This window comes from Triticum urartu, chromosome 1, assembly GCF_003073215.2.
Source record: "Triticum urartu cultivar G1812 chromosome 1, Tu2.1, whole genome shotgun sequence".
Lineage (NCBI taxonomy): Eukaryota > Viridiplantae > Streptophyta > Magnoliopsida > Poales > Poaceae > Triticum > Triticum urartu.
Window position 1 is genome coordinate 297,149,156 of NC_053022.1, and position 72,089 is coordinate 297,221,244.

Here is a 72,089-nt window from a genome sequence, read left to right on the forward strand (position 1 = left end):
AAGAAGTGTCATGCTGAGATGGCCGATATACCGTTGAGAGATACATTACCCTTGGAGGCGATTCAGTTGGACAGTGATTTGACTTATGAGGAGAAGCCAGTTTGGATTCTTGAGTTTGCCTGCCGAGTCACCCGCAGCAAGGTTATCAAGTTTTGCAACGTTCAGTGGAGCCACCATACCGAGGATGAAGGCACCTGGGAACGAGAGCATGATCTACTCAAAGACCACCCGCACCTATTTTCTAGCCAACCCGAATCTCGAGGGCGAGATTCATCTTAAGAGGGGTAGGTTTGTAACATCACAAATTTTCAATTTGGTATGTTATACATAGGTCATCCATGCATATCATATTTTATTGCATTTTCGCTCCGCAATCCTCGAAATCCTAAGCAACTCAAGGACCCTCGGAGAGAGTTGGGGATTTCCAGGTTTTCATATTTGATTCTTATCAAATAATGAAACGAGGATTTGGATTTTAATTATTTTTCTCTCCGAAAAATATTTCGTATTAAAATATAAGAGAGGAGATAATATGAATTCTCCAAAATAATTGAAATATTGGAGGAAAAATATTAAAATCATTTATTTTGATTTTATTCGATTTTATTTTGGATTTTATTTGCATTAGAAAAATTGCACGTTTTCAAAATTGCATTTTAGGGCCAAGAAAATGTTCACCTCATTCTAAATATTTTATTTAGAAGGTGAAATTTTTTTTTGGCATTTTTATTTTATTTTATTTTCTAGGATTTTATTTTTGTCGGTGAAATGATTTTTTTAAAAACTCCTGCGCCCGACTGGGTCGAAACCCAGCCAGGCCGCCGCCGCCACCGCCTCCCTGCACGCGCGCGCCGCCGACCCGGACTTGGAGTCCGAGCCGGACTCCTCTCCGCCGCCGCTGCCTTGCCCCCTTCCCCAAGCAGCCACCCCCCACCTCTTTATAAGCCGCCGCCCGCCGCCCCAAACCACACCACCGCAGCCGCCGCCTGCCGCGCCTCGCCGCCGCCGCAGCCGAGCGCTGTCGCCGTCGCTTGCCGCCGCCGCCTGCCGCCGCCCGCGAGACGCCGCCCCGTTGCCCCGCCGCCTCGCCGGAGCCCCTCGCCGGAGGTACCGCGCCGGATCCGAGACCGCCGGTTTTTTTAAACCGTTCATTTTTTTAGAAACCCTAGATCCGTTCTTTTTGGTTCGCCGGTTTTTTCTCGGTTCTTCTATTTAGCGGACGTTCGCCCCTACGTTCGTCTTAGCGAACGATTTTCGCCCGTTAGTTACAGTTAACGAACGTTTGTTTGTTAGTCTGTTCATCAGTTTTCTTTTTATCGGATTTATCCGCGATTATTTTCGATCGCAATTTCTGATCCGATCTTAGTTTCTATTTATCTTTTCGCTCGTTAGTCGGAATCAGGCGATTCAAGCGCCTAGATCTTCATCTCGAAACTCTCTTTCTGTTTAATCAACTTGAACAATATTTCAGTACTGTAAAATTTGACCTTAGTTCAGATTAGTAAACGGATCTTGTTTCTTTCGCCGTTTGAGTTTCGTTGCTCCGTTTGATTTGATTCTTTTTGCAAACCGGAGTTCTTAAGTTGAACTTTCTGGTCAACACCCTCGTATTTGAGTTTTTCTTGTGCATCTTTGCTTGTTTCTTATGTATGTTATTGTTTGTTTGCGATAGAACACCCGGAGTGCGAAGCGTGCTACTACGAATCCCTAGGTTTTGCGGATCGTCAGCAAGGCAAGTAACACATTGATCATACTCTTTTCATACCTAGTTTTTATGCATTAGTTCCAATCCTCAAACACTGCATGATTAGGATGTCATTAACTTGTGGGTTGGGAAGTAGTTGTTGAGGTAGAACCTATTACCCTGTTACTATCAAACCCATGGGAGTTACTTATACGCTTGCTTATATTACTATGCTATGCTATGCTCGTAGACGTGGTTCGGATTTGAGTGAAATCCATGACAGATGTGAGGTTTTTAATTAATGGTTCAACTTAAGGTGGCAACTTATATTAACATCTGGGTGGATTGAGGCACCTGGGGAACCCAGTGTTGTCTGTTTTTCTGGAAATCCCGGGGTACGCGTGTGATCTTCCTATGGACCGCCACCCAGGCTCAAAGGGAACTGAGATGATTCATGATAGAAACTTCCGTGTGCAGCCACAAGCTATTATGGGCTCTAGCATAGTTGAGTAAGTTACGTGAAGCTCTTGAAGAGGTAGATCAACAGGTAGTGGGTTTTGTAGGTTTGGTATGGTCTACTCGGAGTAGAAAGTTCATGTTTCTGAAAGACTGTGTCTCGGTCATCCGTTTCTCAAACACCATGTAGTGTGAGAAATCCAACGGAGGCAATCGAGTCTTGTGGGGAAAAGTGTGCAAACCTCTGCAGAGTGTACATTCTAATCATGGTTAGCCGTGTCCCCGATTATGGACAATCTTGAGTATCTAGTACTTGGGTTATCACATGTATCTCATCACTCTTAATTAATATTGTTGGGTTGTTAATTACTTTAATTGGGATTGAGTTGGGGTTACCTTCTCAATATTTGTTCAACTACCATGATAGTTAAATTAAAATCTATACCTTTGTTGTAGGGAAAAATTGGCTTTTCGCAAAAACTATAACCATAGAGCTTTCCACCAGCCAAATATGCATGTAGTGATAGCATTATTCTGTTCTTGCTCTACTGTGTTACTTTGCCAGCATATTCCATGTGCTAACCCGTTCTCGGGCTGCAACGTATTATGTTGCAGACTTTTCAGACGAGGAGTAAGGTTCGTTAGGTCGTTGCCGTGCAGCTCAACTATGTCGTTAGAGTTGATGGACTCACTTTATTTTCCAAGCCTTCCGCTGTTATCGCATTAGATGGCCTTAAGCCATATTACTGTAATAAGATCTCTTTGGAGACATTCGATGTAATAAGTGTGTGATTGGTACTCTGTTATAAATCCTTCGAGTACTGTGTGTGTCAGCATTACCGATCCAGGGATGACACTGAAGCACAGAGACTTGACCGTTTGAGGTCGGGTCGCTACAGATGGCAACAATACAATACGTGCCTTGCTGCCCCTACTGTCACTGGGGAAGGACACTGCAAGATTGAACCCAAAGCTAAGCACTTCTCCCATTGCAAGAAAGATCAATCTAGTAGGCCAAACCAAACTGATAATTCGAAGAGACTTGCAAAGATAACCAATCATACATAAAAGAATTCAGAGAAGATTCAAATATTGTTCATAGATAAACTTGATCATAAACCCACAATTCATCGGTCTCAACAAACACACCGCAAAAGAAGATTACATCGAATAGATCTCCACAAGAGAGGGGGAGAACTTTGAATTGAGATCCAAAAAGAGAGAAGAAGCAATCTAGCTAATAACTATGGACCCGTAGGTCTGAAGTAAACTACTCACAGTTCATCGGAGGGGCTATGGTGTTGATGTAGAAGCCCTCCGTGATCGATGCCCCCTCCGGCGGAGCTCCGGAAAAGGCCCCAAGATGGGATCTCGTGGATACAGAAAGTTATGGCGGTGGAATTAGGGTTTGGCTCCGTATCTGGTAGTTTGGGGGTACGTAGGTATATATATAGGAGGAAGGACTACATCGGTGGAGCAACGTGGGCCCCATGAGGGTGGAGGGCGCGCCTGGGGGGGGGGGGTAGGCGCGCACCCTACCTCGTGCCTTCCTGGTTGATTGCTTGACGTAGGGTCCAAGTCCTCTGGATCATGTTCGTTCCAAAAATCACGTTCCCAAAGGTTTCATTCCGTTTGGACCCCGTTTGATATTCTTTTTCAACAAAACCCTAAATAGGCAAAAAAACAACAATTCTGGGTTGGGCCTCCAGTTAATAGGTTAGTCCCAAAATAATATAGAAGTGTATAATAAAGCCCAATAATGTCCAAAACAGGATATAATATAGCATGGAACAATAAAAAATTATAGATACGTTGGAGACGTAACAGTCTTTCATTGAAAAATTCTTATTCAAGTATCCTCTTATGCTATCCAGAAATTCTGTATTATTCCCAATCAACAATATGTCCTCTACATATAATATTAGAAATGCTACAGAGCCCCCGCTCACTTTCTTGTAAATACAGGCTTCTCCAAAAGTCTGTTTAAAACCATATGCTTTGATCACACTATCAAAGCGTATATTCCAACTCCGAGAGGCTTGCACCAGTCCATAAATGGATCACTGGAGCTTGCACACGTTGTTAGCACCTTTTGGATTGACAAAACCTTCTAGTTGCATCATATAAAACTCTTATTTAAGATATCCATTAAGGAATGGAGTTTTGACATCCATTTGCAAAATTTCATAATCATAAAATGCGGCAATTGCTAACATGATTCAGACAGACTTAGCATCGCTACGGGTGAGAAGGTCTCATCATAGTCAACTCCTTGAACTTGTCGTAAACCTTTCGCAACATGTCGAGCTTTGTAGACAGTAACATTACCGTCAGCCTCAGCCTTCTTCTTGAAGATCCATTTATTCTCTATTGCTTTCCGATCATCGGGCAAGTCAACCAAAGTCCACACTTTGTTATCATACATGGATCCCATCTCAGATTTCATGGCCTCAAGCCATTTCACAGAATCTGGGCTCATCATCGCTTCCTCATAGTTCGTAGGTTCGTCATGGTCAAGTAACATGACCTCCAAAATAGGATTACCGTACCACTTAGGTGCGGATCGTACCCTAGTTGACCTACGAGGTTCGGTAGTAACTTGATCTAAAGTTTCATGATCATCATCATTAGCTTCCTCACTGATTGGTGTAGGAATCACTGGAACTGATTTCTGTGATGAACTACTTTCCAATTCGGGAGAAGGTACAATTACCTCATCAAGTTCTACTTTCCTCCCACTCACTTCCTTCAAGAGAAACTCCTTCTCTAGAAAGGATCCATTCTTAGCAACGAATATCTTGCCTTCGGATCTCTGATAGAAGGTGTACCCTACAGTCTCCTTTGGGTATCCTATGAAGACACATTTCTCCGATTTGGGTTCGAGCTTATCAGGTTGAAGCTTTTTCACATAAGCATCGCAGCCCCAAACTTTAAGAAACAACAGCTTAGGTTTCTTGCCAAACCACAGTTCATATGGTGTCATCTCAACGAATTTAGATGGTGCCCTATTTAACGTGAATGCAGCTGTCTCTAAAGCATAACCCCAAAACGATAGCGGTAAATCAGTAAGAGACATCATTGATTGCACCATATCTAATAAAGTACTATTACGACGTTCGGACACACCATTACGCTGTGGTTTTCTAGGTGGCATGAGTTCCGAAACTATTCCACATTGTTTCAAATGAAGACCAAACTCATAACTCAAATATTCACCTCCACGATCAGATCGTAGAAACTTTATTTTCTTGTTACGATGATTTTCCACTTCACTCTGAAATTCTTTGAACTTTTCAAATGTTTCAGACTTATGTTTCATTAAGTAGATATACCCATATCTGCTCAAATCACCTGTGAAGGTCAAAAATACCGATACCCATCGCGAACCTCAACACTCATCGGATCGCATACATCAATATGTATTATTTCCAATAAGTCCGTTGCTCGCTCCATTGTTCCAGAGAACGGAGTCTTAGTCATCTTGCCCATGAGGCATGGTTCGCAAGCATCAAGTGATTCCAAAAGCCCATCAGCATGTAGTTTCTTCATGCGCTTTACAACAATATGACCTAAACGGCAGTGCCACAAATAAGTTGCACTATCATTATTAAACTTGTATCTTTTGGCTTCAATATTATGAATATGTGTATCACTACTATCGAGATTCAACAAAAATAGACCACTCATCAAGGGTGCATGACCATAAAAGATATTACTCATATAAATAGAACAACCATTGTTCTCTAATTTAAATGAATAACCGTCTCGCATCAAACAAGATCTAGATATAATGTTCATGCTCAAGGCTGGCACCAAATAACAATTATTTAGGTCTAAAAGTAATCCCAACGGTAGATGTAGAGGTAGCGTGCCGACGGCGATCACATCGACTTTTGAACCATTTCCCACGCGCATCGTCACCTCGTCCTTAGCCAATCTTTGTTTAATCCGCAGCCCCTGTTTTGAGTTGCAAATATGAGCAATAGAACTAGTATCAAATACCCAGGCACTAATACGAGCATTAGTAAGGTACACATCAATAACATGTATATTAAATATACCTTTCACTTTGCCATCCTTCTTATCCGCCAAATACTTGGGGCAGTTCTGCTTCTAGTGACTAGTCCCTTTGCAGTAGAAGCACTCAGTCTCAGGCTTAGGTCCAGACTTGGGCTTCTTCACTTGAGCAGCAACTTGCTTGCCATTCTTCTTGAAGTTCCCCCTTTTCCCTTTGCCCTTCTTCCTGAAACTAGTGGTCTTGTTAACCATCAACACTTGATGCTCCTTCTTGATTTCTACCTCCCCAGCCTTTAGCATCGCGAAGAGCTCGGGAATTTTCTTATCCATTCATTGCATATTATAGTTCATCATGAAGCTTTTGTAGCTTGGTGGTAGTGATTGAAGAACTCTGTCAATGACACTATCATCAGGAAGATTAACTCCCAGTTGAGTCAAGTGGTTGTGGTACCCAAACATTCTGAGTATATGTTCACTGATAGAACTATTACCCTCCATCTTGCAGCTATAGAACTTATTGGAGACTTCATATCTCTCAATTCCAACATTTGCTTGAAATATTAACTTCAACTCCTGGAACATCTCATATGCTCCATGACGTTCAAAACGTCATTGGAGTCCTGATTCTAAGTCATAAAGCATGGCACACTGAACTATCGAGTAGTCATTAGCTTTGCTCTGCCAAAATTTCACAACTTCTGGAGTTGCTCCTGCAGCGGGTCTTGCACCTAGCGATGCTTCTAGGACATAATTCTTCTGTGCAGCAATGAGGATAATCCTCAAGTTACATACCCAGTCTGTCTAGTTGCTACCATCATCTTTCAACTTAGCTTTCTCTAGGAGCGCATTAAAATTCAAGGGAATGGTAGCACATGCCATTGATCTACAACAACATAGACATGCAAAATGCTATCAGGTACTAAGTTCATGATAAATTAAAGTTCAATTAATCATATTACTTAAGAACTCCCACTTAGATAGACATCCCTCTAGTCATCTAAATGATCACGTGATCCATATCAACTAAACCATGTCCGATCATCACGTGAGATGGAGTAGCTTTCAATGGTGAACATCACTATGTTGATCATATCTACTATATGATTCATGCTCGACCTTTCGGTCTCAGTGTTCCGAGGCCATATCTGCATATGCTAGGCTCCTCAAGTTTAACCCGAGTATCTGCACCGTGCAAAACTGGCTTGCACCCGTTGTATGTGAACGTAGAGCTTATCACACCCGATCATCACGTGGTGTCTCGGCACGACGAACTGTAGCAATGGTGCATACTCAGGGAGAACACGTGTACTTTGGAATTTAGTGAGGGATCATCTTATAATGCTACCGCCGTACTAAGCAAAATAAGATCCATAAAGGATAAACATCACATGCAATCAAAACAAGTGATATGCCATGGCCATCATCATCTTGTGCCTTTGATCTCCATATCCAAAGCATCATCATGATCACCATCGTCACCGGATTGACACTTTGATCTCCATCATAGCATCGTTGTCGTCTCGCCAACTATTGCTTCTACGACTATCGCTACCGCTTAGTGATAAAGTAAAGCAATTACATGGCGATTGCATTTCATACAATAAAGCGACAACCATAAGGCTCCTGCCAGTTGCCGATACCTTTTACAAAACATGATCATCTCATACAAAAATTTATATCTCATCACGTTTTTACCATATCACATCACATACAACTATCCCTAGGTGGTTTTGGTAATTCATAACAACATATAGCTCATTGAGCTAATGCTATTCCAAGATAATTATTTCAGGAAAGCTCAATGATTGGCATGGCATGGATGTGAAAGTGGAACCCTCAAAATGCTAAGGACAAAGGATTGGCTCAAGCTCAAAAGCTCAAGACTCTTCATTTTACATTTTAGTGATCCAAGATCACATTGAGTCTTTAGGAAAAGCCAATAATATCAAGGAGGGATGAGGTGTTGCTTAATGAGCCTCTTGCTTCATGTGCTTAGTGATATGCTCCAAAACCCTCAACTACTTTCCCACTTCCACATATGACCTAAACCCTAAGCCAAACTCGGTCCTACCGATTCTTTCTATCCGGCGCCACCGAGTTTCACTTGTCATAAGCCACTGCCAAACCCTAGCAATTCGGTTCTACCGATAGGGATCTCGGTTTCACCGAGATGGGATTGCAAACTCTCTGTTTCCCTTTCGTAACTTTTCGGTCTCATCGAAAGAGCGAATCGGTCCCACCGAGATTGCAATGTAAATTTAGTGTTTCCCTTTTGTAACTTTTCGGTCTCACCGAAAGAGCAAATCGGTCCCACCGAGTTTGCCTGACCAACTCTCTGGTTAGCTAATTACCAAATTCGGTCTCACCGGGTTTGTGTAATCGGTCTCACCGAGATTACGTTATGCCCAAACCCTAACCATATCGGTCCTACCGAGTTGCATGTCAGTCCCACCGAAAATCTCTAACGGTCACTAGGTTTACATTTTCGGTCCGACCGAGTTTGTTGATTCGGTCCCACCAAGATTGGAAAACTGTGTGTAACGGTTGGATTTTGTGTGGAGGCTATATATACCCCTCCACCTCCTCTTCATTTGGGGAGAGAGCCATCAGAACACATACTCAATTCCAACTCATATGTTCTGAGAGAGAACCACCTACTCATGTGTTGAGACCAAGATATTCCATTCCTACCATATGAATCTTGATCTCTAGCCTTCCCCAAGTTGCTTTCCGCTCAAATCTTCTTTCCAGAAAATCCAAATCCTATGAGAGAGAGTTGAGTGTTGGGGAGACTATCATTTGAAGCACAAGAGCAAGGAGTTCATTACCTACACACCATTTGTTACTTCTTGGAGAGTGGTGTCTCCTAGATTGGCTAGGTGTCACTTGGGAGCCTCCGACAAGATTGTGGAGTTGAACCAAGGAGTTTGTAAGGGCAAGGAGATCGCCTACTTCGTGAAGATCTACCGCTAGTGAGGCAAGTCCTGTGTGGGCGATGGCCATGGTGGGATAGACAAGGTTGCTTCTTCGTGGACCCTTTGTGGGTGGTTGCTTCTTCGTGGACCCTTCGTGGGTGGAGCCCTTCGTGGACTCGCGCAACCGTTACCCTTTGTGGGTGGAGCCCTCCGTGGACTCGCGCAACCGTAACCCTTTGTGGGTTGAAGTCTCCACCAACGTGGATGTAGGATAGCACCACCTATCCGAACCACGGGAAAAACATCCGTGTCTCCAATTGTGTTCGAATTCTCCAAACCCTTCCCTTTACATTCTTGCGAGTTGCATGCTTTATTTTCCGCTGCCAATATACTCTTTGCATGCTTGCTTGAATTGTGTGATGATTGCTTGACTTGTCCTACAATAGCTAAAATCTGCCAAGAACTAAAATTGGGAAAAGGTTAAGTTTTTATTTGGTCAAGTAGTCTAATCACCCCCCTCTAGACATACTTTCGATCCTACAAGTGGTATCAGAGCTTTGGTCTCCATTTGCTTTGATCTTCATAGCTTTTGGTGGTCATAGCCTTGGTTTCACAACCTAGGAGAGTATGGCGTCTAGCGAGGGAAATTATCACCGTAGAGGCCCTTACTTTGGTGGTACTAATTTTGCTAGTTGGAAGCATAAAATGAAAATGCATATTCTTGGACATAACCCCACCGTTTGGGCTATTGTGTGTGTTGGTTTTCAAGGTGACTTCTTTGATGGGAAAGAACCAAATCATGAAGCTACCGCGGATGAGTTGAAGATGTTGCAATACAATGCTCAAGCTTGTGATATTCTCTTCAACAGATTGTGCCCCGAAGAATTCAACAAAATCAGCCGTCTTGAGAATGCAAAGGAAATTTGGGACACTTTGATTGATATGCACGAAGGTACCGACTCCGTCAAGGAATCCAAGTTGGATGTGCTTCAAAGTCAACTTGACAAGTTCAAAATGAAGGATGGTGAAGGTGTCGCTGAAATGTACTCTAGGCTTGCTCTCATCACAAATGAGATTGCCGGCTTAGGAAGTGAAGAGATGACCGATAGATTCATCATCAATAAGATTCTAAGAGCCTTGGATGGAAAATATGATACCATGTGCACATTGATCCAAATTATGCCCAATTACAAAGATCTCAAGCCAACGGAGGTGATTGGAAGAATTGTTTCTCATGAGATGTCACTTAAGGATAAAGAGGAACTTCACAACAAATCAAGTGGTGCCTACAAAGCCTCATGTGAAGTCCCTACATCATCAAGTGAGAAACAAAACTTCAATGAAGAATTGAGCTTAATGGTGAAGAACTTCAACAAGTTCTACAAGAGTAGAAGCAAAGGTAGAAGCTTCAAGTCAAGGTCCTACAATGACAAAAGATCTTCTAGTCGAGAGCGAAACTGCTACAGTTGTGGAAGACCCGGACACTATTCCAATGAGTGTACGGTTCCCTACAAGAGAAGAGAAGATTCTCCAAAAAGAAGAAGCAAAGAATCACCACCAAGAGAGAGAAGGAGTGTTGATGATCGTTATGAACGAAGATACTCACGGAGAAGCAAGGATTCGGAAAGGAAGGAAAAATCATCAAGGAGCTACACAAAACTAAGACATCAAGCTCATGTTGGTGAATGGGTATCCGGCTCCGACTCCGACAGCCACTCCGAGAGAAGTTATCACTCCGACTCCGAAGATACTCAAGATGAAGGTGTTGCCGGTCTAGCACTTGTGTCAACCAACTCCTACGACATATTTGACTCACCAAATGAAGGAATTGGAAGATGCTTCATGAACAAAGGTCCTAAGGTAACACACCCCGAGTATGTTGATTTCAATAGTGATGAAGATGACTTGTTAGGTGATGATTTGCTTGTTGACAACTCTAGTGATGAATACTATGATGAAACGTCAATTTATCATGCTAATCAAGATAAAATGAATGAAAATGATATGGAGAATATTGAGGCTCTAACTAAAGAACTAAACACTCTTAAGTTAGCTCATGAAACTATCTTCGAAGATCATCGATAACTTTTAAGAGCTCATGAGAAATTATGCTTTGAAAAACTCAATCTTGAGCAAGAGCATGAGTTCTTAAAGGCAATCAATGATGATCTCCATAAGAAAAGCTCTTCTTACATTGCCAAGCGTTTACTCTTATCCACTTACATGCCTCAAGTCAAGTCTAGTAACAAGAACAAGAAAGATTCTTCCTCTAGCAGTAACAATGATCATGCTAAATCCAATATTGTTGCTTCTAGTAGTTCTCATGATTCCACTAATGATTCTCTTAGCCAAGTTACACTTGAGCAAGAAAATAGCTTATTGAAGGAAATTATAGAGAAAGGAGTGTACAAAAGCCTTGCCGGGAGTAAGCAATTCGAGGAAATTGTGTGCAAGCAAGGAATGCACCGGAAGAATCAAGGTGTTGGTTTTGAACGAAAGTTCAATGCCAATGGAGTTTAGTGGGAAGAAGATCAATACCCCAAGACAAAGTTTGTTCCTCAACAAGAGAAGTATGATACTTCCTTCAAGGGGACACAAGCTCAAGATGATCTTCCACCACAAGACTACAAGCAAAAAGGCAAGGACAAGCTTCAAGAGGAAATTGATGCATTTGAAGAAGCTCCTAAGACCTTAGTCAAGTGGATTCCCAAGACTACTTCAAGTTCCACTCCATCAAGTACGACTACAACTCCAAGGATTCCCATCAAGATGGTGTGGATCCAAAGAAGAAGAACTAAAGAGTTCTTGAGGGTGACTCCGCCAACATACTTCACTCTTATCATTTTTGCAAGAACAAGTGTAATCAACTTCCACATCTTGCACTAGTTAAAGGAGTCACAAACCCTCTTGTTGGTAAGACAAGGGACAAGGTAACCTAGAAGTTTTCATGGACATCATCTTGTGTGTGCATCACTCTATGTCTATGGATATCCTTGCTTGTTCCTTGTGGGACTAACTCATGTAGGTATTGAAAGTGCAATTCACTCAAATGGATAGCTCCAAGTGATCTACATCAACATTGAGCATCCACATCTTCAACATCTACATGAAGCCATCATCAACAAAACCCGAGGTTAGTTCATCCCTCTAAGGGGGGGATATCACATCTAGGGGGAGCTTTACTCTAAGACTTGAGCTAAAGCAACTCTAAAGATGTGAACACAACAATGCTTTATGTAAAAGTGGTAACCCCACTTGAGCTTAAACGATGAGTATGACCTATGATCAAGTGTTCTCACTTGACTCCTAAGTCAATATACTCATATATAGATGACCTTGTCATCGCAAATTGCTTGATAGATGCTAGAATTGGTTGTGCATGCCTTGTCACATATTTCATTTGCCATCTTATTGTGTGAGCATGCTGGTTGCATATTTTACTCATTCGAGGACATCCACTTGTTGTTTTGATTGTTTGGCTTTATTTCCTTTTGCCAAGTGGATGGACAAGAATGCCTAAGAACCTCCTCTAGCTATCTATGCTTTTCTCGTCTCAAATTCTATTCATGCTAGATCACAAAATTTGATCAAGTCAGATTCGAACCACTCTGTGTGAGGAGCACTCGGAGTCCCCGATTCGTCATAGACTTAAACTTCCAAAACCTCTTTATGATTCTCGGTCTGACCGATACCCCACTTTCGGTCCTACCGAGATCATTAAGTTGATCTAGGTTTTCGATCTCGGTGCAACCGATTTGAACCTTTCGGTCACACCGAGTTTCAGTAACTGCCTGCAGTTATGAATCTCGGTGCCACCGAGTTGTTCCACTCGGTCACACCGACAGGGTCGGGCTATATATAGTCACGGGCAAAAATTTGGAAATTTCTCCGAACCCCTTCGCCCGCGCGATAGCCTGCTCTGCCAACTTGGTCTCCGGATCGTCTTCTCGCCGCCAGCCGCCTCCAGTCGCTGGTCTCCGTCGCCGTCAACGGGAATTCTACCCCACCGTTGCCGCCATAGCGAGTCTCCGCCGAACTAGGGTATGGACTCGATCTTTGTGCTATTCTCCAATCTGATTCTTAGCACATTGTGATCATCATGATTCTTGCCACGATTGAAACACTCCTATCCATTCAATGCGTTCTTAGATTAGGTTTGATTCAAAAATTTTAGGGTTAGGTTTCCGCCGAAACCATCTCGGACCCACCGAGTTGAAAAACTCGGTCCCACCGATTTGGCTTATGCCATTGCACAAGTGAGACTCGGTCTGACCGAGAATTACTTATCGGTGTGACCGATTTTGGAACTCTGTGAAACCCTAGCAGTCTCGGTGCCACCGAACTGTGACTCGGTCTGACCGAGTTCACTAGTTTAGGTTCCAAAACTGCTTCGGTATCACCGAGTTTGAAAATCGGTAGATCCGAGATGATTTCAGTGCGAAACTAAAACTAAGTTTTTGGATCATTCTTTTGCAAAAATCTCTGCATTTTGTGATGCTCATCTATTCTACCTCATCTATAAACTATTCACAGGGTCAGCAGTCAGCTTGTTCATCATGTCAGACCAAAGTGATAGCCAGAACATGTCAGAAGAGCAAGTGCAGATGAGTGAGGGCACTAGTCCCTCAAGTTCTTCAGATGAAGGCAGTAGAAGTACCCCAAGCAATTTGCCAAAAGCTGCCACTCGACAGAGGAAGAAAAGAACTTCAGATTCTGAAGATGAAGATTATGTGGCAGAGGAAGAGGCCACATCAAAGAGAGTTGAGCCAGCACAGGGCACAAAGACAGGGATGAAAGTAAAAAGGCCAGCAGGCAGGCAGCCTATGTCAAAGGCCAGAGCTTCAACTGAAAAGCCTGAGCCAGTTGCTGCTGAAGGAAAGAAGAGGAAGGAAAGGGTCAAGAAGACCGAAGCCAGAGTGCTTGGAAAGGCTTCCATCATGGAAGAGGAAGAGGAAGAAGAGGTTGCTGCACCAGCACCTAAGGCACCTAAGCTTATGGGTGATGCTATCAGGACAGGGGCTGCTGCATCTAAGCCCAAAGAAGCACCCAAAGCTGCCTCCAAGCCAAAACCAAAGAGAAATACAAGAAGCATCCCAGCTGCTGAAAAGAACAAGGCCCCAGTGCCTGAAGCTGCAGAAGAAGAGGAAGAGAATGTTCTGAGAAAGCTCAAGCCCAAGATCCCAGACCACAATGATGCTCATCCTGTGGCTGAGGACATGAAGCTCAGGAGAGACTCAGGGCTCAGGAAGTGGAGAGAACCAGATCCGTATGCTTCAAGGAGAAGGACTGCTGTGGATTACAGATTTCACACCAAGGAACAACAAGATTTCTATGAGACAGTACTGCTTGATAAGAAGCCCATTGTTTGTGACATGAGATGGGTCGACTGGACCTACATGAAGGAAAATGAGGAACACTATCCTGGAGTGTATGACAGCTTTAGTGCTTGTGGAGTTGCAGACTTTGTTGGGCAGAAGCTCACAAAGTGGAACGAGGAGCTCATTATGCAATTCTACTCCACAACACACTTCTACCCAGATGGAAGGATCACATGGATGTCTGAAGGTACAAGGTACCAATCAACTGTTGAGGAATGGGCAAAGTTGATCAATGCCCCAGAGGAGCAAGCAGATGACTTGGACATTTATGCCAAGAAAAAGATGGATCATAACTCAATGTCCAATATGTACAAGGAAATTCCAAATGAAGCTCTTGACACTTTCAAGTTTGGGTCTGTGCATTATCTTCTGTCAGGATTGCCAACCATCAATTGGATTTTGAGGCACACCTTATTGCCCAAGTCAGGTGATCACAAGATGATCAGAGACCATGCAATCAATTTGCTTCATGTATTTGATGTGCCTCAGAAGTTCAAGGTGATGAGCCTCATAGTGGAAACTATCAAAAGGACTGCAGCAGATCAGAAGAGGAGTTGCGGATATGCCCCACAGATTCAGGAGCTCATCAACTCCAAGATGGGCACGGGCATATACTTATTGGACAAGGAACACCTGCCCATCCGTCCAGATTTTGAGGACAATCAAGTTGTCATGACTGAGAATGAGCCATCATCTGCCCAAGCACAAGCCAAGAAGGAGAAGGCAAGGAAGGAGAAAGCTGCCAAGATGCCAACTCAAGAGGAGGCATCTGAGTATTTCTTGAAAACTAAACAAGAGCAGCTTGGTTACCTAATTGCATCCACCCTGCGGATTGAGAAAGGACTAGCCACCCTAACTCAGAACCAGGCGAGCTTAGAGAGAATCATGGAACAAAAGTTCTATGACTTGGATGTCAAGGTGATAGAGATTCAGACTGCAGTGGAGCAGCTCCAGGATAACATGCAGGAGAGGAGAGGCAAGACTACAATTGATGCTTTTGCCAGAGTGCCACGAGGTCCGAGGTCGTCTGCAGTGCCAGTTACTGACCCCAGAGCCACCACTTCAGCACCAGCTACAGCCTCTGTTCCACTAGCTCTAGCATCTACTTCAGCTCCAACTCCAGCGTCTGCTTCAGCGTCTACAGAAGCCTTCGTCCTTGGAGTGATCCGGACTCCACCACCACCTGAAGATCAAGCCTGAGAGTCGATCTAGCACTATGCATTTTCTAGGAACTTTTGGTAACTTGTTGCCAAAGGGGGAGAAAAATGTATAGATCATAGGCTTCGACAGAGAGAGAGTGTTGCCTTTTTTTCTCTCTTGCTTTATTTGGTGGTTTTTCTAACTTTGTTTGCTTTTGAGTGCTGGAGATACTATGTCATTGCTTGTGAGACATTGATGATCATGTGTTTGATCATAAGCTACACTTAATGCTTGCTTAATGCTATTATCTTATCTATCTTATGTGATCATTCACTATTCTTGGTGATGAGTGCATGTATTTCATTCTTATCATTTTAAGCGCTCCACCAAGATGTATGTGACATGGAAGAGTAACCCATGACTCTAACTCTTTGTGCATTTGCAGTCCAAAGCAAATTTTAAATATGCACAAATTTAGGGGGAGCTCTTACTTGTCACATACTTCTCAAAGCGACGATATATTTCATGCTTATTATCATTTGTCGAAGCTTTGATCTATATGTTGTCATCAATTACCAAAAAGGGGGAGATTGAAAGTGCAACTATCCCTAGGTGGTTTTGGTAATTCATAACAACATATAGCTCATTGAGCTAATGCTATTCCAAGATAATTATTTCAGGAAAGCTCAATGATTGGCATGGCATGGATGTGAAAGTGGAACCCTCAAAATGCTAAGGACAAAGGATTGGCTCAAGCTCAAAAGCTCAAGACTCTTCATTTTACATTTTAGTGATCCAAGATCACATTGAGTCTTTAGGAAAAGCCAATACTATCAAGGAGGGATGAGGTGTTGCTTAATGAGCCTCTTGCTTCATGTGCTTAGTGATATGATCCAAAACCCTCAACTACTTTCCCACTTCCACATATGACCTAAACCCTAAGCCAAACTCGGTCCTACCGATTCTTTCTATCCGGCGCCACCGAGTTTCACTTGTCATAAGCCACTGCCAAACCCTAGCAATTCGGTTCTACCGATAGGGATCTCGGTACCGAGTTTCACTTGTCATAAGCCACTGCCAAACCCTAGCAATTCGGTTCTACCGATAGGGATCTCGGTCTCACCGAGATGGGATTGCAAACTCTCTGTTTCCCTTTCGTAACTTTTCGGTCTCACCGAAAGAGCGAATCGGTCCCACCGAGATTGCAATGTAAATTCAGTGTTTCCCTTTTGTAACTTTTCGGTCTCACCGAAAGAGCAAATCGGTCCCACCGAGTTTGCCTGACCAACTCTCTGGTTAGCTAATTACCAAATTCGGTCTCACCGACTTTGTGTAATCGGTCTCACCGAGATTACGTTATGCCCAAACCCTAACCATATCGGTCCTGCCGAGTTGCATGTCAGTCCCACCGAAAATCTCTAACGGTCCCTAGGTTTACATTTTCGGTCCGACCGAGTTTGTTGATTCGGTCCCACCAAGATTGGAAAACTGTGTGTAACGGTTGGATTTTGTGTGGAGGCTATATATACCCCTCCACCTCCTCTTCATTTGGGGAGAGAGCCATCAGAACACATACTCAATTCCAACTCATATGTTCTGAGAGAGAACCACCTACTCATGTGTTGAGACCAAGATATTCCATTCCTACCATATGAATCTTGATCTCTAGCCTTCCCCAAGTTGCTTTCCACTCAAATCTTCTTTCCAAAAAATCCAAATCCTATGAGAGAGAGTTGAGTGTTGGGGAGACTATCATTTGAAGCACAAGAGCAAGGAGTTCATTACCTACACACCATTTGTTACTTCTTGGAGAGTGGTGTCTCCTAGATTGGCTAGGTGTCACTTGGGAGCCTCCGACAAGATTGTGGAGTTGAACCAAGGAGTTTGTAAGGGCAAGGAGATCGCCTACTTCGTGAAGATCTACCGCTAGTGAGGCAAGTCCTGTGTGGGCGATGGCCATGGTGGGATAGACAAGGTTGCTAGCCTCCGACAAGATTGTGGAGTTGAACCAAGGAGTTTGTAAGGGCAAGGAGATCGCCTACTTCATGAAGATCTACCGCTAGTGAGGCAAGTCCTGTGTGGGCGATGGCCATGGTGGGATAGACAAGGTTGCTTCTTCGTGGACCCTTTGTGGGTGGTTGCTTCTTCGTGGACCCTTCGTGGGTGGAGCCCTTCGTGGACTCGCGCAACCGTTACCCTTTGTGGGTGGAGCCCTCCGTGGACTCGCGCAACCGTAACCCTTTGTGGGTTGAAGTCTCCATCAACGTGGATGTAGGATAGCACCACCTATCCAAACCACGGGAAAACATCCGTGTCTCCAATTGCGTTTGAATTCTCCAAACCCTTCCCTTTACATTGTTGCAAATTGCATGCTTTATTTTCCGCTGCCAATATACTCTTTGCATGCTTGCTTGAATTGTGTGATGATTGCTTGACTTGTCCTACAATAGCTAAAATCTGCCAAGAACTAAAATTGGGAAAAGGTTAAGTTTTTATTTGGTCAAGTAGTCTAATCACCCCCCTCTAGACATACTTTCGATCCTACACATATCACATCACAACATGCCCTGCAAAAACAAGTTAGACGACCTCTACTTGGTTGTTGCAATTTTTACGTGGCTGCTACGGCTTTCTAGCAAGAACCGTTCTTACCTACGCATCAAAACCACTACGAGTTTTTGTCAAGTGTGCTTTTTTAACCTTAAACAAGGACCGGGTGTAGTCAAACTTGATTCAACTAAAGTTGGAGAAACAGACACCCGCCAGCCACCTATGTGCAAAGCACATCAGTAGAACCAGTCTCATGAATACGGTCATTTAATGTCAGTCTGGGCCACCTCATCCAACAATACCGCTGAATCAAAGTAAGACATTGCTGGTAAGCAGTATGACTATTATCACCCACAACTCTTTGTGTTCTACTCATGCATATAACATCTACGCATAGACCTGGCTCGGATGCCACTGTTGGGGAACGTAGTAATTCAAAATTTTCCTATGAACACTCAAGATCTAACTAGGAGATGCATAGCGACAAGAGGGGAGAGTGTGTCCATGTACCCTTGTTGACCGAAAGCGGAAACATTTAGTAACGCGGTTGATGTAGTCGAACGTCTTCACAATCCAACCGATCCAAGAACCAAACGTACGGCACCTCCGTGTTCAGCACACGTTCAACACGATGACGTCCCTCGATCTCTTGATCCAGTTAAGGACGAGGGAGAGTTCTGTCAGCACGCCGGCGTGGCGACAGTGATTATGAAGTTACCGGCGCAGGGCTTCACCTAAGCACTACGACGATATGACCGAGGTGTGTAACTGTGGAGGGAGGCACCACACACGGCTAAGAGAAGACTTCATGTGCTATTGGGGTGCCCCCTGGCCACATATATAAAGGAGGGAGGGAGAGAGGAGGCCGGCCAGGAGGGGCGCGCCAGGGGGGAGTCCTACTTGGACTCCTAGTCCAAGTAGGATTCCCCCCTTTTCATGTCTTCCACCGGAGGGAAAGGAAGGAGGGGAGAAGGAAAAGCAAGGAGGGGGCCGCACCCCACCCCTTGTACAATTCGGTTTGGGCAGGGGGAGACGCGTACCACCTTGTGGCCCTTCTTACCTCTCTCCACTAAAGCCCACTAAGGCCCATTAACTTCCCCGGGGGGTTCCGGTAACCTCCCGGTAATCCGGAAAAATGCCCGAACCACTAAGAACCATTTCGATGTCTGTCGTGGTTTTGTCACGGCAGATGTCCTCGTGAAAGGACTTAGTCATGGAGCCATCGCGACGGGTTAGCTTGAAGGGGTTAAGGCGGACACAGGGACGCAAGAGAGTTTATACTAGTTCGGCCCCTTCAATGAAGGTAAAAGCCTACGTCTAGTTGTGATGGAATTGATGGGGTTTCGATGAGTAGGGAGCAAACAAGCTTGTCATGCTCTGTGTAAGCTCAGTTGAGTATCGGGTTCGGTTTAATTCTGACGAGACAGGGAGTTTTAAGCCCACCAGAGGGTTGCGACAAGGGGACCCTCTCTCCCCTTATCTTTTCCTTCTTTGTACAGAAGGTCTCACGGCTTTGCTATCACACGCTGAGGAAACGGGTGATCTTATTGGGGTCAAAGTTTGTCGGGATGCTCCAACTGTGACAAATCTATTGTTTGTCGATGATTCGCTAGTCTTAATGAAAGCCAATGATCAAAATGCCGAATGTTTGAAATCTGTACTGGACCTATATTGTTAGGCCTCAGGACAGAAGGTGGGTGTTGAGAAGTCAAGTGTATTTTTCAGTCCTAGTACACCAGTTGAGATGAGAGTTCAAGTATGCACAATACTAGATATTATGACATAATCTTTAAATGACAAATACTTGGGACTTCCGACCACAGTTGGGCTAGATAGGAGTGATAGTTTCCAATACATGATTGACAGGATAATTCAGAGAATTAGTGGGTGGAAAGAGAAAGTTCTATCAACAGGTGGAAAGGAGGTATTACTCAAATTGGTGGCACAAGCAATACCATCATATGCTATGTCGGTCTTCAAAATCCCGAAAAAAATTGTAACGGAATTACAGATGTGATGGCGCTATATTGGTGGGGTGATGATGCTACCCAAAAGAGAATGCACTGGTTTGCCTGGTGGAAAATGTGTGTACGAAAGAAAGAAGGGGGAATGGGTTTTAGAGATATACATTGTTTCAATCTTGCTCTACTGGCCAAACAAGCTTGGAGTTTGATAGATAATCCCAAGTCTCTTTGTGCCACAATACTTCGTGCAAAATATTTTCCTGATGGCGGCTTAATGCCACTTTGAAGAAGAAGGCGTCCTATACATGGCAGAGTATTATGGAAGGAGTGACTACACTCAAGCTGGGACATGTTTGGTGAGTTGGAGATGGACAAAATATTAATATTTGGTCTGATGCATTGATACCACAGTCTCCATCTAGATTGCCGGTGACTAGAAGGGGCCATCAAGTACTCTCTAAGGTGGCTGATTTGGTAGACCTGACCACAATCCAATGGGATATACAACTAGTTGAGCAAACATTTTGGCCTGTGGATGTGTTTAGTATACTCTCTATCCCGCTGCCATCATATGATATGGCAGATTTTGTGGCTCGGAACTTGACAAAAACTGGAGCTTTCTCGGTTAGGTTGGCTTACTATGCGGTCTGGAAGGATAAATATGGAGCAAGGGCTGCAACAGATCGTCCTAGTGCGGCGAATATAAACCCAATTTGGGATGTTGTGTGGAAATTGGGTTGCCCAACCAAGGTTAAAAAATTTCATTGGAGAGCTCTTCATGGCACCCTGCCATGCCGTGTAACCCTAGCTGATAGACATATGAAGGTAAATACAAAATGCCCAACATGCCAATTGCCTGAGAGTATTAAACATATGCTTTTCCAATGTCAGAAAGCAAGACAGGTCTGGATGGGTTTGGGGTTGGAAGATGTCATTGAGCGAGCTTGTAAAGTGGATCATGCGGGCGAGGCGGTGCTTGAATATCTCCTTCATCTTCCTGCAAACGAAACATGTGTCCTCGGGCAAGGTAAATCAGACCATTTGATAGCTGTTGCGACCTGGTATTTATGGTGGGAAAGAAGAAAGATGGTGCATGGCGAGCAAATGCAACAACCTGCACAAATAATTTCTGCTATTCGAGCTCTGACAGAAAAAAATTCAGTGGCCTATCAGCCTACGGCAAAGGTGAAAAGGATCCTATGGATTCGCCCTAGTGCTGGCTTTGTAAAACTTAACATGGATGCTGCTTACGACAGTGATTCACTCCAAGCCACCGTGGGTGTTGTATTACGTGACAGTTCAGGGAAGTTCTTGGCTGCAGGGGATTGTGTGGATGCTCTGATGGCTGAAGCTACTGCTCTTCGCTTTGGTCTGAATCTTGCCCAGTCATTCGGATGCTCTAGGTTAATCATAAATTCTGATAATTCTAATGTGATCGCTGCAATGCAAGATGGTGGTTGTCGGTGTCAAAACCGGCGGATCTCGGGTAGGGGGTCCCGAACTGTGCGTCTAGGCGGATGATAACAGGAGGCAGGGGACATGATGTTTTACCCAGGTTCGGGCCCTCTTGATGGAGATAAAACCCTACGTCCTGCTTGATTAATATTGATGATATGGGTAGTACAAGAGTAGATCTACCACGAGATCAGAGAGGCTAAACCCTAGAAGCTAGCCTATGGTATGATTGTATATCTCTACGGACTAAAACCCTCCGGTTTATATAGACACCGGAGAGGGCTAGGGTTACACAGAGTCGGTTACAATGGTAGGAGATCTACATATCCGTATCGCCAAGCTTGCCTTCCACGCCAAGGAAAGTCTCTTCCGGACATGGGACAAAGTCTTCAATCTTGTATCTTCATAGCCCAGGAGTCCGGCCGAAGGTATAGTCCGGCTATCCGGACACCCCTTAATCCAGGACTCCCTCAGTAGCCCCCGAACTAGGCTTCAATGACGACGAGTCCGGCGCGCAGATTGTCTTCGGCATTGCAAGGCGGGTTCTCCTCCAAATTCCGTGTACCTATTGAATAATGTCCGGTTTCTTGTAAATGTAGCACTCCTTGGCTTCTACGCCCAATAATGGCCGTCTTCCACGTGTCAAACGAATACAAAAAGTCTGGGTGTTTTTACATTTACACCCCTAGCCGCGTGAATGAGCCGCCTATTTAAGCGGACGAGGATTTAGATCCAAACCACACCTTCTCCCCTCCGCGAGTATTCATCAGAGCGTATCCGACAGAGGTCCATTCTGTCATGGTCGGCAGCCGCAGCTCCTTCTCTCGCCCTTCCAGCCCTCAGCCTGGAAATTGGGAGAGATGCTCCATCCCGCACAGCGACCTAGTGACGCTCCAGACCAAGGGATTTCTCCCCCCGGCCTATATGGTCCTGGTTCGAGCCGGACTTGCCACCTATAATGGAGGAGAGCAAGCGGAGAGCGCCCCCAATCCCTCCAAAGGAGAGCGGGTATGCCTTGTTCCTTACTTAATAAGAGGGCTTGGATTTCCAATTCATCCGTTTCTCCGGGGGCTCCTGGAGTTCTATGGTCTCCAGCTGCACAAGCTCACGCCTGCCTCCATATTGCATATCGTGGGCTTCGTAGCCCTTTGCAAGCTGTTTTTGGGCTGCGAGGCTCATTTCGCGATGTGGAAAAGGCTATTCTGCCTTGTGCCCCGTTCTCAGAAGGGGTCAATATATCAAGTGGGCGGAGCCGAAGTGTGGCGCATCGCCGGGACCGGATATCTATCCGGAACCCCAAAGAAGGCGTCCGCGGACTGGCCTTCGTAATGGTTTTATATAGAGGACGTCCCGCTGCCGGATCCTGTCCGGATCGGCCTCCCTGAGTTCGACAGTGCTCCCCTAAAGAAGCGCCTAAGCTGGCGTCCACGGAGCCCTCAGAGGGAAAGTGACAAGGACGTTCTTTGCCTGATGGGCCGGATAAGATTGTTAGCTCATTCCGGACTGACCATGATCGGGGTCATGGCCGCATGCATCATGCGAGGGGTGTCGCCGCTTCAGTATAGAGGCCACCCCATGTGGGACTTCAACGGGGAGGACGACGCCACCCGTCACGGCCGTAAGGGGCCGGATTCGGCTGCCGCTCTAATAAAGATCTTGTCCGCTTTGTACAAGGGAGAAGAGGAGGAATTTCTCCGCGTCAACCCACAGGGTGGATTTTCTATGTACAATCCCCCAAGTTGGGTAAGTGGACACTTTTAATTGCCCATCCGTTTTATATTCCCATCGCTAAATATTTAGTCTAACGACTTCAACGCAGGAACTGCGCCAGGCTGTTAAAGAAATAAACAGCCCCCCTCCACAACCCGAGGATCTGGGACGGTCCCTCGACCCGGCCTCTCAAGAGGATCCGGACTTATCTGTGGAGCTGATTGATGGGGTGTTTCATCAATTGAGCAAGGACAACGCCTTGGTGGCCATTACGGCCGATTACCCAGGGCTACTCCTAGCCTCACAGGTAACTGAGACCAAAGTCCCATCACTTTGAAAAGGGATCTATCCTCGCGTGTTCTCGGTTGCCGTATGACAACCGTGTTTTGCAGGGGAGGTCCTTGAGACGGGAGGCCGAGCCTGCGGCGACTAGCCAACGAGGGGCGGCAAGGCCCCGTGGGCTGAAAAGAAGTGCAGTGCGGACTGAGACGCCGACGCAAAGGTATAGCGCGCCATCTTATTCCCAGGTGTTATTCCTTCAAGGCATATTAACGCTCATGCTCTCTTCAGGACGAAGAGACCTCGCCGGACTATATCCGGAGAGTTGCCAATCGCGCCTCCACCAACCAGGCTCCAAAGCCCGGTCCGGAAGCAGAGGCGAACACAAGGCGCGCACCGGACGCTCCTCCGACAGAGGATGCGGACAGGCTATCTGCCACCAATTCCGAGGTGGAGAGTGCCATGAACCACAGGCGTCACCGGACAGTTCTTCGCGACGCTTGTTTCTCCCAAGAGGCATTGGATGCCTTCAATTCGGGAGATGCGTACCTTCATGCCGCTCAAAATGGTCTAGCCAGAGCCACGGAGCAATATGTAAAAGACATACGAGTAAGAAAATTTTGGTAATTATATATATACCAGTAGCCCCCAAGACTTGAAACAGTTAGAATAACTGATTTAAGGATCATTTGTTATGCAGGTTCTTACAGAAAAGAATACCCTACTGTCCTAGGAGCTGGAAGAGTGCAAAGCCCAACTTGAGGCCGCACTAGCCGCGGCAGGGGAGCCCAAGGAGACCCCCTCTGGTAATATACGCTTCGAAAGATAACTATTTTGCGAAGTGCGACGTGGGTGCAAATCTGACAAATGAAATTGCAGATGGCGCCGGATTAAATCCGAAAAAGCAACAACTCCTACGCCAGCTGAAGGCTGGTGAGAGTGTCCTGACAAAGGTGAGGCGGGAGAAGAACGATCTCCAAGATGCCAACACCATGCTGGGCGTTGAACTGAAGGATGTTCGTGCCCAGCTGTTGGACTCCGTTAAGGAGAATCAGCGGCTGCGACGCGGCATATTTAGTAAGTGCTTAAACGAACTTTGAAAAAAGAGTTCGGCGAGGAAGTCGACTAACAGAGTAATGTCTGTAGGTATGCTAACAGGTCGTCCTGCAGAGGAAATGCCCGGTTCTACGGGTGACCTTCTTCCCGAGCTCTCACAACTGCACGAGCGAGTTTGGCAGGTGATGCAAGGCGTCGCCCAGGCCTTGTGGCCATCTATCTCCATGCCCGAAGGCCTTGGAGAGCTTGTAGAGAAGCCGAAGGGAGCGCGACAGCGCTTCCGATTGTGGAAGATGTCGGCCTGCCGTCAAGGCTCCAGGGAGGCCTGGGCCATGGTGAAGACGCGGTACACGAAGGCTGACCCAAACCACATGGCCGAGGTCGTACCCGTGGGGCCCGATGGGAAGGAGATCCCTGTGAGCTTAGTATACGGCCAAGTAGAATTGGCCGCAAAGTATTCTCAACAAGACTGTAAGCTAGACAGCCTGTTAGATGGTATTGAAGAGGAATACAATCAGTCAGATTGACTATGTAATTTTAATTGACATGTGTAATGCCTTCTAGTCGGATTGTAGATCGTTTTTCATGGCCGACCTTTTCGCTTCAACCTCGGGACCTGACGGTCCGGAGTGTGTCCGAATACCCTCGCGGTTATATAAGAACCGGGGTATGCATGGAGACCAGGCGTAGGGGTCATTAGTGCTTGAGCAGACAAGTGCCCAACTAGTTATGTTATATTACATGGTTAGTAAGAAACATCTTCCATGGAGAATAGTTCCGTTAGGGGTTCCTTTCCCTGGGAGGCATGCCCTAAAGTGCATGTCCATTCTGCGAAAAGAGCCGCAGGAAAAACATCTGGGGGCGTATAGATAAATAAGTGAAAAAAAGATCATCCTTAGTTCACCGACCGAATATTCCCTTAAGAACGCTAGCTTTCGGCTTCACCCAGTCTGAGGTACACATCCGGCTGACCCGGCAGTAACAATCGCAGAGGTGCTCCCTTTACCACCTAGCCGAACAATCGTGAACGTAGGGGTAAGCACAGGAGCCAGGCAACCCAGCTTGGCCAAAACTTAAGTCATATCGATGCATATAATGGTGAATAAAAGGTACATGCGAAAGTGTGACACATGTGTTGGGCATGAAGCCCATATAAATAAGCTTCTGTTTAAAGAAGCCCCTAGGTTTAATGAGCGCGGATAGCGCGTCACTTTATGAGCCTTTAAAGGCTATAAGAGAGAGAGGGGAGAAGGAGAGAAATGTAAGACAGAAAGTATATAAAAAATGGACAGAGGAAGGAGACGAACACAGAGTCTGGCGCTAGGCATAGAATCTTCGGAGACGGGCTGCGTTCCATGGGTTCGGCTCAAGTCGATTATCCGATGCATCTCGCAGGCGGTACGCTCCACCAGTCAGGACTTGGTAAATTATGAAGGGACCTTCCCACTTGGGCTTGAGTTTGTCCTTTTTCTTGTCCAGCAGGCGTAGAACTAATTCGCCAATGTTGTAATTTTTGGCCCGTACTTCTCTGCTTTGGTATCTTCGAGCCTGCTGTTGATACAATGTGGAACGGGCTTTTGCCACGTCACGCTCTTCCTCCAAGGCATCCAAACTGTCCTGCCGATCGAGCTCGGCTTCTCTTTCTTCGTACATGCGCACTCGAGGTGAGTCATGAATTATGTCGCAGGGCAAAACTACCTCTACACCGTACACCATGACGAATGGTGTGTATCCGGTGGTGCGATTCGGCGTGGTCCGCAGCCCCCAGAGTACGGAGTCGAGCTCCTCTACCCAGTGTGTATTAGATTCCTTAAGGGACCGCACTAATCTAGGTTTGATGCCGCTCATGATAAGACCATTTGCATGTTCGACCTGGCCGTTAGTTTGTGGGTGATAGACATAAGCATAATCGAGCTTGATGCCCATGTTTTTGCACTAGAGTTTTACCTCGTCGGCCGTAAAGTTCGTGTCGGTATCAGTGATGATGCTGTGGGGGGCGCCGTAACGGTGTACAACCCCGGATATAAAGTCTATCACCGGTCTGGATTCGGCCGTCTTAACAGGCTTGGCTTCTATCCATTTGGTGAACTTATCCACCATGACCAGTAAGTATTTTTTCTTGTGGATTCCGCCTTTAAGGGGTCCAACCATGTCAAGCCCCCAGACCGCGAAGGGCCAAGTGATGGGGATAGTTTGGAGGGCGGTGGGTGGCATATGGCTTTAGTTTGCAAAAAGCTGGCAACCGACGCATCGTTGGACTAAGTCCTGGGCGTCTGCCCGGGCCGTCGGCCAATAAAAGCCTATACGGAAGGCCTTGCTTATAAGGGACCGAGCTGCAGCGTGATGACCGCCAAGTCCGGCATGAATTTCAGCCAGGAGGTTCCGCCCTTCCTCTTCGGAGATGCACCTTTGAAGGACTCCGGTAGTGCTTTTCTTATAAAGCTCTCCCTCATGGACTTTATAGGCTTTAGATCGCCGCACTATGCAGCGTGCCTCATTTTGGTCCTCGGGGAATTCCTGCCTAGTAAGGTAGGCGAGGAATGGTTCTGTCCACGGGGCGATGATGGTCATTATTACGTGGGCTGAAGGTGTTATTTCATTGGCAGAGCCTCCAATTATGTCAGAGTGTTCGGTGTCGGGCAGTGTGGTTGGGTCTGGACTGTTATTGCCGGGTTCCCCTTCCCATACTACGGATGGCTTGAACAACCTTTCCAAGAAGATGTTGGGGGGGACTACATCGCGTTCTGCGCCGATGCGTGCTAGGACATCTGTCGCCTGATTATTTTCCCGGGCTATATGGTGAAATTCGAGCCCTTCGAACCGAACTGACATTTTTAAGACGGAGTTGTGATAAGCTGCCATTTTTGGATCCTTGGCATCAAAGTCTCCATTTATTTGGGATATTGCGAGGTACGAGTCCCCGTGCACCTCTAGGCGTTGAATGCCCATGGATACTGCCATCCGGAGACCATGTAAAAGGGCCCCATATTCGGCTGCATTGTTGGAGTCTGCGTACATTATCTGGAGTACGTATTGAACTATGTCTCCTATGGGGGACGTCAAAACGATGCCAGCCCCTAGACCGGCCAACATTTTGGAGCCATCGAAGTGCATGACCCAGATTGAATATGTGCCGTACTCTTTAGGGAGTTCGGCCTCCGTCCATTCTGCGACGAAGTCGGCCAAAACTTGCGACTTGATAGCTCGCCGTGGCTTGTAAGTTATGTCGAACGGGAGGAGCTCAATGGCCCATTTTGCAATCCGGCCCGTCACGCCACGGTTGTTTATAATATCGTTAAGTGGCACTTCTGAGGCTACTGTTATTGAACACTCTTGAAAGTAGCGTCGCAGCTTCCGGGATGCCATAAATACCGCGTACGCAATCTTTTGATAATGCGGGTACCTTGACTTGCACGGAGTAAGGACAGTGGACACATAGTAGATCGGCTTTTGAAGGGGGGATTTGTGTCCGTCCGTTTCTCGTTCGACGACGAGCACTGCGCTTACGACCTGATGGGTTGCTGCAATGTATAATAGTATTGGTTCGCCAATATTTGGTGCGGCCAGGACTGGGTTTGTTGCCAAGATGGCTTTTATTTCGTCGAGTCCGGCCGTGGCTGCATCCGTCCACTCGAAGTGTTCGGTGCGCCGAAGGAGGCGGTAAAGGGGTAGTGCCTTTTCTCCCAAGCGGGAGATAAAGCGGCTTAGAGCCGCCACGCATCCGGTTAATTTTTGTATTTGTTTGAGGTCCTTCGGGATATCCAATTGTGACAGAGCTCGGATCTTGGCTGGATTTGCTTCAACTCCTCTACCGGATACAATGAAGCCCAAGAGCTTTCTGGCTGGAACGCCGAAAATGCATTTTTCCGGGTTGAGCTTGATGTCGTATGTTAGGAGGTTATCAAATGTTAGCCTCAAGTCGTCTACTAGAGATTCGACTTGTCTTGTTTTAACGACCACATCATCTACGTATGCCTCCACTATTTTGCCGATCTGGTTTGCTAGACATGTCTGAATCATGCGCTGATATGTTGCGCCGGCATTTTTGAGCCTGAAAGGCATTGTGTTGAAGCAGAATGGGCCGTATGGTGTGATGAATGCCGTTGCGGCTTGGTCCGACTCTGCCATCTTTATTTGATGGTAGCCGGAGTATGCGTCGAGGAAACACAATGAATCGTGTCCTGCGGTAGCGTCGATAATTTGATCGATGCGGGGGAGAGGGAAGGGATCCTTTGGGAAAGCCTTATTAAGGTCTTTAAAATCAACGCACAGGCGCCAGGATTTGTCCTTCTTTGGTACCATCACCAGGTTTGCTAGCCAGTCCGGGTGTTTTATATCTTTGATGAATCCGGCCTCCAATAGCTTGGCTAGTTCCTCTCCCATGGCCTGTCTCTTATGTTCGGAAAAACACCGAAGAGCATGTTTGACTGGCTTGAATCCTTTTAGGATATTTAAGCTGTGTTCGGCCAGCCTGCGTGGGATTCCTGGCATGTCTGAAGGGTGCCAGGCGAAAATGTCCCAGTTCTCTCGAAGGAACTCTCGCAGTGCGGCGTCTACATCAGGGTTTAATTGTGCCCCGATAGAAGCTGTTTTATTGGGGTCCGTTGGATGGACCTAGAATTTGACTATTTCGTCCGCCGGTTTAAAGGAGGTGGACTTGGATCTTTTGTCGAGTATCACATCGTCCCTATTCACCATGGAGCGCAGCGCAGTCAGTTCCTCAGCCGCTAGGGCTTCGGATAGCGCCTCGAGGGCTAGTGCGGCTGTCTTGTTTTCGGCGCGGAGTGCTATGTCCGGATCACTAGCGAGAGTGATGATTCCGTTAGGCCCGGGCATCTTGAGCTTCATGTACCCGTAATGGGGTATTGCTTGGAAGATTGTAAACGCTTCCCGCCCTAGCAGAGCGTGATATCCACTACTGAACGGGGCCACTTGGAACGTGACCTCTTCGGACATGTAATTATCCGTTGTGCCGAACACCACATCTAGTTTGATTTTTCCTGTACAGCGCGCTTCCCGACTGGGGATTATTCCTCTAAAGGTTGTGCTGCTTCGCTCAATGCGGTTCCAGTCTATTTCCATTTTTTGAAGGGTTTCCTCATAAATGAGGTTCAATCCGCTGCCGCCATCCATGAGTACCTTGGTAAGACGAAAGCCGTCCACTATTGGACTGAGGACCAATGCGGCTGGTGCTCGGGCTGTTCGGAATTTAGGTTCATCACTGGCGTTAAAAGTAATAGTCGTGTCACTCCATGGGTTTATTGTTGCTACTTGGTAGACTTCGGCAAGGCTGCGGGGTGTTCTTTTTCGCGTATTATTTGATGCAAAAGTCTCGAAGATTGTTAATACCGTACTGGTGTCTCTGGGGTGGCATTCTGTGGCTTTTGGAATTAGAAGATCTTCGCCAATTTTTGCCAGCTGCCGGAGTATCCAACATGCTCTAAGGCTGTGAGTTGGTGTGGCGTCCTCTGCACTGTGAATTTTACAGGGTCCATTAAGCCATCCTTCCAGTACGGTTTCGTGCCCTATAGAGGGCTTTTGCTTTTTGGTATTGAACCCGGGTGTCTGGCGATGATGCACCCTTTTATTTCGGACTGGGTTTGTATTCAGGGCCGGATTGTCCCAAAATTTTATTTCGGTTTTCCAGGCGCTTTCCATCGCACAGTACTTTCGTACTATGGACGCCAAGTCAGCGAAGCGTGTAATATCACGGCGACTTATGGCGTTGAGGATTCCCTTGTCCGTGCAATTATTGCAGAAGAATGAAATTGCGTCTTCCTCGCGGCAGTCCTTTATCCTGTTCATAACCAGGAGGAATCTGGCCCAGTAATGATGTACTGTTTCTTCGGGCTCTTGCCTAATTTGGGATAGATCGCTTATGTACGGGTGGGTGGGTGGAATCAAATCCGAAACCTCATCCAATCTGAGACCCAGGGGCCAAGGAGTTTCCGAACTCGGAAGTTTGGATTCTTGGATGCTGTCCAATGAATCTAGCCCGTCGCCTGACTTTAAGTTCAAGTCTTGAGTGATGTCCTCCCCTCCGCGGGTATCCGGCTTGGAGGGATTGGGAATCCGGACATAGCTAGTCCTTAAGATAGATGAAGGGTCTGAAAGTGCGTTATATCGACCAGAGGGGGGTGAATAGGCGATTTTTATGGAAGTCTTCAAAACGTGGAAGTTATGAAGACAAACAGTAGAGATATGCCTATTACTATGCAGTGGAAGTTAGACTACACTAGGCAAGCCATGGTTAAGTATCAACAGAGTGAAAGCACAGTGACAAATAGCTGTAGTGTAATAAGGATCAGGTAGGAAGATACTATGAAGCCAAACAGATCATACACTCACGTTGTGAAGACAAAAGATAGAACAGACACGCAATGACTTCACAATGAGTGATCAGTAAGTAAAAGGAAGTGAAGATGAAACCAGTGACTCGTTGAAGACAATGATGTGTTGGACCAGTTCCAGTTGCTGTGACAACTGTACGTATGGTTGGAGCGGCTAGGTATTTAAACCTTAGGACACACAGTCCCGGACACCCAGTCCTGAACACGCAGCTCAGGACACCAAGTCCTCACCGTATTCTCCTTGAGCTAAGGTCACATAGTCCTCGCCCAATCACTCTGGTAAGTCTTCAAGGTAGACTCCCAAACCTTCACAGACTTCGTTCACTGGCAATCCACAATGTCTCTTGGATGCTCTGAACGTAACGCCTAACCGTCTGGGGGATGCACAGTCCTCAAGTGTAATAAGTCTTCAGATCACACAGACAAGAAGACTTAAGTGATGCCCAATTCTCTCTGGCTCTGGTGGTTAGGGCTTTATCCTAGCAAGGAATTCTCTCTCAAAGGCTTCGAGGTGGGTTGCTCTCAAACGACAAAAGCCGTACTCTCAATCTGAGCAGCCAACCGTTTATGGTTGTAGGGGGTGGGCTATTTATAGCCACTTGGCAACCCGACCTGATTTGTCCGAAATGACCCTGGGTCACTAAGGAACTGACACGTGTCTCAACGGTCAGATTTCAAACTCTCATGGCAACTTTACTTGGGCTACAAGCAAAGCTGACTTGTCCGGCTCTGGACAAGATTCGCTCTCATTGTCTTCACTCGAAGACATAGGTTTTTGGTTTAGGCATCACTTCAGTCATTCTAACTGGTTCTCCTGGACCCCACTTAACAGTACGGTGGTTCCTATGACTCAACACAAAAGAAAAAGAACTACGAAAGATCTAAGTCTTCGAGCTCCATAGGCTTCATATCGCGTCTTCTTTTGTCATAGTCTTCAATGTGAATATCTTCATATACCACCATTGACTTCAATGTCTTCATACATTTTTAGGGGTCATCTCTGGTAGTAAAACCGAATCAATGAGGGACTTCTACCTGTGTTATCCTGCAATTCTCACAAACACATTAGTCCCTCAACTAGGTTTGTCGTCAATACTCCAAAACCAACTAGGGGTGGCACTAGATGCACTTACAGGGTCGCCGCACTGTCCCTCTACCACGGCAACGTGATGGGTGACCTGGGGAGAGTTAATCTCTCTTAGATCGGGTTTAGGCCCAATCTGGTCGTAATTCGTAGCGACTCCCAGGGCGGCGATGCGATCCAAGAGCTCGTTTAGGGAAGAGAGCTCCATTGGATCTAGCTGCTCGGCGAATTCCGAGCTGACGTGAAGATTGCTTTCGATGACCCGAGAGGTCATCATCGGCGCAGCAGCCGAACATGCGGTCATAAGGAAACCACCTAGCCGGAGAGTTTGGCCGACAGCCAAAGCTCCCTTAGCAACGGTGCCTTCTTTAAAGACGGGATGAGGCATCCTTCCTGATGGCGACGGCACAGAGGAACTCTCAATGAAAGCACCAATGTCGGTGTCAAAACCGGCGGATCTCGGATAGGGGGTCCCGAACTGTGCGTCTAGGCGGATGATAACAGGAGGCAGGGGACACAATGTTTTACCCAGGTTCGGGCCCTCTTGATGGAGGTAAAACCCTACGTCCTGCTTGATTAATATTGATGATATGGGTAGTACAAGAGTAGATCTACCACGAGATCAAAGAGGTTAAACCCTAGAAGCTAGCCTATGGTATGATTGTATATCTCTACGGACTAAAACCCTCCGGTTTATATAGACACCGAAGAGGGCTAGGGTTACACAGAGTCGGTTACAATGGTAGGAGATCTACATATCCGTATCGCCAAGCTTGCCTTCCACGCCAAGGAAAGTCCCTTCCGGACACGGGACAAAGTCTTCAATCTTATATCTTCATAGCCCAGGAGTTCGGCCGAAGGTATAGTCCGGCTATCCGGACACCCCCTAATCCAGGACTCCTTCAGTGGTACTTTCTCATGATTGGTTGCTGCTATTTTCGACGATTATTATCACATGGCTCGCGATTTATCACAAGTCCATTACGAGCATTGTCATAGAGAAGGAGATTTTGTAGCGCATGAACTGGCGAGGATTGCTAGATTTTCTCCACCTGGTACTTGGTTTGATGAGGCACCTAGTGCCATTGCCTCTATGATTGTAACTGATGCGACTTTGATTACCACTTAATAAAGGGGTTTTGAATTTTCAAAAAAAAAACGGCGGATGGCTTTTGTGTAGTCCTTAATTAGGTATGGTCATAAGTTTTGAAGACCTTCCGTGCAAAAATATCTCATGAAATCGAATCTTATTAACCACACAATAAATTATTAACAATTCTTCTATACATACTATTGAGGATGCACAATCAGACGTGTATGTTTTCTCAGTTGTCCAGGAAGTTCATCGCTTCCTCTTGAGCGCCAACTGTTAACAAAAAGACAATGCAATACAAGATCAATGCCACCTTGAGAATATGGGAGTGGGAGACATCCAGGAGTGAATGCCTATAATGATGAGGTTTTTTTTTTACTCTGTAGTATGCTTACTCGGCGTTGCAATGCTTATTGACTACAGTCCAGTGCATAACATCTTGTGCAATTGAGATATAACTAGCTGATACCCGCGCGGCGGCACGCCGCGCCTTGCTTATTGGCAGTGACATATGTTGTTGTATAGTAAGTAAATATTCCTATGTTGATGATTTTTTTTCTGAAAAAGAGTTTGGCACATTTAGTTCGGTATTCATTTTTTTTTAATGGGAAGGTGATCAAAGGAAGGGAGAAAATATTGGTTGGCCGTTTTGATCGATGTGATAAATGGAAATATTTATAGTTTTGGCTCTCTTGCCCTTTAAACTTGGGCGGAGTGTATGCATGTTATATGATACATATGTGGATCAAGTCCTTATACATGAGGTTTGATGTGTGGATCAAGCTCGAAACATGTGTTATCGATGCACATGTGTTACATATTCATGTGAAGGATGATGCTACGATTTGTGTAGCTTTTGGTACAATGGGTTTCCTTTCTATAGATATTGTTCGATCTCCAATGTTCTAGCCTAAGGGAGATGGTGCTAAAAATAGGGATTCGTTGTGTCTGCGGCATTGCATTGTTTCTGTATATTGTTTTTTATGTGGACTAAAATAATCACAACCTTGGAGCTATACGGATGCTATGAATAGAGTGCAATACATAAAGGAAAAAAGTAGATTTTATTTCCTATGGCGATAGAGTAGATGTTCTACAGTGTTCTAGTTTTCCCTCCGTGATAAAGTAGTAATTAACTTACCAAATTATCGACTTGGTTGTGTGTTAGTGTTGGGCCAGTATATGGATTGCAGGATCATTGGTAGCTGGGTCTTGCGGGTACATGTGATACAATCAAATACCCGTCGGTAAGTCCTGACTATGTATACTATGGTCCAAACAGTAGAACAGTAAATAATTATAAATTTTAAAAATATGTACGATAATTTCGTGTGTATCCTTTGATATCAATTAAGGGGAAACACAACAATATATAAAGAAGTTGAAGATGGCAAAGAAGTAGATGTATTACAATCATGTAAATGCATGGTTACAAACAGATCGATAAACATTGGCACACCTCTAATAAAAACTACTTAGCAGCTGCCAATATGATATTCCATTTTTCTAGAAAATAAAAAAGAATACATGTGAGTTGAAAATATTATGGCTCATTATAGAATTTCCATGAGCAATAGGAGATGAGTAGGGAAAACTACAAAGCTCAGAAGTCAACAGTGGCAGACAAGAGAGATGTCTAATAGTGATTAATTTAGTCAAACAAAAGATAAATAGCATATTACGAAACAATGAAGATAACCTTTCAGAGAGAGATTTTTTGCCAATCCACAAACTAATCATGATTTTGAAAGTACCCAGCAGTCGGAAGAGTGTGTCGCGATTCGCGAACCTGAAGAAACAGACTTTTAGTTATCCGTTAGCAACTAAACTAAGAAATACACACATGATGTAACCTACACTTGCATAAATTTGGATCTAGACACTATATCTATTTTATATGCACGCTCTTTAAATATAAGGAAGACCCAAGAACTTAAATATAAGGAAGACCCAAGAGCACAACCCCGAATATTTTTCATGTCTCTGAACAACCAACATCATATTCCTAGTGTAGAAGAACATTCGTCAGTTAAGCAAGCACGTAACTATCGGACCAAGGAGCAACGCCAGGATGGTGTATAACTAATGAGGCTACTTCACAAAAGTAATTTTGAAAGGAACCTGTTAGGATATACATCGAGGAAAAGAAGTTATCATCTGACTAAGATTCTAAGTGAACTCCATCCTTCCACATATCTAGTACTGTATTATAGTGCGCCCCAACACACCCAACTCCACTAAAAGCCGACCAGGGAAAACTATATATATTAAAGCATTGCAACAACAGTATGATATCTTCAATTTTGATATGGTGCACTGTAGAAACTCCTTCAATCAATTCAAAGAGAGCAGTGTGTTGAGTTAAAATAGACAACATGTCCTGCTTCAATCAATTGATTAGAGAATACAGTTATCATACAAAAATAAGAAACCAGAAAATGGCTCCCAGCTTCAATCAATTGATTAGAGAATACAGTTATCGTACAAAAATAAGAAACGGAAAACGGCTCCCAGCTTGGGTATCAGTTCTGAATTCTGATTCTACTCATCTCTCATGAATTTCGTTCTAATTCACGCATTAGCTTGGATAAGATTTTGCACGAATCATTCTATTAAACACACTTACCATATGCACATGAGTCACTGAACTTGATACAGTTTGATGCTAGCAAACTTGCCAAACAAAAAAATGGTCCTCTCCTTTCTGTTTAGTCCTAACATCAAACATCTTGAGGCGTGAGCCTCTATTTTCTAATCTCTTTATTCACCCATGACAAAAATCTAACACTTCAAGCAAAACAAAGGAGCAGTGAAGGACACAGCTATGATGAGAAATCACGAGTCAATTGTGGATAACTTTGATGTACGTAGAAGTAGAATGCTCAGCAGAACATAAGTTCAAATTTGTTCCATCCAGCAGAGCCAACATCATTTCCTTTGCCTGCAAGATGATTAGCACGGTAAGAAATATTCATAATAAGTTGTAGATAAGTGCAGGAGCTGCAAGGGTGATTATGGATGAGTCATGAAGTGAAATTGCATGGATAGATAAATCGAGTGACCAACATTCTGTACACATGAACATGCAGTATATCTAGTGAACACAATGGTAGGTTTACAAATCAGTTTCTTTCCACATATCCTTACCTGAAAGCAAAAGGTGCAGATACTCACATGTTATTGGCCTCCACATCAGTCCAATGAATTAACTGAATCTAGTTTCTCGCGTTTGAAAACAAAAAACAAAAGCAGGACAGTCCGTGTCTTCTCAAGGAGATGTAATGTAGAAATTAGTAAAGATACAAGAGTTATTCACTACCTCGCACTGGGATAGAACATGTATACTCATATGTCTTTTCCTTGCACATCAATTATATAATTGTAGATCCTAATTTCTTAAAAAGGAACATGGCAAGTAGAGTGGGGCGATTTTGTCCGAGAGAGATCTAACGTGGGAATTAGTCAAGATGGATGGATACTTACTGTCTTTTGCTGCAAGAAGATGCTCGAAGCTGCAGCATATGGACCGTGAGCGGCAGTGAGCAAAATTGATGGCCGAAAATGCTAGTGCTCGGCAACAGCAAAGAAGTGGAGAAGTGCAGGTGGAGGCGGCTATAATGATGGAGGTCCTACTTAGATAGGAAAATAAGTACCTGCTTGCAATCAAATAGATACAAAAATAAGCAGTTGCTTGCATTCAAATATAAATAGAGGCATTCAACTGCTACATTCCCACTCCTCGAGTATTTCTTGCAGAAGAAAATCAAAACGAAGTTGCCAAAATCATCAAATCATTGTGGCAGTATGTTCTACAAAAATCAAAAGGGGAAATCTGTATGTGAAACAACTGAAGAAATCCACATCCATGTCTTATGGAAAATTTGTAGTGTTCCTGGAATTAGAACCATATAGTTTCCTATGTTTGTGGACTTGCATTTGTAACCTCATGTGAAATCAAATACGAACTCCTTTCATTGGAAAGTATAATGGGAAGATGAAGAATAAACACGACCCACCATAGTATGTTAGAGAATAAACCAATTTATGTACTTCTTATATAAAAGCATGCACATATTGTAGTGGAACACGAACCTGTAGGCAGTTATATAGATCTTGAGGACTCTACAAAGTAATTAGTGGGTGTCAAGGCTCTTGGATTCAAATACACGTTTCTCCTCTTTTTTCCCTTGATGTACACATGTAGTACGTCCTCCATACCATTCAGGTTCGTAACCTCTTCCTTGCAAGATTTTCGTTTACACAAAATCATGCCTGCAAGAAAAATTACTCAAATACCAATTGCAATGCTAATAAGAACATGAAGAAACGGCTACAACTTGGTGGAACGACTACGTGAAACTGAGATATAGAGATTGAGAGAAATCAAAATTGATTCAAAGTTACAAGCCAACCATTGAATCCATGGAGAAGGTTGAAGAACCCAAACTCGTCGGGCTGAGCTTCCCGGCAAACCCAGCAAACCGGCATGTGAGCGTCTTCCCGTCTTCCATATGGCACGGCACCCCTACAGCGTCCAGCGGAGAAGCGCAAAACTGGGTGGCTGCTGTGAGCAAACAACACCACGACATGCTGCGCCGCTGCTGCCGTCAAAGCTGCCACACACCTCGTCGACAAGTTGCTCACCGGTGCTCCTAGCTAGTCCTGCTGCAGTGTGGCCTTGAAAACACGGTACAGCTGAGAGAGAATGCAGGGAGCACCTGATCGATTAGGGAAATGGCTCCATAGCACCGGCCAAAGAACCTCGCTTAGGTTGTGGATCCTGCCCCCGGTGGACGATTAGGGATGGAGGAGATGCAGGGGACGGAAGGTAGAGGAGGGGCCGGGCCTTGAGGCGCATGCGCTCCGAGATGGGCAGGTCGTCCCACTGCAGCGCCACCCGCAGGCCAGCATGGCGGCCCGAAGCCGATTTTCTTGACGCGCTCCAGCAGCGCGGCGGCAGCAGCCGCGGCCGGCGGCGGGGCAGCACACCTGTGAGTATGTGGACGGGCTTCACGAGCTGCGCGTGGTGGCGTCACCATCCTCGAGGAGGATGTTGGCCATGGCAGCGATGTGGAAATTTGGGATGCAGAGGGAGAAAGCAGCGGAGGTGGGGAGGAAGCCGACGGCCATGGAGCCTTCTTATAGGATCGTACAGCGGTGAAATTTTTCGGAGGAGAGTACGGAAAGGATCGAGGAGGATCAAATTGAACCGACGTAGGCTAAACCTGAAAATCATCGACACGTACGCAGATCTCGCAGCCGACCCGAAACTCTGCATGCAACCTGTCCACATACCAAAAATATCTACAGCCACTTTAATAAAAATAACTGCAACCGCCTATTACATGGATATGCATGCAAACTGACAGGAAACAGCAAACTTGACGTGGTCATATGCATGCAGAAGATCAACTATAATCGCTGGATCCATCCCCAACTGTACCCTCCCAGGTCCCCCAGTAAATAAGGTGGCAGCACCTCATTGGTCAAGTTTTCACCGATTGAAAAAAGTCAAAAAAAAACCAGGTAAAAGAAACCTAGCCAGATTTAGTATATTTAAAATTTACTGAAATACCAAGTACCCACACCCCTATATCTCAATCTCCAGCTAAAAAATGTCCCTATGTTTTTTAAAAAGAAAAGTATACTTTTCGTCCCTCAATTCTTAGCGAAGTCTAGACTTGGTCCCTTAACTTCAAAACCGGACAATTTGCACTCTCAATTCTTAAAACTGGACAAGTTTCGTCCCTCACTCCAGTTTTGACAAGTCATCACGCCCACGTGGCAAGGTTTTATCTTTCCTTCCGTCTACTCTGGTATGGATATTTTGACAGACATTTGGCGTGCAATGTCTGGCGCTGCCAACGACCCGCACCGGGCCACGACGTTCATCACCACCAGTCTACCACCGGCAGAAACTCATGTGGCGTGTGTCGGGCATGCTGGTGCCCGCATCTGATTCGCCGCCCTTGCTCGGCTCAGTGCACGACTTGCCCTTTGCGTTCAAGTCCTGCGAAGTGGACAGGTCGCCGGGGGAGCAGCTAGGCGCAGCTGGACGTCGTCTCAGCTGCTGCTATCCTCACTGACAGAGTGCTCGCTGCAGCAACCTCGGGATAGTGCAGTGTTTAGCCATGTCATCCCGCGGTGGATCTGCGCGTCGGGGATGCCGAAGCTTGCAGCGCTCGTGGCCGGCTTCAGATGCGCCTGCACTGGAAGATACGGATGATGTGCAACAGGAGGAAGTGTTCGTTTCTTAGCCAGTTTAGCTGCATGTTTATTTTCCTCGTGCTGCATGTTTATTTTTCTCGTGCATGTGCACGCCGTGGGCATGATACATAGCTGCATGCGTGTGTGTACAGGTCCAGGTTGTGCGCTAGGCCACCGGACACACAGGCCTCCGAGCATGAGGTCCTTCTCGCCGTACTCGTGCTCACCGTTTGCTTCTGTCGCTGCCAACGACGGCGCTGTTGATGCCCCTAGGTCGCTCGAGCCTACACCACTGAGGCATTGTCCCATGCTCCAGATCTTGCACGCCAAGTGCTTGATAAGATGCCCACATGAGAGATAAATCAAAGGGAAGAAATAGATTGCCACATGGACTAGAACCAGTAAAAACCGCGCCAAGTCAGCATAAAAACAGCTTTGGTGTGATTGAAGGATGATACTTGTCCGGTTTCAAGAATTGAGGGTGCAAGTTGTCCGGTTTCAAGTTGAGGAACCAAATCTAGACTTCATTAAAAGTTGAGGGACGAGAAATATACTTTTCTGTTTTTCAAATGCCATGGTCAATTTCTTCCGGACAAAATTTTGAGATGTGGGCCTTTAAGTTTGTGTGACTTAAACTTGCCTTGCGGATAACCAGGAGAAATACTACGTAACAACACATATTTAAACATGCTTTCCGCGGTTGCGAGCATGTCATTTGTCGAATCTCCACCGAATGCAACCTCACATATGGCGTGCCTTCGACCACGCCTGCCTATGGCCATGGTCACATGATCCATCCTATTATAATGGTCGGACGGTGGATGGCTATATATGAAAAAGCCAAACAAACAAACAAAAAGGTCAAAATGTAGCAGGAGCTCTACTTTTTCTATTAAGTTGGAAAAGTTTTACATTTCCATTGAAGCCAAATAGAAAGAATAGCTCAAGAAAGTATGGAGGAAGTCAAGATACAACCCGGACTAGGACTTATAGGCTTCCAAAACGAATCTAGCTCATCTCTAATCATAGCCGCCAAGATCACCAGGAATGTTTTTTAGAGGTTCTTCAGTTCCCTCTTTCCACAAGTTCCAAGCACTATAGTAAAGGATGGGTTGCATGTTTGCTTGAAGCATGAGAGCGATTATTCCACATTATACTCCGCCAGGATCTAACTGAATTGGACTAAACAGCAAAGCCCACAGTTTGGTCATCAAAGACCATGTACATCTCCAAACATGAATGGGCAAGCAAGGAGAAGGTAGGCAGATGATTGGGGAACAAGCTCGCAAAGAAAGCAGGTACAGTTATGGAAACATCCTCTACAATGCAGCCGAAGATAATATTTGACTTTGGGCTTGGCCATAATCTCCCACAGTGTGTTCAACAGAGGCTCTCGAGTTCTGGCCATGAATTGAAAATCATAGGCCAAAGTTATTGTATAGAAGCACCGTCCGTCGTTAACTTCCTGTCAGGCTCATTACAAAGCTAAACACTCTACATATTCTCCCAAAGGAAGAGGAAGACAACAACAAGCACCTCAACAACTTTTCTTTTGAAATGATTGCGGTACAGGAGGCCCTCACATCGCTTTGTTTTTGAAATAATAAAAACTCTCACATTCTTAAGTGGCTATGTTGTACATCCACTCCTCTAACCAACGGAATTAATTATCTCATGACCATGCATCCAACGATTAACAACCTCCTTGATGTACATTTTTCTCCTAACAAGGGCAAAGAGGCCACATGCAATAACTTTGGGCACACCTCACAATGATTTCATCAATCAAACCAGAAGCTTGCCCCAAGCTCGATCTCACCAACACGTACTTTATTAGTTGGATATATAGTTTGATTGAAGAATAATCAAATCATAATACTTTCTCCTTAAGTATGTTTTAGTGAACAACAAATTGGTTCAGAGACTTCCGAAAATTTATTTAAAATCCTTTTACTAGCAAATAAAAAGACTAGTTCGAGGTATTTGCCTCTTTTTGTGGCTAGCTCTCTCTCTCTCTCTCTCTCTCTCTCTCATTATGGTCGTAAAGTAGGTGTCATGCAATACGTCAAAGTGTGCTTAGCATCTCCTCGCAACACAGAGAGGAATTTGATTTAGAACGCGCGTAGCAATTATTCACATGAGCTCACCTTGCACGGATATGAGGTTCAAGAAATGAGGACTATGATTGCAATGTCTAAGAAATGGGGATGAGCAGTCGCATGTGTATGTTTTCTCTATCAACGAGTTCATCATCTTTCTCTCGAGCCCCTGCCATTAGCAAAATACAATGCAATAAGATAGCAATGCACCCCCGATAAGAAAAGAAAAAAAATTACAGATCAATGCTACCTCGAGAATTTGGGAGTAGGTGACATCCAAGAATGAATGCTTCGTCAGATGCATCGACAATGTGCATGTCCTTGCCCTTGTTCAGCATCACAAAGTTCTTAGACTGCAGCCCCAAGGATGTTAGTTGTCCGCACTTGAGATAACATGCACTAAATGTAACTCATGTCTTGACGTCATAGCAAGTTTCTCGTGGAGAAAATGTTGAGATGTGTGTTTCTTTTGTTTGTCAGTCACGTGGGTAAAACATGGGTAACCAGACAGATAAGGAGCCCCGCGTCCGTCCAGACAAGTATGTCCGAATGTATGTTACTATTTAATGTGTCTTGTATCCGTCCTCGTACCTGTCCGGGCGTCTGTTTTCCTTGCAAACCGGAAGCAATCCAAAGGAGGGGGCTTTGCGAGCGTCTAGACTGCTGCCACGGGCGCGTCCAACACTCTGATCCACCCAAAACCATGTCCCGCGCTTTCTCTCATTCCCGCCCAAAGTGGTCAGCGCCACATTCATCCTTGGCCAGAGCAGCAACCTCTCACGGGAGTTGGCAATTAAGCGGCGCGCCGGTCGAGAGCATCGTCTGCGCAATGTCCCGGTGCACGCGGCTTCTGTCCGCATTTAAACGGCACCTATCCACCCAGCTCCCTTCATTAAGCATGCGCGGCTGCTGAGGAACTTACTCTAGCGCCTCCATGGGATGCCATCCGTCCGTCCATCTACCAAACGACATTAAACACCTCACCGCTTGGCCTGGCATCCGCTTGCTATTTAAACATGGTCAGGGTCGGCAACATATGCATCCCACCTTCGCTTCCCAATCTCATCTCTGCAACACACCCGTCGTGGCCTCGAGCTCCAATGCCTTGTGGTAGAGCCTGTCAAATGAACCGAAGAAGGAGCTCTCCGGCATTGATGTCGGCTAGCAGCCCTGCTGAGCCAGCCGAATACAAGTTGGCTTGTCGATGAACTCTCCGGAGGCTAGCGCTGCGGATGAGCCAATGGAAGAGGCGGCCACCGATGAGCTGGTGACACCGCCCATGCCGTTCCATGCCGACATCACCTTGGGTGAGGCGCGGGTGCACTACACCGACATGGTGTCGGAAGAGCGGGAGGTCGTGTTCCGATGGGCGCATGCCGACCAGAGGTACAACCTTAGCCTCCTCGACGTGCACCAACTCGCAGAGGAGCAATTCGCCAGCACGGAGATCATGGTGGACGTGGACGAGCAGATGGCGTTGTCCTGCTGTGCCACCCATGAAGTCTGACGCGAGCGATGGCGGCTCGGTGTCCTACGGGCGGAGAAACAAGCTATGTTCACAGAGATCAACGCGGCAGTGGATGAATTTGTCGGCACCGACGACGTCGCTAGCTCTGCATCGGCTGCACCCCACTGCCACAACGATGAGGCCAACACGTCCACGGCCGCTGCTGATAGCGAGAAAGAGTAGAACATGAGAGGTCGTCGCTGCTTGGGAAGTCCACCAACATTCTCTTGCTAGGTCGCACAGCCGGCGAGCTTGCCCGCTTCACGGAAGCGGAGGCCACTACACTTCCCCTCCCGTTGAAGAAAACTTGGTGGGCTCATCGTTGGCCGATTAGCTTGCCCGCTTCATGGAGGCAGGGGTTGCTCTTCCCCTCTCCTTGAAGCTTCATTTTACGGGTCTCACGGCCGTCCGCTAAGCTTGCTGACGGGCATGGGGAAGACATCATAGCAAAGAAAAAAGACACAAAAGTGATATTATGGCCTGAACAAAAACATTTTCTATCAAGGAAATGACACTTTCATGATGATATTTGTGGTAAAAACACGTATCATCATAGATGTGGTGGGTTCCTACTTCTATGAAAAAAATATGATAGAAAATGGGCGTTTCTTCCTGGGCGAGCCGGAGTCGCACATGCATGACATTCTTTGGATCGTCCATGACATAAACAATCGTGGTAGAAGTGAGGGTGAGAATTTTTCACGAATTTCTAGTATACGGTTGGTGGTCGGATCCGGAGGGTATGTTTGTGATTTGCGCGTTTCTCTCTCGTATGCGCGTGTGTGCGAGCCCTTCGCTAACTGAACCCGAGAGAGCTTGTCGCTTACTGAGCCCATTGGATTGCCCTCGTCTTACTAAACACAAGTGATCGATCCTAGCACTACACTAAACTCGAGGGATCGATCCTCGTAGTACTGAACCCGAGCGATCAAGCTCAGTGCGTATTGAATCCGAGTGATTATTCCCTCGCACTACTTACTGAACCCCGAGTGATCTCTCGCACTATAACTGGACCCGAGGTATATCTCTACACGCTGGTTACTGAACCCGAGCGGTCCCTTCGCTACTTACTGAACCCAATCGATACGAAACTCATTCGCGTACGTAGTTTGCTGGCCCGATCAATCGATGTGTTGCATCAAGCCCCCGTGCAAGACGTGAGTTGACTTAGGCCTCCTTTGGTTTGTAGGAATTCCATAGGGTAGGATTTGCAAAGAAAAAATTCCTTTCAAGCCCTTTGGTTTGTAGGAATGGATTCATATTCCCATGTAAGATAGGAATCAATCCTTCACATTTTGGAGGAAAAAAAACATTAGCCTAGACTCAATGGAAAAATTCCTATCCTATGCATCAAATGGCATCTCTTTCTCTATATGAATTAAGATGTATGTCATCTCACTTCCTATGATTTTCCTATTCCTATAAAATTCCTATCCTATGAACCAAAGGAGGCCTTAGCGGCTGATTGGTTGCCTCTTGATGAACAGTCCCGATTACTGCCGCACACGTGATACGTCGATCGAATCAAGACCAGCATGGTGCTAGCCCATGTCCCATGTCCCGTGGAAATCGCGGAGACTTAATAGGAATGCCACTTGAACACTAAGTTTAATTTTGAGAAATTTAGCATGTGCACATATGCTGCCTGTTGCTGTGCTACCGGTGCAAAGTTTGGCATATACACCATTGTTCGTCCTTATGTCATGTCGATCCACTTGCTACCCCATCCAACCATCCAACCATCGGCTCTCCATGTGAACGCACTGCCTCATTGTTTTCCCTTTGACCTGAATATGGTTGCTACCAATAGTGGTGGCTTAGCCATTCCTCTGGCCACCCCCACCCTTCTAACCTCGTGCCTCTATGTGTGTGATCGCCGACCTCGCCCTTCCCTGTTGTTCCTCTTAGCCTTCCTCATCCCCACTGCTCCATTTCGTCATTGCCTCCACCTCGTCAAGAATAGACCAAATCTCTAAAATAACAAGCAACTCAATAATAGCAAAGACGTCTTTTAAAGTTCCTACGTACATTAGCTGTAGTTTATAGGAATGCCAGTTGAATGCTTAGTTTCATTATGCGAAACATATCATGCCTGAGTATTGTGCATGCCACCGTGCCACAAATGATTTAGGCAACCCATATATAACATATTATGATGTTGGTGCCATAATGATATATGACCACATAATTGCCCTTTCATTCTACTTTATATGACACATTACATGGTACATATTTAGAGACGTGGAGAGACAGAGACAGAGTTGAATGAGTCGGCACATTTGCAATATGGGGCAAAAATAAAATCTAAAGATGGCACATGGCCTTGTTGTATAGCAGTGCGTATGGTTATAAATGAAGACCTTCTGTTCAAAAAGATCTCATGGAATAAAATCCTAGCAACCACAAGATACATTATTAACACTTCATGTGTGTACATAAGGATGACCAGTCGAGTGTGTAATTCTCTGTCAAAGAGTTCGCTAGCTTTCTCTCCAGCACGTACGGTTAGCAAGAGACAATGCAAGAAGAGAGCAATGTGCCCACGCAAAGAAAAAAAGTTAGAAATCAATGCTACCTTGAGAGTATGGGAGTAGGAGACATCCAGGAACGAATGCTTCGTGAGATGCATTGATCATGTACCCCTCTTCTTGCTTGTTCGGCATCACAACGTTCTTCGACTGCAGCCTTGTTGTCGTGGTCTACAGTGGAAGTCGCTCGGACTGAATGTCGCTCAGTCTTGACTTCATGGTAACTTACCCCTGGAGAAAATGTCGAGACGCGTGTTTTGTTGTCCAGCTGCCACGGTTAACCGGGCAGATGAGTAGAGTAGCAACACATCGACGGTGGTCATTAGGGATACCAGCTGAACGCTTCGTTTCACTGTGCCACCGACGTGAGCACCAGTGCTACAAAAGTTTGGCACGTCCTTGTGTCTGAATTTCGGCATGCACGCATGTCACTGTGCGAAAGATCTCGCACGACGCATCCGCAACATCCGGCCGGCGACCCGGATCGACATCGCACTACCCATTACCCAGGATCATCTGTCCGTTCGCGCGAATAATTGAGCCAGCAGCCAGCTGATCCGCCCAGTTCATCGAGACGTGCGGCGCGCGTCGGCTGCCCTCTGCCCCCCGCTCCCCGGCAGCCCCGTCGCTTTCAGGGATCGGTGGAAACCGGCGACGGCCCGGCATGGTTCCGGCTGCCGCGCCCCACGTCCCGTGGAAACCGCGGAGGCTTAATTAGCCATGCATGCACGGTGTCGCCTCCGGCTAGTTGCTGTATGTCGTTGCTGGTCGTTGTCGCCTGGGTAGTAGTAGCGGGTAAGGCAGAGGCCTGCTGGCAGCGGCGGTCAGTCTGTTGGAACACATGGCATGCAATGCAACTCCCGGATGCATCTGCCGCCGCATCGAGGCACATGGGATCCATACTCAAGTTTTGACTTTGTTTAAGACAGATGAGACACAGAAGATGTCTTGAAAGGAGTTAAAGCCGATCCAGATCATGATCCTTGAAATGTTCAGCCACGAGCTGGGGATTATCCTCCAGTTATCAGGACGAGCTGGCCGAGTTATCAATGGTATGCTGTTGATACAGTATGTACGACACAGAATCATCCAGCATAGCGGGGATAAGTTTGTTCATGATGATGATTGATGAGTGAATATTTCCCGCAGGGGCCTTTGAAAAAAAAAACATATCCGGAAGATTTCCTCACGAAAGACAACATTTTCAGAAACTTGTCTGTCAATTGAAAGATAGCATATCTTCAAAGTCGTCTGCCACACGAGCTTAATTCTTATACTGATCTTGCCCTTCACTTTATTTTTTTCCGCCCACCCCATGTATACCACGTGAAGCTGAAAAAAGGTACGTGCACATTTTTATCCCAGGGTCAGTTCCTTTCGTTTTCGAGAATCTATCTGTGTAAAAGATCACAAGCAGCTTGGACCCCTGAACCCTGTGATTTTTTAGCCGGACGCTATTTTCACCAAGTTGCAACATTACTAGCAGCATGGCCGAATGTTGCTAGTGGGCACTTTTGCACTATGCTAATAAGGGAATCTTGTACTAGTGCCTCTTCGACGTAGCTCATTTGCTGAAGATCGAGTGCCTCGTCACCTTCAAGGTGTTGACTCTCGACAGCTTCAAGGTGATCGTCTTCAACATCAATGGTGTTGAGGTGGTGGTCAAGTGCAAGAAGCACAAGTAAGCATTTTTGTTGGACTATTAGGGTGTTTTCTACGGCTATGGTTCTTAATGTACTGCGTAATGCTTAATGGTTGTTCAAATGTGACTGTTAGTTTAAGATTTGATATGTTGCCCCTATGACCGTCTGCTGGTAATCTCACCACTAGAACAAGAGGTTACCATACTGCATGTGTTGTATGCAACCGAACATCTTTGCCTCTATTTAGCAGAGGCTTGCAAGCAAACACACATGCATGTGTTCTGCTTAGCAAGATAGGGGGGAGGGGGTACAAGCAAACGAACTATGTACACAACATGGTTTTTGCCTATATTCACTTAGTCGGGCCCAGCTGGGACACAGATGCAAGGAGGCCAAAATCCATGTAGGCCACCAAACGCATCCTTAATGTGCCTCGCTGCAATTGAGGGATTGGCTAATCTAGGTGTTCATAGAGTGATCCTGGAGTCGTATTCACAAGGTCTGGTTCAAGCTTGCAGACTATGGTGTGCTCCTGCGAGAAGCGATAATAAGCACCTGCATGGCCATGTTTAATGCCTACGAGTTTATGTTTCATCGTCGGTCATGTAATTCTTTTGCACGTGCTCTAGCACAATTTGAGTACCATTCGGCGGCCTCTATGTCCTGGATAGATACTAGTCTAGACTTTATATCACACCTAGTTGCGAGTGAGTCTGCTTAGCACTCTACTTAATGGATTTTTGAGTTTTTATAAAAACTCTTTCAGGATATAAATCACAATCCCAATATGGTTGGATAACCGTGTATGCCTTATAAACCGCATTTGGAAAGCTCTCTCAACAATTACTCCCTCCGTCACAGTTTAGAAGGCACAATTAAACTTGCGTGTGTTTCCACAATAGACAAGGTTTATGGCGCATTGCATTTATTTCTAGTAGCTAATTAGTACTCCGATATACTATTTTTATATGCATGCGTAGTGTGAATGCTATTTGTTAGCCCATCTCACAACCAATAGATAACCACCTAGGTCCCAGAGAATTTCCAAGCGCGCCTTCTAAACCGGGACGGAGGGAGTATTAGATTCCTTTTGAAGATCAAAGCGGCTAAAGTAAGAAGTATCCAACCTCTTTGCTTTGATGTATTCTTTTTATCCTTTTAGTTGGAGTTGATGCAACATTAGGGGGTTCCTAGAAGAGGATAGTGAAATACACTACCCTTAAAGGAATGGAACCAAATCTCCAATCATCCTAGGTGATTTGTATACATTAGGGGCGATAGAAATTTAACCCTAAAAAGGGGGGAGATTGAAATTTAACCCTAAAAAAGGGGGGGAGATAGAAATTCTTTCAAAATCCTACCAATATAAATTGTTCTCATTTACCATCTCATGGAAACTATTTTTTGTTCCCTTAAGCCCTGTCATGAAGAAAAACATTACACCTAAAAGATTTTAATAGATCTCTCATCATTCTAGATGATTATTTTATAACATATATAAGTTATATTTAAACCCATCTAGTCTAAATTGTTATGATTTGTCATGACATGGAAAACCATTTTTGTTTCACTTAGCTCTAATTGGTATTTTGGTGGTAGGTTCTACAAGAGCCGAATATCCTAAAAAACATTTTCTAGTCCATTATGGTGTGAGGACAATCCCACAACCCTCCCGTTGTTCTTGTCTCTAGAGGCAATGTCGCCACCCACATAGGCTTATTGAAGCGTCTCCGACTCATCCACTAGATGTCTCCCCATGAGCACACATTGCCTTGATGCTCGGTCTTTGACCCAAATATGGTTGTTGTCGGCCCCACCCATCCCTTTGCTCATCTCAAGGGGGCACTAGTTCTTATCTGACTCTATTGTCCCCAATCCCAATGCCAACCCCTAACCCTCGAACATCGCCTCCATCAACACCAACACTTTACGCTCTTGATGTTACCACCTTGTGCACTCAACCACCATATTAATTTTGAAGCCTAAAGTTAAGGAGATCTTCAACTTGCTTCAAAGAAATGAAGGGAGGTTTGATCTGCCGGAGAGGAGGCATGACAAGGAGATGATGACACACATGTAGAATTATATATTTCAAGGGATGATAACACTCAATTCTTTCATATGATTGCAAATGGCAAGCACCGTAAGAAGCGGATATTTCAGCTTGAGCAGGATGAGGGGACGATTTTAGGACAGGAAAACCTAAAATTTTATATAACCAATTACTGCAAGCAGCTGTTTGGGCCTCCGGAGGATAACTACATATCCTTGGTTGAGTCCAGGGTTGAGGATGTCCCTCAACTTGCTACGGATGAGAATGACATTTTGACCGCCCCGTTTACGGAGAAAGAGGTATTTGAAGCTATTTCACAGATGAAAAATAATAAGGCTCCAGGGCCGGATGGTTTCCCAGCGGAGTTTTATAAAAAAATGTTGGCATATTGTTAAAGGGGATTTGTTACCGATGTTCCATGATTTATTCTCTGGACAGCTTCAGTTGTTTCATTTAAATTTTGGAACAATTACCCTACTTCCTAAGAAAACAGAGGTTGTACAAATTGAGCAGTTCTGGCCGATCTGTCTTCTTAATGTAAGTTTCAAAAATTTTACCAAGGTTGGGACTAATAGGCTTACGCAAATTGCGCACTCTGTGGTGCAGCCATCCCAAATTGCTTTCATGCCTGACAGAAACATCCTAGAAGGGGTTGTGGTCCTACATGAAACGCTCCATGAAATCCACACGAAAAAATTAGACAGAGTTGTTTTCAAAGTGGACTTTGAGAAAGCGTACGATAAGGTCAAATGGCCTTTTCTTCAACAGGCCTTGCGTATGAAAGGTTTTGATTAGGCCTGGAGACACCAGGTAGAATCTTTCACGCAAAAAGGGAGTGTTGGAATTAAAGTAAATGATGACATAGGTCGCTACTTCCAAACACATAAAGGTCTGAGGCAAGGAGATCCAACGTCACCTATTATGTTCAACATAGTGGTCGATATGTTGACAATTCTAATAGGATGGGCTAAGGATGCGGGCCAGGTAGGTGGCCTCGTCCCGCACTTAGTGGACGAAGGTGTGTCTATCCTATAGTACGCTGATGATACAATCATTTTCATGGAGCATGACTTGGCAAAAGTGCGAAACATGAAGCTGGTGTTATGCTTATTCAAACAATTGACTGGGTTAAAGATTAACTTCCACAAAAGCGAATTATTCTGTTTTGGAAGAGCTAATGATGACCAAGATGCGTACAAACAATTGTTCGGGTGCGAATTGGGGGCTTTACCTTTCACGTATTTAAGTATACCAATCCACCATCGTAAGCTAACAAACAGAGAATGGAAATGCATTGAGGATCGATTTGAGAAGAAACTGAGCTGCTGGAAGGGCAAGCTGATGTCATACGGAGGCCGATTAATTCTCATTAATTCAGTTCTCACGAGTATGCCCATGTTTCTCCTATCCTTTTTCGAGGTACCAGTTGTAGTTCGAAAAAGGCTTGACTTCTATCGATCATGTTTTTTCTGGCAGAGTGATGAACTAAAAAGAAAATACAGACTCGCTAAATGGGATATCATTTGTAGGCCGAAAGACCAAGGGGGTCTAGGTATTGAAAATCTTGAGGTGAAGAACAGATGTCTGTTCAGCAAGTGGTTGTATAAGCTATCTATAGAGACGGAGGCCACATGGGCTTAGATTCTGCGTAATTAGTACCTTCACTCTAAAACCTTGTCTCAGGTGACAGTGAGGTCGACTGATTCGCCTTTTTGAAAAGGACTGATGAGAGTTAAATCACTCTTTTTCAACAGGACAAGGTTTATAGTTGGAAATGGTACCACTACGAGATTCTGGGAGGATACATGGCTAGGGGAGACGCCCCTCGCACTCCAATATTCTTCTCTTTATAGCATTGTTTAGCGAAGAGACGCTTACGTTGCAACAGTACTACATCAACTCCCCTCAATATTCAATTTAGGAGGACGCTAGAGGGAAATCGGTGGGACGCCTGGCTCCATCTTGTGAGACGATTGATGGATGTTCGGCTGTCTCAACAGTCTGATCAGTTGTGCTGAAAACTAACTAAGAATGGAGAGTTCTTGGTTAGATCCATGTATCTGGATGTTATCAACTCTAGCGCTATTCCTCGGTCGAAACATGTTTGGAAAGTCAAAGTACCTTTGAAAATTAAAGTGTTTATGTGGTTTGTGCATAAACAAGTCATTTTAACCAAGGATAATTTGGCAAAACGCAACTGGACAGGATCTACAAGATGTAGTTTCTGCGACCATGATGAATCCATCAAACACCTCTTTCTTGACTGCCCTTTGGCAAAAATATTGTGGCGGACGGTTCACATAGCATTTAATATTACTCCTCCGAATAGTATCAACACGTTATTTGGGACGTGGTTAGACGGGATAGATTCTGAAACAGCGAGACACATCCATGTAGGAGTATGTGCTTTATTATGGGCAGTCTGGAACTGCAGAAATGATTTGGTCTTTAACAGAACAACAAATATTCATTTTTGCATGTTATTTTCCGAGCCACTGCGTTGATCCGTATGTGGTCGCTACTCACTCCGACGGAGGCCAGGGAGCGTATGGTTACTGGGTCTACCTGATGGGAGATGGTAGCACGGGATATTTTCAACCAGTTTGGATGACGGTAATGTAATAGGATAGGCAATTAGTGCTCCTATCTTTTTATGTCAGCCGGTTGTGGCTTCTCTATTACTTTTTTAGCTCTTTGTGAGCCTTTTTCGTTCTTTTGTTAGAGACATGAAGACTTGTGTTGAACATTTTGCTTTTTAATAATTATGGCCGTCTGCATCGTTCTGATGCAGAGGCCGGGGATAACCCCCTTTCCGGAAAAAAAATTCAAGTGTGGCAGAACTAATATTTGATTGTGTTTGTGAGCAATGATATATGCAAGAATATAATGCGAGCTGCTGCAGTGGCATGCCTGCATGTGTATTTCTTGAATGGAAATGCCCTACATGAATAGAATGCAAACTTGTGAGGTATGTCATATTTGCATGTTGAGAAATATACCTGTTTAGGTATATAGGATATTATAATTTTGGGACCATAATGATATATGCACCACATCATCTCCCTTTCGTTATAACACACACACACACACACACCACACACACACACACCACACACATATATATATATATATATATAGAGAGAGAGAGGAGGGGGGGGGGGGGGGGGGGTTAGTTAAGACGAAGCAAAAACAAAATATAAAAGCTGGCACACGGTCTTGTTATCTTGCATTACACATGGTCATAAGTAAAGACCTTCCGCCCAAAAATATACCATGGAATAAAATTCTAGCAACTACAAGATACATTATTAACAATTCATATATATACGAGGATAACCGATCATTGTTTGTATTCTCTATCGAGGAGTTCACTATCTATCTCTCAAACACCTACTGTAAGCAAAAGACAACGCTAGAAGAGAACAATGCACCCCCGCGAAAAAAGAGAGAGAACAATGCTACCTTGAGAATATGGGAGTAGGAGACATTCAGGAATGAATACTTAGTCTAATGAATCAAGAATGTACAGGCCGCCTTCTTTGCTCAGCATCACAACTTTGTTTGACTGCAGCATGAAGCATGTGTAGTCGTGCGCAGTGGAAATAGCATGTACTGTGAATCTGTGATACACTTTGTCTCAATGTAATGGAAAGTTTGTTCTTGAGAAAGTGTTGACATGTGTTCATTTTTGTCTGTCAGCCACGAGGTTAACCGGACAGATGAGTAGCAAGACATTAGCAGTGGTCAGTAGAAATGCCAGCCTACGGGCATCTTCGATGATGTCCCCTAAACCACCCGCTGGATCAAGCGGTCCGGACACAATTTTTCATCAACCGGTGTACCTCGTCTATCCACGGACCGGTCTAGGCGTCAGTTTTCCCGCAAGCCAGAGGCCAACCAGAGGAGCTTTGCGGGTGTTCGGGCTGCTACCTCTTACGCGACGAACACCTTGGACCCACCCAAAACCCTCTTCCTTTCCCGCGCGAAGTAGTCGCTGCACATTCATGCCAGTCAGCGCTGCTCCAGAGCACCATCGCCGTATTCATGTTAGCCCGGAGTGGACGCAACCTCACACTAGAGCCGTCATTGAAGCGGCGTGTCGGTCGAGAGCACCACCCCTGCCTTGTCCTGATGTCCGCATCTGTTCAATGCCTGAGCGACATGACCAGACGGTTCTCTCCGCATTTAAACCGACTACTCGTTCGTCCGTCTGCCGACATTAAACAAGTGTGGCTATCAAGAAACCCACTCCGACAGCCCACCGCTTGTCCTGGACGGCGCCCGCTATTTATACGTGGCCAGGTTCGGCACGATTCACACCGCACTACATCTGCACTAGGTCTCCTTCGTGCACTACGTCTGCCATGACCTCGTGCTCTAAAGTGTTGTGTAACAACCTCTCCACCGGCATTACTGCTGGCTGGGAGGCCTGTCGAGCCAGCCCGATACATGAAGGGTTGTCGGCGAGCTCTCTAGAGGGCAGCGACGCCAACGAGACGATGGTCGAAGCGGTCGACAACGAGCCAGCGCTATTACCCTCGCCGGTCCCTGCAGGCATCACCTTAGAGGAGGCACGGACACACTTCACCGATAGGATGCCGGAATAGCAGGAGGTGGCGTTCCGGCTAGAGCAGGAGGACCATAGGTACAACCACCGGCTCCTTGAAGAGCATGGGCTCACGGAGGAATAGATCTCTGGCGACTAGGCGAACGACAACGCCATCATGACCATAGTGGCGGACGGTCTAGGCTTTCTGGATGAGCAGCAAGCACTGTTGTTGTCCTACCACACGACATCCACCGCGAACAATGGTGGTTGCGCATCATGAAGGCGGAGTGCGACGTCCTGTTCGAGCAGATTGCGGCGGAGGCAGAGGAAGAGGAGGCATGCGACGGCGGACGTTCCCAGCTCTGCATCGGATGCACCGCCCTTGTCGTTCTCGCCCGGCCGCAATGACCACGAAGCCGGCCGGCCCGTCCACGCCTGGCGCCATAGACAACGTGAGCTCGGGCGAGGAAGAGTAGCATATGGGAAGCCGCGGCGGCATGGGTCCCAGGAAGGCCACTTGTTCCCTCCTGCTGGAGCTTCACTTTCCGGACCTCACAGGCGATCATTGAGCTTGCCGGACATCGGGAAGATATGTCGTGGCGGCCGCAGCCACGGCCGGCGATTGTTTAGACTAGTTAAAAAAAGGTCTAGTGCACTATTGTTTACTTGAAATACATAAAATATGCAATGATTTGGTCCAGTTAAATGAAAATCATCAAGTTTGCATGAAATTCATTTGTTTAATTCAAGTTTGCTTTGAAATATATGCGGACATGGTTGGATGACTAGCTCTCGTATCACTGTTTGCGAATGTGACCGCCGGCGGATACCGTGTTCATTTTGAGAGTCAGTGTTGAAGATGAGAATTAGTTTCATTATGCGAAATCATAGCATGCTTGCCTATGGTGCATGTCACTGTGCCACGAACGTGACCACCAGCACTACAAAAGTTTGGCACATGATACATTCTACATATACGTCATTGCGTGATTGTGTCTGAAATTCAGCATGCCCACGATCGCGCATGTCACTGTGGAAAATATATCGCACGACGCATCCGCCACATCCGGCGACCCCTATCGATATCATTATTAAGCACTTAAAAAAGGAAATGAGAAACCTTTCCTAAAAAAAACAGGAAATGATAAACCTTCCGCCATCCTAAATAGCCATGCTAACTAGTGTCTTTCACATTCCGCCAACATGCTAGCACTAAATCAGAAAATAAAAAGTGCTTCAAAAAAAATGAAACAAGTGTTTCCGCCAAACATGATGTAAGATGTGAATGTCGGAACTTGAAATTGCACGTCTCACATGTTTGGCGAAACCTGACCTTCCGCCATGTTTGACAAATAAAAACGCCTTCATCTTCCGCCGAACGGACAAGATTAGCGACAACCTTTCGCCGCCCGGGCAGAGAGAAGGGTACGTGGTGCCCTTTGGTTGGCCAGACAGATGTCTGGACTCCCACAAAGCTTTTGATTATTTGTTTCGAATTTGCAGAAAAAATTGTGTTCAGACCGGTCTGTAGGCCGACGCAGGACCGTTTTGGATGACAAACTGCTTTCAGATAGCACGTTTCGGACCCTTGCGAAGGTTTGAGGGTCCACTTTGAGGACGCCCTTAGAGCATCTCTAGCAGATCCTATAAACTGGACCATCCGGTAAAATAACCACTAGTTTACGGGACAGAGGCCATTTTTCCGGTCCGAATAGATCCTGTAAACCTGATCGTCCCGGATTTTTTTTGTGGGAACCTGGATATGCCGGCCCATTTCCTTCATATCTACGGAATTCAAGCTTTTTGGAGGGACCTCTAAAACATAGAAACGGTAGGCGGGAGGGAAGTTTCAGCTCCCGCCACGGTCTTCCGCCGCATGAACCGCCGCCCCCGCCATGAGCTACCGCCACCGCGCGAGCTATAGCCCCCATGAGTTGTTGCATGTCGCCACTGCGAGCTGCTGCCTGCTGCTGCCGTGCAAGCCACCCCCTCGGCCAACAGCAAAGGCAGGGAGGAGCTTGTCGAGCGAGACAGCGAAGCAGAGCTCGAGCGCCTTGAGCTGCACGTGCGGGGAGTAGGCGGTGCTGCGGGGCCGCGTGAGCTCGTCGTAGAGGAGCGGCGTGGCCTGTCGAGGCAACGAATCTGACAGTGAGTACTAGGGGTACAAATAAGGGTGAAACCTAGCTACGGCGCAGGTGTGAAACCGGATTTTACGAGTTCGGGCCCCTGATAGCTCACAAGTGTATGGGATCGTTTGTAGCCTTTTAAGATAAGTAAGAGTGTCGAACCCAATAAGGAGCTAAAGGTAGAATTTATATTATCTTCAAGTTCTATCGACCACCGATGCAACTGTACGCACACCGACATTTGCTTTACCTAGAACAAGTATGAAATTAATTTGTGAGAATAAAACTAGAACTACTTTGCAAGAATAAACTAGGAGTACTTTGCAAGATAATAAAAGTTAGTTGTTTAGTAGAGAGCTTTTTGTAGAACGATGAGAAAGATTGTCCATAGGCAATTGAATATAACATGATAGATACTTATCCCATATGCAATGAGGGAGAGGCATGAGCTAACATAATTTTCATACTTGGATTACATGCACTTATGATTGGCACTCTAGCAATCATGCGCAACTACTAAAGATCATTAAGGTAAAACTCAACCATAGCACTAAGTATAAAGTCCTCTTTACTCCCATACGCAACAATGCCCTCATTCGGGTTTAAGCTTCTGTCACTCTCGCAACCCACTATAAACGAATCATGAACATATTGCAACACCCTACAGCGGTAAACCCACACGCTTGCGCGACCGTAGGGCACCATAGGACAGCACCATATCAACATACAACTCATATCAATCGCACCATACCACAATTAACCTGTAGACTAAAGAAATCTACTCAAATATCATAGGATGGCAACACATTATTGGATAATAATATGTGGCAAAAAGCATCATGTTTAAGTAGAAATTACAGCCGGGAGAGACAGGTTACACCGCTTCATAGAGGGGAAGAGAGTTGGTGATGACGGCGGCGAAGTTGTTGGTGTAGATTGCCGTCATGATGGTTCCCCTGGCGGCACTCCGGCACCACCGGGATAGAGGGTGAGAGAGCCCCCCTCCTTCTTCTTCCTTGGCCTCTCCCTTAGATGGGAGGAGGGTTCCCTCTCTGGTCCTTTGCCACCACGCCTCCCGAAGGGCAGGAGCCCTCCGAGATTGGATCTCTCTCTCTCTCTCTCTTCTCTCTCTCTCTCTCTCTCTGTGTTTGTCTTCTGTTTCATGTTTCTGTTTTCTGAACCTTCACCGTTTCTTATACTCCTGTAGATCCATAACTCCGATTGGGCTGAAACTTTGAGAGGATTTTTATCCGGGAATTATCTTGCTTGCGGCGAAAGAAGGGCCCCAACTGACTTATAGGGGAGCCACAAGCTCACTCGGCGCTCCCTAGGGTAGGGGGCACGTCGTGTGAGCTCGTGACTCCCTCGAGCATCGTATCGCATTGATTATTTTTCCCAAAAATCACATATATTTCAAAAAAATCTTCACAAAATTTTATCGTATTTGGAATTCGTTTGATATGAATTTTCTGTGAAACAAAAAACATGCAACAAACAAGAACTGGCAATGGGCACTGGATCAATATGTTAGTCCAAGAAAATCATATAAATTGTTGCCAAAAGTATGTGAAAGTTGTAAAATGATGGCATGAAACAGTCAAAAACTATAGATACGATGGAGACATATCAGCCCCTCGCAAAGAGGTAAAAGCCCTACATCTCGAGCCCTGAGGCTATGTTTTCTCTGGGGTGTCTGATTACAGAAGGGTTGTGAATCCTTGTCTCAGCGCTAGGGTGGCTTATATAGAGTGTGCCGCCCCGATTAAGGCTACATTTCATGGAGATGAAGGAGGGAATTACTACATGTGTTATTGGTAACTATCGTCATAACTACGCTTGATGTCTGGCATTATGCTTCTCGAACGTTACAGGTTCCGCATGGCTTTCTCACCTTCCATGTCCGAATGCCGACGAGCATAGTCGGCTAGCGATGAAACATCCAAGTGGGTTGTCTCCATCCGAGTGGATATATAGAAGTGGGCGTCCGAATGCAGCTATGGTTTAGGAACCTTTCAATGATGGTGTGGGGCCCTAGGTGGGCCCAAGATGTCAGGTCCTTGACCCTACCCTTAGTAGGTGACACCATTATTAGCCCCCGAATCGGTTGGGTTTCGTGGGACGCATAAGCTAAGACCTTGACTCTGGTCAAGTGCCGCGGAAGCATTCAGAATCCGTTGCCAAGCATTACTTTATCGTGACCTGAGCGAAACCACTACTGATTCTAGACCAGAGTTTCCTGACTGATCGGGTCATGTTGCCTGCTGGGTTAAACTTGGTGGAACTCGTATGTCTCTCGGAAGAGATAGACTAGTGGTCTGAATGCAGACATGCCATGAAACTCGAGTGATGATACGGGCGTGTGGGCTAACTCTCCAGAGAGATGCCACTCATTATCCCAAGGGAATGCTAGCACGGGTCATCTCCGAGTCCAAGTTTATGAGACTCACGCCTTGGAGCCTAGAAGAAGGGACAAGTTAATCCGTAGAGGAGCATTGAGCTCATCCCATTGTGGTCCTGGAGCTTCAGTCAGTTTGATTGGGCGTCCAAGTGGATGGTGACCCTTTGAGGGCGCTTGACGGACTGAAGAGTGATTCTTAGGAAAGAAATCTGGGATAATAAATCAGATTGATCAGCGGCGGAAATTCTGCTATTTGAATATTTGCGTGTGCGCTGAAGCGGTTACGTCGCGATTAGGGGGAAAGTGGTGTGTGTCGCCTCCATTTCTGCCTCAAAAATCTGCCACATGCTCCACTTCCTCTGCGCAGCGAACACCGCGGGCGTCATTGGATCTGGAAATCAATGGTTGAAAATCCGCAGGGCGGGTTTACCTACGGTATAAAAACAAAAGCGGGCTATGGTAGTTTCATCAGATCCACTTTTCAACCTCACCCACTCCGACGAACACGCCACCCACACCTCCACTCTACACGCCGAAGCACTCTGAGCAAATAGGGAAGGACACGACGGCGAAACTCAAGCGTGCGAAGAAGTCGCAGAAGGGCTCGTCGTCAAGTGTCGTCCCTGCTTCTCTGGTTAACTACACACCCATTTTCATGTGTGATTTATATGTAGTAGATGGCCATGTGCCTATCAACATATGGGTTGAGTAGATTCTTGTTATCTCTAAAAAAACTAACATTATAATCATTTCTATATATATATATATATGACGAACCAGTATGGCTAGATCACTCGCTATGCCTAATAAACCACATTTGGGAAACTCTCCCAACAATTATTAGACTTCAATGGAAGATCATAGGGACTATAGTAAGAAGTCTCCAACCTTATGCTTTAGTGAATTAGTTTTATCCTTTTAGTTGGAGTTGATGAAACTTTAGGGGGTCCCTGGAAGAAGATAGTGAAAATACACTATCCTTAAAGGAATGGAACCAAAGCGCACATTGTTCCAGGTGATTCATATACAAAGGGGAGCTAGAAATTGTTTCGAAAGCCTTCCAATATAATAGTTCTCATTTACCATCTCATGGAAACCATTTTTGTTCCACTTAGCCTTGTCGTGGAAAAAGCTTTACCCCTAAAGGATTTGAACAAATCTCTCCTCGTTCTAAATTATTGTTTTATTACATGATAGAAGTTCTATTTAAACCCATCTAGTATAATTGTTTTGATTCATCATGTCATGGAAAACCATTTTCATTTCTCTTAGCCCTAATTTGTATTTTGGTGATAGGTTCTAAAGAAATATTTTCCTATCCATTATGGTGTAAGGACTATCCCATAAACCCTCACATTGTTCTCGTCTCTAGAGACTATGTTGCCACCCTCATTTTCTTACTAGTGCGTCTCCTACTCGTCCACTAGATGTCGCCCCATGGGGAAACACTACTTTGATGCTCGGTCTTTGACCCAAATATGGTTGCCGTCAACACCAACCATCCCTCGGATCATCTCAAGGGGGTACTAGTTATTATCCGACAACGTCGTCCCCAATCCCAACCCTGGCCCTCTAGCCTCGGACTACTGCAGGTATGCCCAGCAACGGCGGGGCCAAAAGTCTACCAGCGGCAGGTGTTGCTCACAAGGGTACCCGCCACTGGTAACATGGCATCCGTGATGGGCATGTCACCTGCTAGTGGTGGTCTATTTCAGTGGCGGGCGTAGGCTAGTGCTCCTCGCGACAACTTTAGGTAGCTATTGTTGTGTTTCTCTCTGCTCGCCACTGATGTGCGTACTAGCAGTGGCAAGCACTTTTGTTACCCGCCACTTGTAGTGATCTAAGCCTACAGAAGAATTGTTGTCGCGGCAACATTTTTTGGCAGCATTTTGCACTTAATCATCACATTGCATTACATATATAGAATGTTGTCTCAACATTCAAACAATCATCTGTTGGGGAACGTAGTAATTTCAAAAATTTCCTACGCACACGCAAGATCATGGTGATGCATAGCAACGAGGGGGGAGAGTGTGTCCACGTACCCTCGTAGACCGAAAGTGGAAGCGTTAGCACAACGCGGTTGATGTAGTCGTACGTCTTCACGATCCTACCGATCAAGTACCGAACGCACGACACCTCCGAGTTCTACACACGTTCAGCCCGATGACGTCCCTCGAACTCCGATCCAGCCAAGTGTTGAGGGAGAGTTTCGTCAGCACGATGGCGTAGTGACGATGATGATGTTCTACCGACGCAGGGCTTCGCCTAAGCACTGCTACGATATGACCGAGGTGGATTATGGTGGAGGGGGGCACCGCACACGGCTAAGAGATCCAAGGGATCAATTGTTGTGTCTATGGGGTGCCCCCTGCCCCCGTATATAAAGGAGTGGAGGAGGGGGAGGGCCGGCCCTCTCTATGGCGCGCCCTAGGGGAGTCCTACTCCCACCGGGAGTAGGATTCCCCCTTTCCTAGTAGAACTAGGAGCCCTTCCAAGTAGTAGGAGTAGGAAGGAAGGAAAGGGAAGGGAAAAGGAGAAGGAAGGAAGGGGGCGCCCCCCTCCCTAGTCCAATTCGGACCAGCCCATGGGGAGGGGTGCGGCCACCCTTTGAGGCCTTTCTCTCCTTTCCCGTATGGCCCATTAAGGCCCAATACGAATTCCCGTAACTCCTCGGTACTCCTGAAAATACCCGAATCACTCGGAACCTTTCCGAAGTCCGAATATAGTCGTCCAATATATCGATATTTACATCTCGACCATTTCGAGACTCCTCGTCATGTCCCCGATCTCATCCGGGACTCCGAACTCCTTCGGTACATCAAAACTCATAAACTCGTAATATAACTGTCATTGAAACCTTAAGCATGCAGACCCTACGGGTTCGAGAAGAATGTAGACATGACCGAGACATGTCTCCGGTCAATAACCAATAGTGGAACCTGGATGCTCATATTGGCTCCCACATATTCAACGAAGATCTTTATCGGTCAGACCGCATAACAACATACGTTGTTCCCTTTGTCATCGGTATGTTACTTGTCCAAGATTCGATCGTCGGTATCTCAATACCTAGTTCAATCTCGTTACCGACAAGTCTCTTTACTTGTTCCGTAATACATTATTCCGCAACTAACTCATTAGTTGCAATGCTTGCAAGGCTTAAGTGATGTGCATTACCGAGAGGGCCCAGAGATACCTCTCCGACAATCGGAGTGACAAATCCTAATCTCGAAATACGCCAACCCAACAAGTACCTTCGGAGACACCTGTAGAGCACCTTTATAATCACCCAGTTACGTTGTGACATTTGGTAGCACACAAAGTGTTCCTCTGGTAAACGGGAGTTGCATAATCTCATAGTCATAGGAACATGTATAAGTCATGAAGAAAGCAATAGCAACAAACTAAACGATCAAGTGCTATGCTAACGGAATGGGTCAAGTCAACCACATCATTCGCCTAATGATGTGATCCCGTTAATCAAATGACAACTCATGTCTATGGTTAGGAAACATAACCATCTTTGATCAACGAGCTAGTCAAGTAGAGGCATACTAGTGACACTCTGTTTGTCTATGTATTCACACATGTATTATGTTTCCGGTTAATACAATTCTAGCAAGAATAATAAACATTTATCATGATATAAGGAAATAAATAATAACTTTATTATTGCCTCTAGGGCATATTTCCTTCAGTCTCCCACTTGCACTAGAGTCAATAATCTAGTTCACATCACCATGTGATTTAATACCAATAGTTCACATCACCATGTGATTAACACCCATAGTTCATATCGACATGTGACCAACACCCAAAGGGTTTACTAGAGTCAATAATCTAGTTCACATCTCTATGTGATTAACACCCAAAGAGTACTAAGGTGTGATCATGTTTTGCTTGTGAGAGAAGTTTAGTCAACGGGTCTACCATATTCAGATCCGTACGTATTTTGCAAATTTCTATGTCAACAATGCTCTGCACGGAGCTACTCTAGCTAATTGCTCCCACTTTCAATATGTATCCAGACTGAGACTTAGAGTCATCTGGATTAGTGTCAAAACTTGCATCGACGTAACCCTTTAAGACGAACCTTTTGTCACCTCCATAATCAAGAAACATATCCTTATTCCACTAAGAATAATTTTGACCAATGTCCAGTGATCTATTCCTAGATCACTATTGTACTCCTTTGCCAAACAGGGCAGGGTATACAATAGGTCTGGTACACAGCATGGCATACTTTATAGAACCTATGGCTGAGGCATAGGGAATGACTTTCATTCTCTCTCTATCTTCTGCCGTGGTCGAGCTTTGAGTCTTACTCAATTTCACACCTTGTAACATAGTCAAGAACTCTTTCTTTGACTGTTCCATTTTGAACTACTTCAAAAACTTGTCAAGGTATGTACTCACTGAAAACTTATCAAGCGTTTTGATCTATCTCTATAGATCTTGATGCTCAATATGTAAGCAGCTTCACCGAGGTCTTTCTTTGAAAAAACTCCTTTCAAACATTCCTTTATTCTTTGCAGAATAATTCTACATCATCTCCGATCAACAATATGTCATACATATACTTATCAGAAATGCTGTAGTTCTCCCGCTCACTTTCTTATAAATACAGGCTTCACCGCAAGTCTGTATAAAACTATATGCTTTGATTAACTTATCAAAGCGTATATTCCAACTCCGAGATGCTTGCACCAGTCCATAGATGGATCGCTGGAGCTTGCATATTTTGTTAGTACCTTTAGGATTGACAAAACCTTCTAGTTGCATCATATACAACTCTTCTTTAATAAATCCATTAAGGAATGCAGTTTTGTTTATCCATTTGCCAGATTTCATAAAATGCGGCAATTGCTAACATGATTCGGACAGACTTAAGCATAGATACGAGTGAGAAACTCTCATCATAGTCAACACCTTGAACTTGTCGAAAACCTTTTGCGACAATTCTAGCTTTGTAGATAGTAACACTACTATCAGCATCCGTCTTCCTCTTGAAAATCCATTTAATCTCAATGACTCGCCGATCATTGGGCAAGTCAATCAAAGTCCATACTTTGTTCTCATACATGGATCTCATCTCAGATTTCATGGCCTCAAACCATTTCGCGGAATCTGGGCTCATCATCGCTTCCTCATAGTTCGCAAGTTCGTCATGGTCTAGTAACATGACTTCCAGAACAGGATTACCATACCAATCTGGTGCAGATCTCACTCTGGTTTACCTACGAGGTTCGGTAGTAACTTGATCTGAAGTTACATGATCATCATCATTAGCTTCCTCACCAATTGGTGTACTAGTCACAAGAACAGATTTTTGTGATGAACTACTTTCCAATAAGGGAGCAGGTACAGTTACCTCATCAAGTTCTACTTTCCTCCCACTCACTTCTTTTGAGAGAAACTCCTTCTCTAGAAAGGATCCATTCTCAACAATGAATATATTGCCTTCGGATCTGTGATAGAAGGTGTACCCAACAATTTCTTTTGGGTATCCTATGAAGATTTACTTCTCCGATTTGGGTTCGAGCTTATCATGTTGAAACTTTTTCACATAAGCATCGCAGTCCCAAACTTTAAGAAACGACAACTTAGGTTTCTCGCCAAACCACGGTTCATACGGCGTCGTCTCAACGGATTTAGATGGTGCCCTATTTAACATGAATGTAGCTGTCTCTAATGCATAACCCCAAAACGATAGTGGTAATCGGTAAGAGACATCATAGATCGCATCATATCTAATAAAGCACGGTTACGACGTTCGGACACACCATTACACTGTGGTGTTCCAGGTGGCGTGAGTAGTGAAACTATTTCACATTGTTTTAACTGAAGGCCAAACTTGTAACTCAAATATTTTACTTCTGCAAACATATCGTAGAAACTTTTATTTTTGTTACGATGATTCTCCACTTCACTCTGAAATTCTTTGAACTTTTCAAATATTTCAGACTTGTGTTTCATCAAGTAGATATACTCATATCTGCTCAAATCATCTGTGAAGACCAGAAAATAATGATACCTGCCGCGAGCCTCAATATTCATCGGACCACATACATCAGTATGTATGATTTCCAACAAATCTGTTGCTCGCTCCATTGTTCCGGAGAACGGAGTCTTAGTCATCTTGCCCATGAGGCATGGTTCGTAAGCATCAACTGATTCATAATCAAGTGATTCCAAAAACCCATCAGCATGGATTTTCTTCGTGCGCTTTACACCAATATGACCTAAACGGCAGTGCCACAAATAAGTTGCACTCTCATTATTAACTTTGCATCTTTTGGCTTCAATATTATGAAAATGTGTATTACTACGATCGAGATCCAACAACCATTTTCATTGGGTGTATGACCATAGAAGGTTTTATTCATGTAAACAGAACAACAATTATTCTCTAACTTACATGAATAACCGTATTGCAATAAACATGATCCAATCATATTTATGCTTAACGCAAACACCAAATAACATTTATTTATGTTCAACACTAAGCCCGAAAGTATAGGGAGTGTGCGATGATGATCATATCAATCTTGGAACCACTTCCAACACACATCGTCACTTCACCCTTAACTAGTCTCTGTTTATTTTGCAACTCCCATTTCGAGTTACTACTCTTAGCAACTGAACCAGTATCAAATACCGAGGGGTTGCTATAAACACTAGTAAAGTACACATCAATAACATGTATATCAAATATAGCATTGTTCAGTTTGCCATCCTTCCTATCCGCCAAATACTTGGGGTAGTTCCGCTTGCAGTGACCAGTCCCTTTGCAGTAGAAGCACTTAGTCTCAGGCTTAGGTACAGACTTGGGCTTCTTCAATTGAGTAGCAACTTGCTTGCCGTTCTTCTTGAAGTTCCCCTTCTTCCCTTTGTCCCTTTACTTGAAACTAGTGGTTTTGTTTACCATCAACACTTGATGCTTTTCTTGATTTCTACCTTCGTCGATTTCAGCATCATGAAGAGCTTGGGAATTGTTTCCGTTATCCCTTGCATATTATAGTTCATCACGAAGTTCTACTAACTTGGTGATGGTGACTAGAGAATTCTGTCAATCACTATTTTATCTGGAAGATTAACTCCCACTTGATTCAATCGATTGTAGTACCCAGACAACCTGAGCACATGCTCACTGCTTGATCTATTCTCCTCCATCTTTTAGCTATAGAACTTGTTGGAGACTTCATATCTCTCAACTCGGGTATTTACTTGAAATATTAACTTCAACTCCTGGAACATCTCATATGGTCCATGACGTTCAAAACGTCTTTGAAGTCCCGATTCTAAGCCGTTTAAGCATGGTGCACTAAACTATCAAGTAGTCATCATATTGAGCTAGCCAAACGTTCATAACATCTGCATCTGCTCCTGCAATAGGTTTGTCACCTAGCGGTGCATCAAGGACATAATTCTTCTGTGCAGCAATGAGGATAAACCTCAGATCATGGATCCAATCCGCATCATTGCTACTAACATCTTTCAACTTAGTTTTCTCTAGGAACATATCAAAAATAAAACAGGGGAGCTAAACGCGAGCTATTGATCTACAACATAGATATGCTAATACTACCAGGACTAAGTTCATGATAAATTTAACTTCAATTAATCATATTATTTAAGAACTTCCACTTAGAAAGACATCCCTCTAATCTTCTAAGTGATCACATGATCCAAATCAACTAAACCATAACCGATCATCACGTGAAATGGAGTAGTTTTCAATGGTGAACATCACTATGTTGATCATATCTACTATATGATTCACGCTCGACCTTTCGGTCTCAGTGTTTCGAGGCCATATCTGCATATGCTAGGCTCGTCAAGTTTAACCTGAGTATTCTGCGTGTGCAAAACTGGCTTGCACCCGTTGTAGATGGACGTAGAGCTTATCACACCCGATCATCACGTGGTGTCTGGGCATGACGAACTTTGGCAATGGTGCATACTCAGGGAGAACACTTTTTATCTTGAAATTTAGTGAGAGATCATCTTATAATGCTACCGCCAATTAAAGCAAGATAAGATTCATAAAAGATAAACATCACATGCAATCAAAATATGTGACATGATATGGCCATCATCATCTTGTGCCTTTGATCTCCATCTCCAAAACATCGTCATGATTTCCATCGTCGCCGGCATGACACCATGATCTCCATCATCTTGATCTATATCAATGTGTCGTCACATGGTCGTTTCGCCAACTATTGCTCTTGCAACTATTGCTATCGCATAGCAATAATTGTAAAGCAATTATTTGGCGCTTGCATCTTATGCAATAAAGAGACAACCATAAGGCTTCTGCCAGTTGCCGATAACTTCAACAAAACATGATCATCTTATATAACAACTTATATCTCATCACGTCTTGACCATATCACACCACAACATGCCCTGCAAAAACAAGTTAGACGTCCTCTACTTTGTTGTTGCAAGTTTTACGTGGCTGCTACGGGCTGAGCAAGAACCGTTCTTACCTACGCATCAAAACCACAACGATAGTTTGTCAAGTTGGTGCTGTTTTAACCTTCGCAAGGACCGGGCGTAGCCACACTCGGTTCAACTAAAGTTGGAGAAACTGACACCCGCCAGCCACCTGTGTGCAAAGCACGTCGGTAGAACCAGTCTCGCGTAAGCGTACGCGTAATGTCGGTCCGGGCCGCTTCAACCAACAATACCGCCGAACCAAAGTATGACATGCTCGTAAGCAGTATGACTTATATCGCCCACAACTCACTTGTGTTCTACTCGTGCACAACATCAACGCATAAAACCTGGCTTTGATACCACTGTTGGGGAACGTAGTAATTTCAAAAATTTCCTACGCACACGCAAGATCATGGTGATGCATAGCAACAAGAAGGGAGAGTGTGTCCACGTACCCTCGTAGACCGAAAGCGGAAGCGTTAACACAACGCGGTTGATGTAGTCGTACGTCTTCACGATCCGACCGATCAAGTACCGAACGCACGGCACCTCCGAGTTCTACACACGTTCAGACCGATGACGTCCCTCGAACTCCGATCCAGCCGAGTGTTGAGGGAGAGTTTCGTCAGCACGATGACGTAGTGACGATGATGATGTTCTACCGACGCAGGGCTTCGACTAAGCACTGCTACGATATGACCGAGGTGGATTATGGTGGAGGGGGGCACCGCACACGGCTAAGAGATCCAAGGGATCAATTTTTGAGTCTATGGGGTGCCCCCTGCCCCCGTATATAAAGGAGTGGAGGAGGGGGAGGGCCGGCCCTCTCTATGGCGCGCCCTAGGGGAGTCCTACTCCCACCGGGAGTAGGATTCCCCCTTTCCTAGTAGAACTAGGAGCCCTTCCAAGTAGTAGGAGTAGGAGGGAAGGAAAGGGAAGGGAAAAGGAGAAGGAAGGAAGGGGGCGCCCCCCTCCCTAGTCCAATTAGGACCAGCCCATGGGGAGGGGTGCGGCCACCCTTTGAGGCCTTTCTCTCCTTTCCCGTATGGCCCATTAAGGCCCAATACGAATTCCCGTAACTCCCCGGTACTCCCGAAAATACCCGAATCACTCGGAACCTTTCCGATCCGAATATAGTCGTCCAATATATCGATCTTTACGTCTCGACCATTTCGAGACTCCTCGTCATGTCCCCGATCTCATCCGGGACTCCGAACTCCTTCGGTACATCAAAACTCATAAACTCGTAATATAACTTTCATCGAAACCTTAAGCGTGCGGACCCTACGGGTTCGAGAACAATGTAGACATAAACGAGACATGTCTCCGGTCAATAACCAATAGCGGAACCTGGATGCTCATATTGGCTCCCACATATTCTACGAAGATCTTTATCGGTCAGACCGCATAACAACATACGTTGTTCCCTTTGTCATCGGTATGTTACTTGCCCGAGATTCGATCGTCGGTATCTCAATACCTAGTTCAATCTCGTTACCGCCAAGTCTCTTTACTCGTTCCGTAATACATCATTCTGCAACTAACTCATTAGTTGCAATGCTTGCAAGGCTTAAGTGATGTGCATTACCGAGAGGGCCCAGAGATACCTCTCCGACAATCAGAGTGACAAATCCTAATCTCGAAACACGCCAACCGAACAAGTACCTTCGGAGACACCTGTAGAGCACCTTTATAATCACCCAGTTACGTTGTGACGTTTGGTAGCACACAAAGTGTTCCTCTGGTAAACAGGAGTTGCATAATCTCATAGACATAGGAACATGCTAACGGAATGGGTCAAGTCAATCACATCATTCTCCTAATGATATGATTCCGTTAATCAAATGACAACTCATGTCTATGGTTAGGAAACATAACCATCTTTGATCAACGAGCTAGTCAAGTAGAGGCATACTAGTGACACTCTGTTTGTCTATGTATTCACACATGTATTATGTTTCTGGTTAATACAATTCTAGCATGAATAATAAACATTTATCATCATATAAGGAAATAAATAATAACTTTATTATTGCCTCTAGGGCATATTTCCTTCATCATCCACATGCATAGATCACATTACAATATCGATACAATAATTGTGAGTATTAATGAAGCAATCATAGTATAAGAAGTGCATGGCAACAAACCGTTTCACCTGTATTTAAATATATAGCATATTATAATTTTGGTGCCATAATGATATATGCACCATACCATCTCCCTTTCATTCTACTTTTACATAGTACATATTGAGAGAGAGAGAGAGAGTAAAAATAAAATCTAAAGCTGACACATGGTTTTGTTGTGTACCATTACAGATGGTCATAGTGAAGACCTTCCACCCAAAAAATATCTCATGGAATAAAATCCTAACAACCACAAGATACATTATTAACTATTCATGTATATACATAGATGAAGATTACCAATCAAGTGTGTATGAGTTCACCAGCTTTCTCTCGAGTACCTACCATCAGCAAAAGACGATGCAAGAAGAGAGCAATGCACCCCGGCAAAGGAAAAAAAGGTTGGAGACCAATGCTACCTTGAGACTATGGGAGTAGGAGACGTCTAGGAATAAATGCTTCGGTTTATGTGTCGACCATGTACACATGCCTCGCCTCCTGCTTAGCATCACAACGTTCTTTGATTGCATCCTGAAGTCCTCGGGGCCAAGGCGCAGCCTTGCGGGGCTCGGGAGGCCGCCGACACCGCTCCTGGGGAGTGGCGGGCCGGTCTGACTTGGGTTCAGCTCGGTTCTCATGGCGGCTGTCCACGGCGTCCCTTTCTCGGCTGGTGTCGGTGTCAAAACCGGCGGATCTCGGGTAGGGGGTCCCGAACTGTGCGTCTAGGCGGATGGTAACAGGAGGCAGGGGACACGATGTTTTACCCAGGTTCGGGCCCTCTTGATGGAGGTAAAACCCTACGTCCTGCTTGATTAATATTGATGATATGGATAGTACAAGAGTAGATCTACCACGAGATCAGAGAGGCTAAACCCTAGAAGCTAGCCTATGGTATGATTGTTGTTCATCCTACGGACTAAAACCCTCCGGTTTATATAAACACCGGAGAGGGCTAGGGTTACACAGAGTCGGTTACAATGGTAGGAGATCTACATATCCATAATGCAAGATGGTGGTTGTCAGTGTCAAAACCGGCGGATCTCGGGTAGGGGGTCCCGAACTATGCGTCTAGGCGGATGATAACAGGAGGCAGGGGACATGATGTTTTACCCAGGTTCGGGCCCTCTTGATGGAGGTAAAACCCTACGTCCTGCTTGATTAATATTGATGATATGGGTAGTACAAGAGTAGATCTACCACGAGATCAGAGAGGCTAAACCCTAGAAGCTAGCCTATGGTATGATTGTTGTTCGTCCTACGGACTAAAACCCTCCGGTTTATATAGACACCGGAGAGGGCTAGGGTTACACAGAGTCGGTTACAATGGTAGGAGATCTACATATCCGTATCGCCAAGCTTGCCTTCCACGCCAAGGAAAGTCCCTTCCGGACACGGGACGAAGTCTTCAATCTTGTATCTTCATAGCCCAGGAGTCCGACCGAAGGTATAGTCCGGCTATCCGGACACCCCCTAATCCAGAACTCCCTCAGTAGCCCCCGAACCAGGCTTCAATGACGACGAGTCCGGTGCGCAGATTGTCTTCGGCATTGCAAGGTGGGTTCTCCAAATTCCGTGTACCTGTTGAAAATGTCCGGTTTCTTGTAGCGCTCCTTGGCTTCTACGCCCAATAATGGCCGTCTTCCACGTGTCAAACAAATACGAAAAGTCAGGGTGTTTTTTTATTTACACCCCTAGTCGCGTGAATGAGCCGCCTATTTAAGGGGACGAGGATTTAGATCCAAACCACACCTTCTCCCCTCCGTGAGTATTCATCAGAGCGTATCTGACAGAGGTCCATTCTATCATGGCCGGCCGCCGCAGCTCCTCCTCTCGCCCTTCCAGCCCTTAGCCTGGAGATTGGAAGAGGTGCTCCATCCCGCACAGCGAGCTAGCGACGCTCCAGACCAAGGGATTTCTCCCCCCCCCCCCCCGCCTATATGGTCCTGGTTCGAGCCGGACTTGCCACCTATAATGGCGGAGAGCAAGCGGAGAGCGCCCCCAATCCCTCCAAAGGAGAGCGGGTATGCCTTGTCCCTTACTTAATAAGAGGGCTCGGATTTCCGATTCATCTGTTTCTCCGGGGGCTCCTGGAGTTCTATGGCCTCCAGCTGCACAACCTCACGCCTGCCTCCATATTGCATATCGCGGGCTTCGTAGCCCTTTGCGAGCTGTTTTTGGGCTGCGAGGCTCATTTCGCGCTGTGGAAAAGGCTATTCTGCCTTGTGCCCCGTTCTAAGAAGGGGTCAATATATCAAGTGGGCGGAGCCGAAGTGTGGCGCATCGCCGGGACCGTATATCTATCTGGAACCCTAAAGAAGGCGTCCGAAGACTGGCCTTCGGAATGGTTTTATATAGAGGACATCCCGTTGCCGGATCCTGTCCGGATCGGCCTCCCTGAGTTCGACAGTGCTCCCCTAAAGAAGCGCCTCAGCTGGCGTCCACAGAGCCCTCAGAGGGAAAGCGACAAGGACGTTCTTTACCTGATGGGCCGGATAAGATTGTTAGCTCATTCTGGACTTACCATGATCGGGGTCATGGCTGCATGCATCATGCGAGGGGTGCAGCCGCTTCAGTATAGAGGCCGCCCCATGTGGGACTTCAACGGGGAGGACAATGCCACCCGCCACGGCCGTAAGGGACCGGATTCGGCTGCCGCTCTAATAAAGATCTTGTCCACTTTGTACAAGGAGAAGAGGAGGAATTTCTCCGCGTCAACCCTCAGGGTGGATTTCTATGTACAATCCCCCAAGTTGGGTAAGCGGACACTTTTACTTGCCCATCCATTTTGTATTCCCATTGTTAAATATTCAGTCTAACGACTTCAACGCAGGAACTGCGCCAGGCTGTTAAAGAAATAAACAGCCCTCCTCCACAACCCGAGGATCCGGGATGGTTCCTCGATCCGGCCTCTCAAGAGGATCCGGACTTATCTGTGGAGCTGATTGATGGGGTGTTTCATCAATTGAGCAAGGACAACGCCTTGGTGGCCATTACGGCCGATTACCCAGGGCTACTCCCAGCCTCACAGGTAACTGAGACCGAAGTCCCAGCACTTTGAAAAGAGATCTATCCTCGCGTGTTTTCGATTGCCATATGACAACCGTGTTTTGCAGGGGAGGTCCTTGAGACGGGAGGCCGAGCCTGTGGCGACTAGCCAACGAGGGGCGGCAAGGCCCCGCGGGCTGAAAAGAAGTGCGGTCCGGACTAAGACACCGGCGCAAAGGTATAGCGCGCCATCTTATTCCCAGGTGTTATTCCTTGAAGGCATACT

General features: G+C 45.5%; 1 long non-coding RNA gene across 1 annotated transcript; it reads right to left on the minus strand.

Moving 5' to 3' along the window:
• Positions 1 to 35,719: 35,719 nt before the first annotated feature.
• LOC125508653 lies at positions 35,720 to 38,369 on the minus strand. The gene is made up of 4 exons (XR_007283691.1): positions 37,544 to 38,369; positions 37,224 to 37,403; positions 36,615 to 36,784; positions 35,720 to 36,072 (listed from the first exon to the last, which is right to left on the minus strand). It is a non-coding gene; the product is annotated as an uncharacterized LOC125508653 (long non-coding RNA).
• Positions 38,370 to 72,089: the final 33,720 nt, after the last annotated feature.